The 60,948-nt window shown below is 38.5% G+C and overlaps 1 protein-coding gene across 1 annotated transcript; it reads right to left on the bottom strand.

Moving 5' to 3' along the window:
- Positions 1-23,272: 23,272 nt before the first annotated feature.
- Positions 23,273-44,956, bottom strand: DUSP5 (dual specificity phosphatase 5). Its single transcript, XM_051981387.1, has 4 exons — positions 43,367-44,956; positions 36,458-36,600; positions 32,246-32,465; positions 23,273-25,110 (listed from the first exon to the last, which is right to left on the bottom strand). Exons 1-4 carry the CDS (start codon positions 43,740-43,742, stop codon positions 24,707-24,709), a joined length of 1,143 nt encoding a protein of 380 aa, XP_051837347.1. The 5' UTR covers positions 43,743-44,956; the 3' UTR covers positions 23,273-24,706.
- Positions 44,957-60,948: the final 15,992 nt, after the last annotated feature.

Raw genomic sequence — 60,948 nt, 5'->3', positions numbered from 1 at the left:
TCTTCCCTAAACTTTCCCTCATTCTCTTCCTATCCACTTCTGCAAATGTCTCTATTGCTCTTGAGGGCATTATCACTCTTCCAGTCACCTAGATTTACAACTTCAGCATCACTCACTCCCCCATTTCCAAACAATTACCAGATCTTATCTATTGCCACAAAAGCTCTACCATTTGTCTCCTCCCTTCTTCTCCTCTTAACCCAGATCTTTACCTTTCTTATTTTGTCTTCTTTCCTCAAACCTCTTTCCACTTCACCCCATCTTCCATGTAGCTCGTTGTTGTTCAGTTATTCAGTTGTGTCTGAGTCTTTCTGACCCCATAGGGGGTTTTCTTGGCAGACAATGGAGTGGTTGCCATTTCCTTCTTCCATGGAATAAGGGAGAGATTAAATGATTTACCTAGGGTCATACAGCTAGTGAGCATTTGAGATCAGATTTAAACCCAGATTTTTCTGACTCCTGGCCTAACACTATATTCACTGAACCCTCTGGCTGCCTCTCCACATAGCTACCTAAGGGATTTTCTTAAAATGGGGATTTGACCATATGTCTTACTTGATCAATAAACTCCTGTGGCTCCCTATTGACTCTCAGATCAAATATAAACTCCTTTGTTTGATATTTTAGTTTCATCACAGCATGGCCCCTTTTCCAGGTCTTCCTACATTTTACACCATTGTTTTCACTTTATAATCCAGACGTACTGGCCTGTTCAATGCTCTACATGTAGGCACATACACAAGACTCTTCACCTCCTTCTCTGTGCCTTTGGAATGCATTCCCTCCTCACATCCACTTCTTGCAATGCTTGCTTTCCAAAATGTCACTTTCTCCAGGGTCACTGCTAATTCATTCCTTTCCCAAGTTATCATGTATTCATTTCCCATTTATCATGTATATACTTATATAAATGTTCAGGCTGTTATGTTGCCTCTCCCTCTATCTTTTCCCTCATTCCCTGTGTAAACTCCTGGAAGGCAGGTACTTTTTGTCCTTATATTTCCTGTCTTAGTAGTATCAGGTGTATGGTAAATGCTTAATAAATGCTCTTTGATCCCTAAAGGGAGGCTGGAGATGGCAGAACCCAGTGGAAACAGAGAGTCTGTGAAGCCGAGTGAGTAATGTGAAAAACAAGTTGAAAAGGTAAATTGGAGCCAGGCTGGGGAAGGCCTTCATAAAATGCCAGATTGGTGGGTTCGTGTTTTCTCCTAGAAGCAGCAGGGATGCCCTGAAGATTTTTTGGCTCAGGAAATGAATGACAGTCAGATCTGTGTCTTAATAATAATAACAGTAATAGGTAACATTTACATGTTACTTTAACTTTGCAAAATATTTTACATTTATGATCTCATTTGATCCTCACAAGAACTATGTGAAATTGGTGCTATTATCCTCTGACTTTTTGAAACTGACAAATACAGGGCAGTATTTGATGGCTTGAATGCTTGAATTCTGCATAATGCTTGAATGCATTGAAACTGCATAAATGGCTTGAAACTGCATAAAGATTTTTGGAATATTCTCTTTGTGAAGGATGTATTAGAAAGAGGAAAATAATATTAGGAAGATTAATTAGGAAATTAAATAGGCCGAGGTGATTGATGACCTGAACTAAGGCAATAGTAATAGGAGTTAAAAGAACTTTTTTGTAATGCAAAGGAACCATCATTATTATTATTTTGTTGTGGATAATAATTCCAAATGTTTAAAGTAACCTTTATTGTATCATAACCCCATCAGTAAAGCTCCTTGGGGCCATGGAAATATTATTATGCAATACATAACATTATGGCACCTGAAATACCAGTTCTTCCTCTTGGAAGCTTTCAGTATTATTAAGGAGACCCTTTAAATTCTAGGAGAATTAACTACAAAAAGGGAATCCATTATCTTTTATAAAGGTGAAGGATTTTTAGGACCATTGATAAAATCTTTTTTCATTTTCCTATTCATTCTTACAGCAACCCTGACACAATTGTCAGAGGAAAAAGTTGCTGACAAACTGGACCAATGATTTCATTAGCTAGAGAAGTAGGGCAGTACTTCTCAAAACTTTATTGTAGCAAAACCCCCTTGAACTCTTATTGAGGATGACTCCTTTTTAAACTTTTGCAATGTATCAATTGTTCAATTGTAAAGACTTTTTTTAATTCTCAAAAGATGCTATTTTTCATATGGGAAAGTGCTCTGTTAGAAGAATCAAGTGGTTTAAAAGTTCTTTTAAAAGTCTTTTGAGATATTAAAGCTTCAAATTGCACTAAGACTGACACTAGAGATGCTGATTTTTTTTTTTTTATCAAAGAAAAGGATAATCAAATCAGTGTTAGAAGGACCTCAGAGGCTCTTTAGTCCAACCTGAACATGATCTATCTACAATTAAATTTTACAAGTGATTATTTGGCCTGTGTTTGAAGATCTCCAATAAGAGAGACCCACCATTCCCCATAACATATGATACCACTTTTGAATAGCTCTATTCCTAGAATTCATAGAAAATATTTCCTTAAGACAAGTCTGGTCTTTGCTCCCAGTTCTATCCTCTGAGGTCAAACAGAACAATGTTAATCCTTCTGTTTATTCACCACTTTTGTTCTGTGCTTTTCTAGTCCTTAGATCATTGTCTTGCAAAGGAAACAGAAATAAATGAAAGTTGAGCCGTTATTTCTCATCCCATCTGCCCTGATCTCTACTAAAGTCCTACTCTGAAGTTTAATCTTAATCCAAAAGTAAAAGTTCTAAGGCTGAGTTCCAAATTTTTGGTTGAGAGCTCCAGTTTCTAGCCTTTAGTCTTTCCTAATTTCTTCTTTACTGAATTTTAGTTCTCTTTTGAACCATTCTAGAGTTTCTTCTTTTTTTGTGCTCTCCAGAGGATTCTGTCTTTCATCAGGGGCCATTAATTCACTTTCCTTTATATTAAAATGAAGTTCCTAAGAGAGCTTCAAATTTTAATTGAAATTCTAGGCACTTTTTCTTCTGTTTTTAGGTTCCTCTCTATTGGTTTATTTGCCAAGCTTCTAGGATTTTATTGAGAGCTTTTAATATCTTTGATGTTTCCATCTTTTTTTTTGGGGGGGGGGAGCATTCTTTTGTCACTCACTAGCTGGCCCCTTCCCTTTTGCTGGGAAACAAACCCCTGAAGATTTGGATGCAAACCTAACTCAGCCTCCTTGAGTTGGAGGATATATGAAAGTCATCTGGGGGTCCCCACCTAACCAACTGGTGGAGAGGATGTCTGAAGAGCCAATAGATGTAATCAACAAATAGCAGAGTGAAATTGGACCTCAGGAATCACTTAATCTAACCTCCACTTAAAGAAGAATACTCTCTAGGCAATCTCTGACAAGTGGTTATTCAGCCTCCACTTGACTATCTATAACAATGGGGAGATTAGCGCCTTTTGAAGCAATATGGTCTACTTTCAAAAGCTCTATCATTAAGAAATTCTTTATATTGAATCAAAATCCATCTTCCTGTGATTTTCCCTGTTGGTTCTATCTTGCTCTCTGGAGCCTAGAGGGAGTGCTATAATGGAAAGAGCATTGGACTGGGAACATCATCTGAATCTGTTATTATCTGGGTGACCTAAAACAAACGTAAATTCTTTGGGCTTCAGTTTTCTCTTCTGTGAAATAAAGAGATTTTAAATTCATAGCGTCATTCAGACTTGATTAAAAAAAAAAAAAAGATGCTCTAAATCCCAGCATCTATAAAATAGGGATAATCTGGCAGCTGGGTATTCTCAATCAGATTCCAAGCTTCCCTATACCACTATTTGTGAGAATATATCTTCATTTATCCATATTATTCCCCACTTTGGAATATGTTAGGATCAAGGGAGAGAGATGAAGGGGAAGAGAAAATGAGGAAACAGCTTTTATAGCTCCAAAAAGACATGCACATTTTTGCCTTTATGCCTAAACCCAGGAAATACAGAAAGAACTTTCAGTGGGGTGATCTCTCTGCGGAAAACTTTAAGAAGCAACAGGAAGTGTTTCCAGTGATTCGGATGGTGGGACCCTTCTATGACGGTCCAAGGGAAGTATTGACACAAGTGTGAGAAAGCTGGCAAGATGAGCTCATAGAGGGTAGGGAGTGGGAGACATACGCTGAAACTTTGCCAGACACTGGGCCATGAAGAAAGAAGGTAGAGATTTCTGCTGTTTGTAATCTGGAATATTGCAGCAAGTGGATAGCTCTGGATCCTTTAGTGAGACAGACAACTGCACCTTTACCTCATCAACTCCCGGCAAACTACATGGTAGAATACAAAAACTCTGGGATTTTGATTCAGAAAGTTTGTTTTATGTCTTAGCTTTTTTTCTGCACTAGCCAGTATAAAATTTGGAGAGGTGACATAATCTCTCTGGGTTTTAGATTCTCCATTTCTGAAATAGAAATCATAGTTTTGTAAGGAAAATGGTTTATATAAATGGTTTCTTATATTAAAATGAACTAGTATTATAGGCTGGGATTGCATCCCTCTGATATGCTAAATACTTGAATGTCAAAAGAGAATGGGAATATAGAAGTGCCCAATTCTTTCATATTACAGAAGAGGAAACTGTGTCCCATTGTGTCAATGGACTCCTCAGGACTAACCTCAAATCACCTCTTAGTCTAGTGACTTTGCTAACACAACATAAAGAATAGACTTTTTTGGGGTCCCAGTTTTCCTTTACCTCTTTGCCAAACCCAATTGTCAAAAAAACCTTCCTACTATACCCAACTGAGCATATACCCTTTGATCCAGCAGTGTCTCTACTGGGCCTGTTTCCCAAAGAGATTATGAAAAAGAGGAAAGGACCCACATGGGCAAAAATGTTTGTGGCAGACCTTTTTGTAGTGGCAAGAAATTGTAATATTATTGTTTTATAAGAAATGACCAATAGGATGGTTTCAGAAAGGCCTGGAGAGATTTACATGAACTGATGTTAAGTGAAGTGGGCAGAACCAAGAAAACATTGTACACAGCAACAAGATTATGTGATGATCGACAGTCATGGACTTGGCTCTTTTAAGGCCAATTTCAGTCAAGTGATTCAGCCAGTTCCAATAGACTTGTGATGGAGAGAGACATCTACATCCGGAGAGAGGATTATGGGGACTGAATGTAGATCACAGTATAGTCTTTTTACTTTTTTCGTTGTTGTTTGCTTGCTTTTTGTCTTCTTTTTTATTTTTTCCTTTTTGATATGATTTTTCTTGTGGAGCAAGTTAGTTCGAAAAATATATATAGAAGAATTGCATATGTTTAACATGTATTGAATAACTTGCTGTCTAGGGAAAGGGGGCAGGGGAAAAAGGGAGAAAAGTTTGGAACACAAGATTTTGCAAGGATGAATGTTGAAAACTATCTTTGCACATATTTTGAAAATAAAAAGTTATTATTTAAAAAACTATCTCCCTATCATCCATGAAAATTCATCTTCAGGAAACCTTTGATAGTTTATTCTTAGCTATCTTGGAGCTGTGTCACAGGACCTCTTTGGAGGTCTCAGTTCTTCCTTTAGAACTCTTTCCCTGTCTTCTGGCCAACTTCTCACCAACTATTCTTTCCCTAAAGCTCCACTTTATACTCTGGTTTATTTTCAGATCGGATAAATCTTTCACCTTTCATCTAAAGCTCCAATTTTCAGCTCTATAACTATAATAAAATAAATACTGCCATTGATTCTGGAGAAAAAAATGTCAGTCTATTGTATGGGTAGACTAACCAACTAGTAACTTCCCAAACCAAAATATACCTTCTTGATAAATGTTCCCCTATATATATAGTCTTCTCTCTTTAGAATATAAGTTGTTTAAGAACATGGACTTGCTGAATTTTTGTTTTTGTATCCCCTATACATGACACAGTGCTTAGTACAGTGCTAAGTGGTCCAGGAGTCCAGTGGTAAGTGCTTAATACTTTTTAATTTATTCACCATTCACCCACTTATAGTCATTTTACTATTCCATATTCCCTTAACAGTTATTACATAGTATATATATATATATACACATACACACATATGTATGTATATACACATACATATATGTATGTATACATATATAAATGTATACATGTCATTGCATCACATAACATCAACATAACATTGGGATGTCCTTATTGACCCAACACTGTATGGAATTAGTTTCCAAGTCTTTCTAATTCTATTTCCACAAGATCCCTCACATTTTTCTCTGTAATCACATTGCTACTATCCTAATTCAGGCCCACATCATAGGGACTGCTTTAATTGCCTCCTATTTGCTCTCCCTGCTTCCTGTCTTTGCCCTCTGCAAAGTGAATTTTTCATACAGATTCTAAGCTAATCTTCTCAAGATTAAAAATGTAAATATTTCACTCTCCCTATCAAAAAACTTTCTGTAGCTCCCTATTGTTTATAAAAGTTAAAGTCTTTATGAACTTATTCTGGACTATTTTTCTTTTTTTTTTTTTTTCAGTTAACCAAATTTTCCTCCTCCTGCCTTCTTACCTCCTTCTGCAATGGAAAAAACAAAAACAAAAATAAAAACAAAACTCTTAAAAAATATTCATAATCAAGTTAAACAAACTCCCACATTGACCATGTCCAGAAATACACATCTCTGTATCTTGAGTCCCTCACCTCTCTGTCAGGAGTTGGCTAGCTTGCTTTATCACAGCCCCCTAGAGTCATGATTAGTCATCAAACTCTACCTTAACATTTAAAGGACTTCAAAATCTAGTCCCAGACTTATTTTACATCATTACCCTCCATATATTTATGTACTCTATGTTCTAGCCAAACTGAATACTAACTGTTCCTGGATGAACTGAATATTAACTGTTCCTGCTGTCATCTCCCTATATGAACATTTTTATTTCTGTTCGTTGAAATGCTTTTATTTCAAGTTTTAGTTCAGGCACTACCTGATATATCCAGCCTTCCCTGCTTGCTCTTCCCTAATTCTCTTTCTATTTTTCTCAAATATTCAAAATGTGAATACATATTATAAGCAAATGATTCCTAATGATTCAGCAAGGAACCCACAGGAGGTGAGGGTTATCAAGTACTGTATCCAAGATAGTTAAACAAATTGACATTGGTAGGAGCATGTTGAAGGTGAAATGGGATAAATCCATGCATAACATTGGATAGATGGCCAAAGATCAGCATAAAGAGAAGGAGTGGCATCCTGGAAATTAGCAACTAGAGAAAAGCTTGAAAAGGAAGAAGTTTAACCCTTAGCCAAACTGAGAGAGAGCTTGGGGTATTGCGTACTACATACCTGCCCTTCCCAATTTCCCCTTTCTCCTCAGTAAATACTCAGCTCCCCATTCCTATTTCATAAAAATCTGGGTTAGCTAAAAATTCTGGAAAGGAAGTAGCCAGATGGGAAAGTCCTGAGCAAAAATGTTGCACAGGTAAAGAACCTTATTTTTATATCCAGGCAACCCTGAAGGGTGGTGTTTCCCTTGGGAAACACAGTACTTCTAGGGAGAGAGGTTTTTTTCAAATTCTCTTTACCTTGGATCAATGATTTCCCTTGGAGAACACATCACAGACAAAACAAAACTGCCTCTAGTCTTCTTTCCAGAGGATTATAACCAAGCTTTGATTTAACAAGTCACTTGGTATCACATTATTAAATTGGCATCACAATGTTAAAGTTGAAGAGATCTTAGATATTATTCAGTTCTGGGCAGTGCCCAGAGCAATGGGGGTAGAGCTTTAGAACTTCATTTTATAGAGGAAGAGAATAGGACAAAGAAAGGGTGGGACTTGTCCAAAAAACTTGTTCTGGTAAGTTGTAGGGGAGTAGAAGGATAGAAGGATTGAGAAGAGCAAAAGAACAGAAGGACAGAAAGAATGAGATAAGCAAGACAGCTTCGAAAGTTATAAGATGACTCTGTTACAAAGAAAAGCATCATGGGCAGTCCCCTCCTGTTCTAAAGTGTGTATGAAAATGCTAGTGTTATTTGGTGGATAAGTTTAGAATAAAATATAATTATATAGCTACACAGATTTTAAAAGACTGTCTGTCAAAGAAGCAGCTTGACATAGTAAAGATCCAGCCTCTCAGAGTCTGGAAGACCTGAATTCAAGTCCTGCCTCTGACCCAACCTGATTATATCACCCTGAACATGTTCTTTCCACTCTCAGTGTGACATTGCAATGCAGATCAGGCTCTGTGTTGGCAAAGAGAGATTCATCATCCAGAGTTGTTCTTGTTAACAATATCAAAAGTCCAGTCTCAAACCAAATTACTTAATAAATTGCACATATTTACGTAGTACTTCATTTTATAAAGCTTTTTGCACATAATTCTGAGAGGTAAGAAGTACAATTGTCATTCAGCTTCTTTTACAAAGAAAACCTTTTATAGATGGGGAAACTGAGGCTCAAAGTAAAATGACTTGCACAAAGATATACAACTGGAAAAAAGATAAATCTGGAAGATGATACTTCACAGAACAAATTAAGAAATCTAAGAAATCCTGTGCTATCTCCACATATATATCCTTTCCATGGAAATCTTCCCAGCATCCTATGAATTCTTTAAAATTCTACTCAAATGCTAACTCTTCCATAGAATTTTCCCTGATCCCTTCAGCTGGAAGTGACCCCTTACTATGTCCCACTCTTGTAGTATATTATATTAGTATATTATTATACCTCTCCTCTAGCTTTTCACATTTTATCTTGTATCATAGCTACATATATCCATGTCTTAGATCCCCTATTCAACTGTAAGTTACTTGAGGACAGGAATCCAGTCTTGGGTTTTCTATATCACCCGCAACCAGCACATTTCATCCATGGCAGGCCCTTGGCCTTGGCAAATGTTTTTTGAACTTAACAAAGCACAGAGTGTATAGGTGGAGTTGGGGCAGGATGAGGAGGGGGAGTGGGGTGGGGGTGGAAAAACAATTTAATTTCCATGTTCCTCCTCAAACCCTGCTTCTCCCTGCCCTTCAGTTATGTTATGTTCCAATCAGATTCTCTAAGCCTGGACTTGAGACAAACCAGAACAGGGACTAAGGAAGGGCATCAGTGGGCTGCCACTTTGAATCTTGGGGAGATCAGGAAGAAAATGGTCAGGGCAATTTGGCTTGATACTGCTTATTCTGCCATGGAGGACAGAACTCCCAGGGGGCCTAGTGGAATCTCCCTTTGGGGACCCAACCCTCCCTCACCCTGGAAATCCATTGCACAAAAGTTGCCACTTGGAATGCAGCTGGGGCAGTTCCCTCAGGGCTTCTGACTCTGGGAGGAGCCCCAGCCTTGGCCAAGTGATCAAAATCACTCTGGCCAAAATATGAATTATTGCTCCTGCTAAAGCCCCACCACCCCCATTGTTGTGGGCACTGCCCAGGAAGTCCCAAATCATCCCAATCACAGGGCATGGCACGTCAGTCATCCAGGACACTGAGGAATACTTTGTTGACAGGAAATCACAGAGACTCTCAGGCCATCCTTGCTTCCTGGAACCAATCCTTACTTCAGTGCAAAGGATCAGGGGAACTGGTTAGAATTTCATCTGCTCCCTAGTGAAAAGTAGAAACCCTGTAAGAAGGAAAAAGAGGAATAGGACAAGAAGGAGAAGAAAGAAGGGAGAAGAGGGAAAGGGGAGCAGGGACAGAAGAGGAAGAATAATAGAAAAGGTCTAGAAATTCACAACTCCCTGGACCTGGGGTAGTTGAATAAATAAATGACAAAAATGAAGATGGGGAGAGCAGGAACAGATTGCTTCCCTTCCTGCTCAAAGTATGAATGTCCAAGAATGCCTGGCCCATAACACTAGAACTGGATAAAAATCTAGTTCTCTTGGAGCGTGGTCATGTACCACAAGAGTAACCTCTCCAAAAGCCATTCTGAGAAAGTTGCCCTCCCAGGGGAAAAAAAAAAAAAAAAGGGAAGTAGGAGGTCAGAGGAGAGATCTGAGAATGCACCAGCAGCTGGGGCCTGAGAGAGGAAGCAGGGGTGGATTTCCTGAGTAGCATTCTCTCTCTCTCTTTCTCTTCCTGGCAGATTTCACAGCACAGAATGATGCCTTCCCCCAAGTGCCCTTCCTCTTGCCTAAACCTGGCATCAGGCAGCTGAAAGCTCAGAGAGCTTTCAAAACCAACTTCTGACCCTTCTCAGAGCCACTCTCAAACCCAAGCAACAACCAGAAACCACAGGCTGAGTAACCCCTCTGAAGGCAGAGAGGTGGACAATCTGGGGTTATTGAGTTGGAGAGGGCTGCCCTGCGGGGTTCCCAAGGAATCCTATGGGACCAGTAGTGGGAAGAGGAGAAGGGAATGCAGGGCTGGCCAGGAGAGCTGTATTTTGGGAGCTGTGTGGTTCCTGCTGAGTCAACTAACTAGGTGTTTGGCCCCAGCCTGCCTGAGGAGGCAGGAAGTGCTCCCACCCTGCTCCCGAGGAGGGTTAGTCACTCTTCACAACACACAGGATGATGAACCTTGGGGGGTGGAGGCAGGAAGGGGAAGCAGAAATTCCTAGCTGTTTGGGAGGAAAGGACACATAGAGAATTCTTAGAAGACTACCATCTGTCCCCTATGGCTTACAAGAGAAGAAATCAAGGGCAAGGAACCAGGGAACTATTATTAGGGGAATATGAGAAGGTGGGGGTGAGGATCAGGTCATAGGAGATCACCTCTGGCTCTTGGGAACCAAGACTTGTGAAAATTAATTACCATTTGTCCAAGGCTTTGAGATTCCACAGATGAAAGATACCACCAGTAGGAATGTGATGAAGAATATATTTATGGTGTTGATTTGCAAACCAACCAATGTCTGATGACACTTCCTCAGCCCACTCTGGGCCAACTGAGCCTTCCTCCATACTCCAGATACTCCATGAGGTGGAGCATGATTGAAGAGGTTTGGATTTATGAAGGACATTCCAGGAACAAGGAGCAGTATGAGCAAAAGCATAGTGACTTTTGAGGTTGAGGATGTTTTGGGATGGCAAATGGTTTCTCGAGAGCTGCCAAGGTCCAGTGATTTGTTTAAAGATCTCAACTGTAATCGAGAGAGAAAGGATTTGAACTCTTTGAGGAGGCCATCTACAATAGGTGTCCCTACTTTCTTTCTTCTCACTCTCTTAATTCTGCAGTCAATTTTTGCTCATCATGCAACCAAATCTGTTTTCTCCAGACTGATTCAATTTAATTGTCAAATCTGATGACCTTTTCTCAGTCTTCGTCTCTTCTTGACCTCTCTGCAGATCACCCTCCTTTTCTTATTCTAAGTTTTCTTGACATTTCTCTTTCCTAGCTCTCCTTCTATTTATCTAACTGTTCCTTCTCAGACTTCTTTGCTGCATCTTCATCCAGGTCATGTCTCACTAGTGTGGGCCCTCTCTTTTTCTCTTTTTATACTATTTTACTTAGTGATCATTTATCACCTCCATGCCAGTGTTTCTCAGATCTACCTAAGCTCTCTGCCGATCCTCAATCTTGAATCTCCAGATGTCTATTGAATATCTCAAAATGAATGTTCAACATTCTAAAACTGAACTGATTATCTTTCCCATAAATCACCCCTCTTCCTAACATCCCTAGTATTGTCCAGGGGACCTGGACTAATACTGGCACCTACCCAGGCTTGCAACCTAGGTACTATCTTTGACTTCTTACTTTTTCCCCCCATATCCACTCTGTTGCCAATGTCTTGATTTCAGCTCTGTAACATCTCTCCTCTGACATGGTCATCATTCTGTGTTCTCATTGCCTCTCACCTCACTTATAGCTTTTTGGTTGCTCTCCGTAACACAATCTTTTCCCAATCCAATCTAGCCACCACTCAGCTGTCAAAAGTTTGTCCTAAAGTTTGGGTAAGACCATGTGAATGACACTAGCCATTAAACTCTAATAGTTCCCTATCAACTCCAAAATCAAATATAAAGCCCCCTGCTTCAGTATCCTTTTTTAACCTATCCCCCACCCCTATTTTTCCATGCTTTTTATCCCTACTCCCTGACACATAATTCTTCTATCCAGTGACCCTGTCCCCATTGTGGTCCCAAGAATAAGACCCTCCATCTCTCTTACCGCTGATCATTTTCTCTGGCTGTCTCTCTTGCCTAGAATATTGTCTTCATTTCTACCTCTTGGATTCCTTGACTTCCTTCAAATATCAATGAAAATCTCACCTTCTACAGGAAGTTTTTCACAATCCCCCTTAATGCTAGTGCTTTCCTTTCTCCTGGTAATTATCTTCTACTTATCCTGTACACAGAATATTTGTACACAGGTCTTTGCATGTTGCATTCCCTTTAGAGTCTGAGTTTCATGAAAGCAAGGACTATCTTCCATCTTTCTTTGTATCCCCAATGCATAGTAAAGTTCCTGGCACATAGTTGGTGCTTAACAAGTGTTTATTTTTTTTATTAAGCTTTTTATTTTCAAAACATATGCATGGATAATTTTTCAACATTTATCCTTACAAAACCTTGTGTTCCAAAATTTCTCCTCCTTCCACCCACCCTCTCCTCTAGATGGCAGATAATCCAATATATGTCAAACTTGTTAAAATATATGTTAAACCCAATATATGTATGCATATTTATACAATTATCTTTAACAAGTATTTATTAACTGACTGACCATAGACTTCTTAACTCCCAATCTTAGCTGCATCACAGTACTTTTGCTTTTACCAAGTAAGGCTGAAGAGCCTTTTTTTTTTTTAATTTTTAGAGCAATATCAGTTAAAGTTTTGAATACCTGGCTAAGGAGTTGAGACTGAATGTCACAGCTAAGGGAGTAAGCACTGAAAAATCATTGAAAGTTTTTGAGCAGTGGGATGACATAATCATATCTGTATTTGAAAATAGTCTCATAGTCCTATTCAGCGTGATATAGAGCCCTGAAAAAACAATAACAACAACAACTAGGAAGTCTTATTAGCAAATTTATAACCCAAGAGAGGAATGAGAATATGATGCCAGAAAGCAGATCCCATATTGATCCAGAAGAATGTAAGCTCCTTGTGAACAGGGTTATTTTATTTTTGTTTGTTTTTTTTTTTTTTTTTTTCATTCCCAGACCCTCATACAGTGCCTGGCACTTGAGGAGGTGCTTAATAAATGGTGTTGAAATGAATTATTTGGACTCTTAGTTATCTTTCTTTTTGTAAGTCATTTTTGACTCAACAAACAAGTCTATCACAAAAGACCATATTTTCATCAAGCAAGACACTGCAAGGGAAGAGTAGAATTTAGATCAGGGCTTCTTGATGGGATTTTAATCTGAATGCTCCTTCACTGGTGATATGATGTCAACAGAATCCCCCAATTTTTTTCAAATTTAACAAACATAAGGTAGCTGATTGCTTCAACTACTAAAAATAATGAGGCAAAAACCCAGGGCAGTGATTAAATTAAAGCATCTGGTCATAAAACAAATTACAGAGAAGAAGCAAAATTACCAGGTATCAGGGAGGAAGAGCAACTGAAAATCCCAGAGAGAAAGAAACTGGGAGGCAGGTGCAAGTGTGGGTGGGAGTTTTGGGGGGATGTGATTAAGGAAGTGGCCTGATAGTGGAAGCCTGCCTTAGTAATAAATCTGTGTGTGTCTATATACATCAGAGAGGAGTGCACTGAAGCTCCATATGAGTAAGTCAATGTCTTCTTGGCACAGTGATATGGTGGAAAGAATACTGAATTAATAGTCAAGAGACCTAGGTTTGGGTCCCAGATCTGGCACTGCTAAGCTTTGTGAGCTTTGGCAAGTCACAGCTCCTGTGGACTTCATTACAGAATGAGGGGATTGGAGGGAGCCATTTCTGGCTCTGCCATTCTGATGCAGGGAGAATCTAACAAACTTTAAGAAGGTTTGAGGAAACAAGGACAGTACCTTACATGGGAAGAAGTCTGGCATAAACAGGAAGTCTGCTGAGAAGAGTGATGGTTAAAATAAGTAGCCCAGCACTGTGGGATCAATAAATATTATGAAAGTAAATAAATCTGAAGCATTTTGCCAGGTTGGGTAATTATTAGTCTCTCTCACAAGGTTATCAATATTCATTCAGTCTTCTGTTCCTTGTTTTGGCTTAACCTGTGTGCTGTGAATAAAATGAGATATGGTAAGATAAGACTTCAAACTCAGCAGTGTTCTTGAAATGTGGTACTGGTGAGGTCAGCCTAGCCTTGGTGATGGGGGGAGGGGAAGGATCACAGCTCATAAGCAAAGAATATTAGCATTCCCCCACCCCCAACACACAGACACCCACCAAAGAATGCTCTGTGGCCAGCTCTCTGGGTCAAAGAGTAAATGATACTTGGAGACATTTTAGGGATTTATTCCCTGAAGGCAAGTACAAGGGCATATATCAATGACTCAGGATTTCGAACAAGAATGACTATATTCCAGTCCTCAAGCTCCCATTTACTATTCTTATAATCCTTTAATCTCTCTGAGCCTCAGTTTCTTCATTTGTAAACCACATATAATATTTCCATTACTATGTCACAGAATAGAGATAATATATAGAAAGTGCTTTCTAAATAATAAAACATTGTATAAATGGTATTATTAGTATGAGAATCAGTAGGGAAAATAATTAAACACCTTATACTTGTATAATGCCTTATAATTTACCAATTATTTTCCTCCCGTGACTCTCTCTCTCTCTCTCTCTCTCTCTCTCTCTCTCTCTCTTTCTTTCTCTCTCTCTCTCTCTCTAATACACACACACACACACACACAGAGAGAGAGAGAGAGAGAGAGAGAGAGACAGACAGACAGACAGACAGACAGACAGACACAGACACATTCTCCCTCTCTCCTCTAAGAATGGGTTGACTTGATCAAGATCACAAAGCTCTGTCTTAGCCTGGATTTCTGCTTTCCTTAGCAGATGCATGACCAAAGTAGAATAAATGTTTCTTCAGAGTACGCTTCTTGGTCTATTATCTAAAGATTGCCATTTAAACTTTGATTTTCTGTCCACCCACCACTGGCCTGACATCTATAACAAATCTTCCTGGAGCTAAGTTTCTGTTTATGTAAGTCTTATTTTTTAAATGTGGGTAGTAGAGAAATCATGTCTTATGCTTCTATAGGGTCATAGTAGCATAGCTTTAGATCTGGAAGGGACTTAAAACTCATCCTTTATTGTTCCCTCACTTTACAGATGAGAAAAATGAGGCAGACAGAGGTTAGGTATTTTGGCCAAGTTCCTACGATTACCGTCTGCAGCCCAAATCTCAATTCAAGTCCTCCAAACTACAAATTCACAATTGTACAGAGAGATGCGCATTAAATACTTGTTAATGCATCAATTTGTAGGAAAGATTTATAAGAAGGTTGCCAATACTCCACAAATAGAGTGGATAGAGTAGATTCAGGATGATCTTGCTTCTCATATGTCCTATATGACAACAGACACACCAGTGCCCAATTCCCTCAGCTGTAAAATGGAAATAATAATAAAAGCATTTTACATAATAAGGAAAAATAATACCTTTCATACCCACCCAATGGGGCTGCTGTGAGCTTCAAATAATGTACATTGGGGCAGTTAGGTGGTACAGAGCACCAGCCCTGAAGTCAGGAGGACCTGAGTTCAAATTTGGTTTCAGACACTTAACACTTCCTAGCTGTGTGATCCTGGGCAACTCACTTAACCCCAATTGCCTCAGCAAATAATGTATATCAAATACTTTGCCTATTTTAAAGAACTTTATAAATCAGTCATTATTAAAAAAAGAAATAGGTGAATATGAAAAGCAATTATAGGTGGAGCTTATACTATTTAGTAGACTAAAACATATCACTTTGGGGGGGATATCAAATGTATGTGTTCTAAATATTGAATTATGGTATGTGTAACTTTAAATCTGTGGATTATTTATGATTAAACATTTAATTCCACCTCTGCTTCCTAGTTCTTCTATAAAGTTTACCAAAATCTAGCCAGCAGGCTTGAGCTTAAAATAGACACTTCCTGAAATGTTGATATATTTCTCTTTTCTGCCTCCAGGCAAAAGGATGTGCTCACGTGAGAAGAGCAAACTCATATTAGACACAAACTGGAAATCTCACCAACACCTGACTGAGGAAGCTGTTCCTGTCACCCAAGGAAGGAAGAAAAAGACCCTTTCACTTCTTTGGAACAAAAGAAGTGAAAGAGAAAAAAGCTGCATTTCTTTGTTAGCATGAATGGTTTGTTCATTGAGAAGGCCCTAGTCCAAGGCTTTCTGTGATTTTCCTTCTAAAAGCAATTCTAGCCTAGCTTGTCCTCACTGTACTAGATGGGACTTGCCAACACATTGGAAAGTCTTCCAAGGCAGCAGATTCTTTGTCCCTCCCCATTGGAAATCATTTTCTAGACTACTTGCCTTTGTTTAGTCTCAGAGTAGGCTAATTTTGACTTCTAACAAAGTCAAAGGACCAGGGTTCTTTCCTAAATGTAGGAGATGCACCCCAAATGAAAAGGGACTCCACTCTCAAGGACATTACAGTCTAAAATGGGCAGATATAGAAAAACAAAAAATATACTAAAAATTAATATTTTTTTAAAGCACCAAGCAGTTAGGAGACCGAGCTTCTATGACTGGTTCTGACACAAAATGCATGATTTTGGACAGTTCTCTGTAACAATTTCCTCATATGTCAGTTGAAAAGAAGAACAACTATCCTGCATATCTTCCAGTGATGTTTAAGGATATGAATGATGTTTGAGAATGTGATATGAAAATGCTTTGAAAAATCCCATAAATTAGGACATATATAGAAATAGAATAGACAAAGAAGGATTTAGTCCTTCTGTACTTTGCCGGGGTCAGATGACATTCATTCCTAAGCACCACATTTTGGGAGTGATAGTAATAAGATGAAAGATAATAAGAATGAGGGACTCAAAACCCTGTTATATAAATGGTTAAGAAGCTGGGGATGTTTAGCTTATCTAAGAAAAAACTTAGGAGAATCATGATGAGTCTCTCATAACATCTGAAAAGTTTATACGAAAAAAGGATTAGAGGTGATCTCCAGAGTTACAAGGAACAAATTTCTATTCAGTATAGGAAGATTTAATCCCTGATGCCTCCCAAAGGTGGAATGGGCTGCCTTGCTTGGCAGTGAGCTTTCCCATCCCTAGAGGTATGCTCTGGCAAAGACTAGATGACAAAGGATTCTTAACTCAGGTGGCGTTTTGAATCAGATGGCATCTATCAATCATCCATTTCATCTTTTCCCTGATTCTGCAATTAACTCTAATTACAAGTCATTGCTCTCCAGCCTCAGTTTTCTTACCTGAAAAATAAAGGGGTAGGGCTAGAGAATCATTCCTCCTCAATTCTATAAAGTTGTAATGTTAAATGTGTCTCCTTTGTTGGTTTTCCTTAGTTGTTTGTCTTTACTATAAGGTCCCCTTTAAATTTCTAATAAATATCCATATCTAATTATGTTTCTCAAAGGTAACTGAAAATGGAACTGAATCTGCCAGCTCTAATTAGCAATAATACACAATTGCATAGCACTTTAAGGTTTGCTACATGCTTTATGTCCATTATCTTATTTGATCCTTACAGCAATACTATGTGTTAAGGACCACATTTTACAGATGAAAAAAGTGAGCTTCAGTTTCTTCTCTAAGGGCAGAGCTGCTCCTAAGAGAGAGCTTACTGTAGAATTCACTTCCAGGTCTCTGCTCTTACTAAGCAGGCTGTCGTCTTTGCTAGTTTCTGGAAGTGGGGACTAACAGCTTTGTTTTCCAAGGTGATTGTGGTAAGGTGAGGATGGGAGTGTAATTTATAAGTGAGACTATTAAGTGCGGTGGGATTTACAAGAGCCAAACCATCTCTGGAGTTTTATTTGCTTTAAACCCCTTCTCTGTGCCGAACCACTGATGACTCAACCCTTCTTATGAGCAATTTTCATGTGCCTTATTTAGAGAGAACTTACTCACACCTCTGAGAGTGGCTTTTTTGCAGAAAAAACCTTTGTCAGGAAATGGATTTCAGTGGTATCATATCTCCCCCTTGAAAGACTAACTTCCTGCTGACTAGTTCCCTGCAGCAGCAACTCCCCTGAGAAAATCAGGGTGAGGTGGACTCTCTAGTCAGTTAGCAGTCCTTAGCCTGCTCCTCCCTACAGCTATATGATACTGACCATGATAAACAGTAGGGGAGTTGGGTGGATTTAGTTTTCTTCCTAGAAGGTGTTCTCTGTGGGAAAAACTAACATACATAGAAGAGGGCAGAATGGTTTGGGGACATCTGAAAGAAACTGATATAGGAAGCAAAATATCAGTGCTGGAAAAGAGCATAGAAGTTATCTGATCCAAGACTCTTATTTACAACAAACAAAAAACACCCAATTTTTTATATGTATTTTACATTTTTAACTTTTTAAATAACTTTTAAAAATATTTTCATTATAATATCACAGTTACTTATGGAGAGTCACATATTCTCTCCTCCTTCAATGCTTTGAATTAGCCCTTCTTTATAACAAAGAAATACAGGTAAGAAGACTATTGGACATAATGAGTATGTAAGAAAGGGTATCCAGCATTATACATTAGTAGTACTTCCCTACCATCCAGAGACAAAGAGGAAGCAGAAACATTTTCTTATCTCTTGTTGGAGGAAATGATTTATCATTATAATTATTCAGCATTTAGCTTTGTTTTAATGTTCTTTTTGGTCTACACTCAAAAACTAAATATTGTAATCATATATTATCCTTTTGCTTACTCCAACCAGAATATGCATCAGTTCTTTTTTTTTTTTTTCCTGAGGCAATTGGGGTAAAGTGATTTGTCCAGGGTCACACAGCTAGGCAGTGTTAAGTGTTTGAGAATAGATTTGAACTCAGATCCTCCTGGCTTCAGGGCTAGTGCTATGCATCAGTTCTTAAAAGTCTTCTCCCATGTTTCTCTGATTTTTCTTATATTTGTTATTTGTTTTCAGAAAATGATATTCTATTTCATTCATATACCATATTTCCCCCCACTATTCCCCACTTAAGGCTTCATTGCCAGTTTTTTATACCACAAATGAATATTGTAATGGATGTTCTGTCTTTGACTTATTCAAGGCATATGCCCAGTAGGACTGTAAAAGATAAGAACAGTTTAGTGACTTTTTTATCCTGTACAATTTCAACTTCTTTTTCACAGGGAAAAAACCTCTGCTTCAAAGTGATAAAAGTCAAAAATCACAAGGAAATGGTATACATATGCCTGCCTTCTTGCAGCCCACCATCACAAATCATTGTTGCCTCTTGTTATTTTTGCTAACTTGATACATATAAGGTAAAACCTCAGACTTACTTTAATTTGTATTTCTCTTATTAATGATTTGGAACAATCTTTCAAATGTTTGATAGTTTGTAATTCTTTATTCGAAAACTATTACATATCCTTTAACTATTTATTATGGAACAGCTCTTGATCTTATATTTGTGTTAATTTGCTTTATATCTTGGATATTTGACTTTTATCACTTTGATACAGAGGTTTTTTCCTTAATCGACAATTTTTCCTCTTATTCCAACTACATTATTTAAAAAAGAAACTTTAAAAAATGTATGTAGTTGAAATTTTTATTTTCCTTTTTATTTTCATTTCTGTCCCTGTTTGGCTAATAATTTCTCCTCTAGGCTATAAGGTTGAGATGTTAAATGTGCTGTCAGCCAGCCTCCTTTGTTGGTTTTCCTTAGTTGTTTTTTTTACTACATGGGAAGGCTATGGAAAGAGAAGAGAAAAAAAAGGGGGGAAAGATGTTTATGCAGAAATGACTATGATATAAAAACAAAAAGCATCAGTGAAACTATGAAAAGCACCTCCTTTTATACTCCAATTATTTTTATTGATGTGACCTTGATGTTGATGTCCAAATCCATTAGGAATATATTTTCTGCCAAAGTGCTTTCTAGTTTCTCAGTATTTTTTGTCGAAAAGCAAGTTATTTCCTTAGTAGTATCTTGCACTTTACATTTAGTGAAGATTTCTAATAAATAATTGACTGGGCTAGAGCTCAGGAGAAAGATTTGCAAGTCATCTGTGAGGGGGGAAAAAAGTTTGATAAGAAAGGAAACAAGCATTTATTAAACACCTACTATGTAGCAGGCAGTATCCTATGCATTTTACAAATATTATCTTATTTTATCCTCACAACAACTTTGGGAGGTAAAGCACTAACAAATATCAGGATATTGAATTCTCTTGTTTCTGATTTTTTAAAAATTTAATCTGTTCCACTAATCTACTCCCCCCCCCATTTTTAAACCAGCATCAAATAGTTCTGATGGTTTTTGCTTTACAATATACCTTGATATATAGAAGTTCAATGTTCTTTTCATTTTTCCTTTTTTCCATTATTTTCCTTTTGAGATCTTTTGTTCCTCCAAGCAAATGTTATTATTTTGTCTAATTCTAAAGTTAGTCCTTGGTAATTTGATGGATATAACATTAAATCTGTTTAATTTTTATTATCATAATGCCCTCTAATCACAAGCAGTGAAAAGTTCTACACTTATTTGTCTTCGTTTCTATAAAAACATATTTGGTGCCAATATTTTAATTTTCGATCGGAAAAAAGCAGAAACGCAGAGGAGGGAACAGAGTTGCTCATGGTGACCCAGTAAGTTCGTGGAAGAGGCAAGCAATCAACTTACTTCTATACCATCATTCCTCTATTAGGTCATGTGTCTCTGCAAGATCCCATATTTAGGTTTAGCACATGAAAGGAGTGGGCAAAAGGGCGGGCCCTGTGGGAACCTATTTTTCTACTATAAGATTCTGGTGGCTCAGAATACAGGAGTTTGGAGGAGAATTAATGAAAGGAACAATAACAATCCCAACTATGTGCCCTGAGAGGCATCATAGGACTGTGGAAAGCAAGGGATTTAAGAGTTTGATGAATTCTGATTTAGAACTGAATTCTGATTTGACCATTGCCCAGGATAGTGAAATATCTAGCTAGTGTGATTGTTGACCCACTGTCAAATAATCACTGAGAGAGTGGAGAATGGGAAGGATGCTGCAGGACTGGAGAAGTCATTCAATCAACATTTATTATCTGGTCACTGGACCCAGATACTCTAGAGGGGAAAGTGAGGCAGGTGACCTTGCACAGCCCTCTCTCACTTAAATCCAATTCACTTGCATGTCATGGCAACCCCTCCTTGATGTCATGATCCTCTTTGAGAACAAAGATACTACCCTAAGTGCTGGGAATATAAAGAAAGTTAGAAGACTGTTTCTAAACATCCTGGTGTTCAAAAAACAGAAGGGAATGGGTTTTTACTTATATCAGCCAATGAGCTTGACTTCAATTATTAGTGGAATTCTAAAATGTACAATTTAAAAGATGGTGTGTGAAAATATAAAAAAAGAGGGGATCACAAAGATCTTTTCCATGAAGAGAAAAATTTGGAAGTCATCTATGTAAGGAAAGAAAAAAGTATGAAACAGATAGGAAAGGAAAACAAGCATTTATTAAGTACCTACCATGTGTAAGGCACCGTGTTGAACAATACAAATGCTATCTCATTTGATTTTCATAGTAACCTCACAATGGGTGTTATTATGCCCTTTTTATAGATAGCGGTAGGTATAGATTAAATGATTTGCTCTGGATCACACTAGTAGATAGATGGCTAAGGTTAGATTTGAACTTTGTCTTTGTGACTCCAGGTCGTGTGCTATGCCCTGGGCCATGTAGTAACTTTAATAGCTATTGTCAGGAGCATTCAGCCATGAAGGCCTTATCGTACAGAGGTTAGGTAACAAGATTTTGTAATGTGCCCACATGCCCCAGTTTGTTACTACCCCCACACTCTGCAGGTAGGGAATGGGAACAGCTAATGGACTAAAGAACTGGAAGTTTGACAGTGTGAATGACAAAGTGACCAGGAAATAATGGATAATTGAACTGGTAAAATAGACTTGATTGCAAAGCAAAGCAGATTATGAAGCCAGAGCAAAGATAGCTGAGAAAACAAGAAGGGAATATTAGTGGAGACTGAGGTGAGGAAGGAGGGGTTTAAGAGGGGTTAGAAAGGAATGAAAGAGATTATGATCAGAAGGGAAATTTAGAACTCTAAACCCTCCACTAGAAGGGTTTCAGTTCTGAGGTTTGTAAGAATTTCTTTGTGTACATTATGGTCTCCAAATATGAAGACAAGGTTGGAATGGAGGTCTGTGAGAGAGGCTTTGTACTTAAGAAAGAAGTGGAAGCTAGCAGACTGTGGCCAAACAAGGTAAAACTATGGCTTGTTTGTTGCAGGTGGCAGTCTTAATCTTATTCCTCTATTTGTTTGGATGTTTGGTTGTGACAGAGATCTGAGTTGGCAATGATTATGATAGTGATAGACATCACACAGAACATAATAGTGAAAAAGGGCAGATTGAGTGCTGCCCTCATAGATGCATCAAAGAAGGGAGAAGAGAGGAAGCCTTCAACCTCAATTATCTTAAGAAGGATGAAGGCTGGGTCTTTATTCTCTTCAGTGGTGGAGATTAAAGCACCAGCATCCAGCATCAAACTTCTTTGGACTTCCAGGACAACACACTAACAAAGTGTTTTCATAAAAAATTATGGCCAAATTTGTCATTTCCTTTTCACTAGATTACTCTGTAAGCGGAATAGTATTGATATAATACATTTTAGCAAAACATATGGCAAAATCCCTCATGCTATTGTCAAGAAAGAGAAGTATGAACTAAACATAGTTATTATTACATCATTGGAATCACTGGTCCCAAAAGATAACATAGAAAGAGATCTGTGGCTGAGTGTTCATGGATATGCCCTTGGCCAGTGTTAAAGACTTAGGATAACAGTATGATACAATATGGAGGAAAATTGACATAAAGCTTGAGATAACGAACATGTTAAGATTATAGAATTGATATCCTAAAATCTTTAATAGATTCAAAAAATAGCTAAAATCTTAACTTCATTAGGGATAAATGGAAAATCTTTCACTTGGATTAAAAAAAAAAAAAAACTGAAGTCTAGGGCAGGAATGGTGGTAGAGGACATCAATATATGAAGACCAAAAACACAAGCTTAAGTTAGACTTAGACTGGAAATTCTTGGCTAATGTTCCTCATCGACCACCATGACCATCCCCATATTTTAAAAATATCGCTCAATTTTAACTGCTATAAATGACTCAAAAACAAAGCCTGCCTAATAAAAATTCAGACACTACTATATGTGATATGTTTACACCAATCAGGATCTATGAAAGATCCTTTGGACACAAATTCCTATAATACACTAACCCCAAGCCCCATTGAAAGACAAATCCTCTTTAACACATCAAAGACACAAAAGGTTATTTTTTAAATATATTTTTATTTTGTACTATAAAAAAAAGCAACCAACATCTCAGTACAACAACATTTTAGCTTTCTTCACATTCATGTTATGTATTTCAGAAAATTATTGCCTCTTACCCTGGAGGAATAACTGACAAACAAGTACCATGTTTTTTGGATGACACTACAGATCTACAAAAAAAATGATATTAAGCCAACAGCTTAAAGATGATCTTCAGGGCAGGGATGGGAATGATGTTACAGGAACACAGTAGAGTCCATTATGAGCAGACAGATATTACACACAAATAAAAACATAGATAACACATAAACAGTAAGCAAGCACATGACAACAGGCAAACTAAACTAAGTACATCAAATTTCCAATGCTACTGACCTACAGAGCACAAGAACATATTGTTTTCTTTCTTTTAATTTAAAAGGAAAACTTGGGGGATTGGTTGTTTTTGGTCTACAATTCAGCAGTTACTGTTTTCAAATGGTAGAAGTTCTCGATGTTTCAGGGTATGTCAGGAGATATTCAAGTATAGCAGGAGCCATGCTGGGAAAATAGGCTCCATTTTAATTGGCCAGCTGGGTCCCTCTTCTCACTCAAGACTCCACCTGGTCTGTGGGCTCATCAATTCTAAATTATGGGAAACCCAGAAAGAAAAAAAGAAACTCGGCCACCTGTCCCAATGAAACTGACCTCCATTCTGCTACCACAAGAGTCTGTATGACTGTCAGTATCTCCATGACACTTAGAAATTGGAAGCTCCCAAAAAAGGTTCCCCAAGAGACATATACAAAATTCCTAGTGGGACAAACTTGGTGGTTATTTTCCTGACTATAGCTGATGATCAGTTTATGCCCTGAAGCCACAGGAAACAGTTACTTAAAAAGAAAAACTAAAATAAAAGGTAAAGCAAGTTGGCCAAATCCAGCCAAAGTTCTGACACTACTACCTAAGAAACTCAAGGAGAGAAATTGTGCTTCCTTCAGAGTAAATTGGCTTTTTTAAAGGTCTTCTCCCCTTGGCTGCTGCAGGTATTTATTGCCTACACTTAGAAATGAGAAGGCAGACCATGAGGTGTAAGGACTGAAAAGAGTCCTAAAGAGAAAAAAAAGGAAGAGGAGAAAGTCTTCCAGTAGCCAGGAAATTTTAGGCTTGGAAGCACAGTAGTTTGGTGCACCTCACAGCACGTGAATGGCTTGGTGTCCCATGGTAACACTCCAATGAGAACCTTTCTCCAAAGTCCATTTAGTCTAATCAATGCTTGCAAACCTGGCTCTGAAGAAGAAACCCAGAACCACCCCCTACTGCCCTGACATGAGCTTGGATGGCATTAGTGAGGTCATCAGTATTGCACAGTTATGAAATGTCTCGAGTTTATTAAAAAAAAAAAAAAATCACAGTTGCTCTCAGGGCCCTCATCTACTTTTTCTTGCCTTCAGCAGGTTGAAGATGCAGTAATGGGGCTCAGCTTCAGCTGGTGGACCGGCGAATGGATGGGCACTGTTGTCAGCACAGAGGTAGGGAACGTATAGCAAGAGCCTTCAAACCCGGGGCTCAGAGTCAATTCATCAGCAAAGAATGATGCAGCTGCCTCCCTCTTGCAGGAAGCAACCTGGGGATTGGGCATGGAAGATAGTATCTCTGATTCATACTGCAGGAGCTGGCCCATGAAGCCAAAGTTGGGTGAGATCATGCTCCTCCTTTGCTTAATATAATCAAAGGCCTCCTCCAGGCGGAATCTCTTGGTTTTCATGAGATAAGCCATGCAGATGGTGGGGGAGCGCGAGATTCCAGCTTCACAGTGAACCAAGATTTTGCCACCAGTTCGCCTGACACAGTCTAGAAAAGAAAGGGGAGAAGGAAGGATGTCAGTTATGATCTGTGAAAGGAAAGCAAATACAAAATCACAGTTTCACAGATGTATAGCAGGGAGTAACCTTCAGAGTCTATGTAGTCCAAACCAGTCGTGTTGCAGATAGAGACTGAAAGCTGTGAAGGTTAAATGATTTGCCCAAGATCCCATAAGTGAAATTTAAGTGCAGCTACTGACACAGAGCCGATATTCTTCCAGTATACCATAATACTAGATACACGACTTTAGAATGACATCTCCTTGGCTAAACCTAGAGAATAACGTGATCTTTTGTGCTGTGGCCCAATGCCCTTACCTTTAATAGCTAGGGGACCTTATTTCTGTAATTGGGAGTATATATAACTCAAGCCTGTCCGATTGCAAGACCCAAAACAGATCTCTGCAACTTGAAAATAGGAACTATTTTTGCTTTTCACTTCATAACCTCGGTGTTTGATTAGCATAGTACCTGGCTATCTAAGCTCTTAAATAAATGCTTCTTGTTTGTCTTTTCCTTTGTCTCTAGCACTTCTAGATAGTATAGTGGTGAGAACACACTAGATATATAACAAATGTTTGTGAAATGGAATGATGGACGATTTCTAGATCTAATCCAAGGCCTACTCCACAATTCAGAAAATTAATGGCAGGATTCCCCATCAGATTACCCTTCCAAGTAAAGGAACTGAACAGTAGAGTCCTTTAGCTAGTTCAATATTTTAGCCCCCATGAATGAGCCATAAGACTTGTCTTATGAATTCTTCTTCAAGACAAGAATCAGAATGGTGAAGGTTCCCACTGTGTTCAAATTATAAGCCCTTATCCTGACACATTTTGAGAGATGATTGCTCCAGATCAGAGAACCTTAACCTAAGGCCTGTAAATTTTTGAAAACTGTTTTGATAATTACGTTGCAGTAACTGGTTTTCTTTATAATCCTATGTATTTTATGTTATATTATATATATTATAGCTTTCAGATTACCCAAGGAGTCCATGACAAAAAAAAAAAAACCTTAAAAAGTCACATAGCATCCAATCTCTATCTTTTTTCTCTTGAATTAGGATTTTGGTTGGGATGAGGAGAAATTCACTCAAATTAACTCTTTCCTGCCTCAATTTCTCTTTTCAGATGGCATATGACCCTGGTTATACACAGGACAGGATTGTCTCATTCAACACCCTTGGGCTCTCGCTAAAAATACAATAAATAGTATACAATCTCTAGTAACAGCCTTGTCTAAGTGAGGTTTGGATTCAACTGAAGGTATAAATGATTGATAAAATTACCATTTTGTACAACAACAGGAGTCATTGCTGTAAGTCACCATCATCAATTACTGTTATTTGGGTTCAACATTTTAAATACATTTTTGAAGAGAGTGGGATGGAAAAGACTTCATGCCCTTGCCCTCCCCCCCCTCCCCAAATTGCTGTGAAAAGCAAAAACTAGGACCTATTGGTTTTTTAAAAGATTGGAGGGAGTAGGAGGGTAATAGGGGAGGGAAAAAGGGCTTTACCAAAATGAAACCACATGGCCTTTTCAATTCTCTTCCTTACTCGGTGAAGAAATGCTTATGCCACAGGGTTAAATATAGCTATATATACGTAAGCACCAAGGGGAAGCTTGGGTATGTACAGTCATTGAAGGTTTTGAAGAGAAAAAAAAAAAAAACTCCAATTTTGAAAGTTTTGAAATGAGTCAGCAACGTTAAATTCAAAGATAAGACACCTGTGAGAGGAGGAGTAGGTGGAGTTTCCTGTGAAGCTGAAAGTCCCCTTGGAGCTTTTCAGAACTTAAAAGGTAGCTCAGGTGGAATTCTCATTCTGTCCAGTAATTTTCTTAGGGGGGATGGCAGAGGAGAGTATGATGATAGCATAGTTGGAATGGAGCTTGTTACCACCATCACCACCAAGAGGAGACTTAAAGTTCTTAGGATGCTCTAACCAGCTCCTGTTTCTTCTCTGGCTGTGTTAAAAGCCACAAGAAAGAGCTCTCAGAGATCATCTAGTTTATGGATTCTTACCCTGAGGTCCATTGGATTCAGAATCCAAGCTTTAATTTTGGTAGGACTATATATTTAAATATATATAGATAGCTAGATAGATTACTAATCCTTTTTATTTTTTATGCATTTGTAAATACTATTTTGAGAAGGATCAACAGATTCCACCAGACCAAAATGGGTTATGACAAAATAAAAATTAAGAGCACCTTTTCTAGTCCACTGCCTTTATTTTGTGGAGAAGTAAATTTGCCCAAGGTCAAGCAGTAAGTTGGTAGCAGATCCAGGACTACAAACCAAGTCTTTCAAATGGACCATGCTCTATAGTAGGATCTTTCGGGAGAAATTGCCTTTCAGAGAAAGTAGCCTAGTGAGTGGTCCTTCAGATGATTTAAGATCTCAACTTTAATGAATGGGAATATAAGAGATGGATTTATCGGTAGGTTTGAAATTAAGGTTCTAATGTTAAATCTTGCCTTTTCCACTTATTTACTATGTTGTGTGGCTCCAAGAAAATATTCTCTATGGAACTCAAGCTGACTCATTTGTAAATGAGTGGTCTAGCTTACCTCTTCCTCTAAGGGATTTCCCATTCTTCAAGCTCTAAATCTCATCCTTCTAATACCTTGCATATTTGCATATCACATCTTTTTTTTTTTTTTAATGCTCTCATAAAAAAGGATATCCATCTTCAGAGAAGAACTGGAGTCTGAATATAGATTGAAATATACTTTTTGAAACTTGTTTCTTTTTCTTTCACAACCTGACTAATATGGAAATGTTTTGCATGACTGCACATGTATAATCTATATCAAATTGCTTGTCTTCTCAAGGACAGGAGGAGAGAATTTGGAACTCAAAATTTAACATTTTTATTTAAAGTTTTTACTTAAGTCCCAAATTCTATTCTTCCCTCCTCTCCCTTCCTCCCTCTTTGAGAATAAGCAGAGATAGGTTATACATGTGCAATTATGTAAAACATCTCCATATTAGTCATACTGTACAAGACTTGAATAAAAGGGAGAAAAAAGGAGTGAAAAATAGTATGCTTCAGCCTGTATTCAATCCATATCCATTCTTTCATTAGTCCTTTCGGATTGTCTTAGATAATTTTATTGCTTTGAATAGCCAAGTATTCACAGTTCTTCATCAAACAATAATGTTCCCCTAGTTATTCTCACTTTACTATGAATCAGTTCATGTAAATCTTTCTTCTAAGTTTTTCTGAAATAATCCTACTTATCATTTTTATAGTACAATATCCCATTCCCTTTGATTTCCAATTCTTAGTCATTATCCAAAAAAAAAAAGTGCTATTAATATTCTTGTACAAATAGATCTTTTCCCCTTTTTTAGATATCTTTGGGATAGAGACTTAAGTAGTGGTATTGAAAACCAAGATGAAAATTCATGTCTTCTGACTCTCATAATTTGGCCAGTTCTATACCAAGCTGCTTCCATCACGTGTCATTAAGGGGGAGGGAGGGAAGCCTCCCCAATTCCAGGAAGCTCATTTCTTCTTTGTGCTCTAATTTTTTTTTAATTGCCTGGTACACCACTCCTGAGGAAGCCAAGGCTCAGACCTGGATTCTAATCAGTAGACCCATGCCCCTGGCCTTCTCCCAATCTAAGCCACACCTGTTTAAACCAAAGGGCACCTTGTAGGAGCTCCAGATTTAAACTTCCCTTCTAGTCTCCAGTGCATTGTTCCACACCCCCTTAATTAAGATGTATTAGTCCTCCCTTCACCTGGATAATAGCCTGGGAACCAACATGGAAAGGTTTTCCAAACACTGAGTGGGAGTTTGGGTATTTTTATTCATGGATTCTTCACACACAGGCACGTGAAGCCTGCAAATAAGGGGATGGAGATGGATTACATTACCTCATTAAGGAGTTACCTAGAGAATTAACTAATAGAGAAGAGCAAAGGCATTCTTGGTGACTGGAAGAAAAGACTAAAGATTCCCCAATGCGAAACCATCATTTGGGGGCATTTCTAATAGGTCCCAAAGGAATCTACTCAGCTCAAAGTCTCAGGGATTTAATAAATGTCTCTGCAAAAATGGGAAGAAACTGTCCTCATCTCTTTTTTTTTTTTTGTGCCTCTGGCAGGATTTCCTTTGGATGGAGTTTCTCATTTGGCTGAAATCATCTTTGTATTTACTGCCACCACTCCATAGCTCAAAGAGTTCCATGTAATTGCTGCCTGTGCCTTGTAATTACTGCTGCTTCTAGCTGGTCCTTCCTGGACACCTGCCTTTTCCAATGTCCCCAGAAACAGATTTTTCTTAAGGAGAAAAATCAAGTTTCCCTGTCAGGCAGAAGGCAATGACAGGGTAAGAAAAGAAAAAAAAAAACCCCTGCATTCTTTCTCCCTTTGAGGGGATATAGAGGAGAAGCAAAGGGGGCAGCTGCATGGGACCCACTCCCTTCACTTGACTTGAGGAATTGCCTCTAACTGAAAGAGACAAGCAAATGGCCATAGTTCCCTGATCTCCACTGGTTGAAACACAACTGGCAAATCTCAGACACATTTTTTCTCCTTTATAAAATGAGAGGACGAGACTTAAGTATCCCAAAGATAATATTTCCACTACTACACATATACTTATGATGGTAAAACTCACATGTGTGAGACAAGTAGCATCATTGTTAAGAAAGACCCTTACTGACATCCCTGTGCATCCTCAAAAGTTCTCTTTTCTACATTCCCTTAGCCTCAGTTTTAAGACTTGAAAAATGTCACCCACCTTACAGTACTACGAAATGGATATGATTAGAACTTTTTTGTAGTGAATCATTTCAAAATACCTCCTGGATAGGGCTTAAAGTTCTTGTGCTAAATGCCACACTAACTTCAATTTTTGCTGATACAGGTATACCTCATTTTATTCTCTTTGAAGATACTAGTTTTCTTCTTTTTTTTTTTTAAACAAATAGAACATTAGAGGCAACATGCATCAAGCATGTCTATCAGTCATTTTTCTAAATTTTGTTAATTTGTTAACTCGTTCACATTTTGTTAATTCTCATAATATCCATTGTGGTGATTTATGTTCAGTGATCTTTTATATCTCTATTGTAATTGTTTGGGGGCATCACAAACCACACCAATAAATGTTGAATGTGTTCTAAGTGATCCAATTGGTCATACCCCAGGCCTTCCTATTCCCTGATACATATAAAAATATTGAAAATTTGGCCAATTATAATACAATGGCCTCTCAATCTAAGAATTAATCAATGCAGCATAATTCACTGTAGTCTTACTTTAAGAAATTACCACAGCCATCCCAACCATCAGCATCCATCACCCCACTCAGCCATCAACGTTGAAGCAAGGACACTCCAGCAAAAAGATTTATGCACTGAAGTCTCAGATGATGAGTTAGCATTTTTAAGTGATAAAATACTTTTAAATTAAGATATGTTGTTTTTAAATACTGATGCAAACTTAATAGACTATAGTAAAATATAACATATGCACTGAGGAAACAAACATTCATGACTTGCTTTGCTGCAATATTAGCTTTATTGCAATGATCTGGAACTGAACCTGCACTATTTCTGAGGTATATGTGTACAGAGCAAGCTCAATCAGCATCCCTTCATCTCACCATCTTCCATCCCACCCCACCTGCAAAGAAGTTTGCCAGAAACCATGAGCTCCAAGCTCTAAGCCATCAGTGCTCAGTGCATATGCAGAGTTCTCAGGTACTCCTTTTTCTCATAAAAATATTTTTAATTATCACTTAGGGAATGATTGAACAAGTTGTAGTATGACTGTCATGGAATACTATTGTGGTATAAGAAATAATGAGCATGATGTTTTTCTGAAAAACCTGGAAGACTGAATGAAGCAAAGTGAAGAGAGCAGAGTAAGATACATTGTGCACAGCAATAGAAGTATTGATTACAACAATGATCACCTGTGAAAGACTTAGTTACTCTGATCAAGCCAATGATCAGAGACAATTGTGAAGGGCCTGTGATAAAGAATTCTAACTCCACAAGAAGATCTGATGGAATCTGAATGCACATCAAAACATATTTTTACTTTATCATCTTTTTTGGATTTTTTTTAGTCTGTTTCCTTTCACAACATAACTAATATGGAAATGTTTTGCATAACAGCACATATATAAGCAATTTATCAAATTACTTGCCTTCTCAATGAGAGGGGAAAGGGATGGAGGAAGGAAGAATGCAACTCAAAATCATTTTTTTAAAGGTTAAAAATTTTGGCATGTAATTGGAAAATGTTTAAAATATATATTCCTAACTATATAAAAGTCCAAAACAAGTGCTTACTTTGGTCCCCCAGCCTGTCCCATGTAACATGTTACACTAAATAGGAATAGAAATTGTTTTGTTTCCCTCTTAGCCTGAATCAAGAATCAAAGCTTCACTGGTAGGTAGCACAATTAAATTATATTAACCATTTGTCTCAAAAATTAAAGTTCTAATTCACTATGCTTACTTTGCATTCAATCCTGGCAGAAATGGTCTAGTAGTCCAAGATGGGACTTTTCTTTTGTTCTGTAACATAATCTGCATCAGGATGAGGTGGGGAAGTGGGAGGTGGGATTGTATTATGTGACCCAACTATAGCCTTTGTCTTAACAATAAAAGATCCTAACCACGCAAAATGAAAACGAAAAATTGCTAGTACTAACCACCTGAATTCTCTTTCATTTGCTTTTTTCAGCAATCTCTTTGTTGGGCCCTGTATCTTTTTGCTATGGAAGCTTCCCCCTCATTAAAAACAAACAAACAACAAAAAAAACCCAAACACACACACACACACACACACACACACACACACACAGGAAAATGGAATTTCATGTCAGAAGGGAATTTACACCTAATCCATCCCCCTCATTTTGAAGATGGGGAATGTGAGGCCCAGATGAAGGAATGAACTTGCCCCAAATCTCACTGACCACAGGAAGCAGAACTGGGACTCTGTCTTCTTTCTGGCTCCAAATCTGTTCTGGCCATCCATCCATCCATCCCACATTGAGACACCATGAACCTGAAGAGTACCCAACCCAACCCTTCCCCTCCCCCCATTCTTAAGTTTTCCAAACACAAAGAAAAATGGTTGAACCTACCAATAAAGTCTATTGCTTCCTGAAAATGAGAGCTGATGTCTGCTGCATGATTGTCTTCCACAGGGATCCATTTGTAGTCGAACTGAGAGATGCAGGAATCTGAACTTTTCCTGGAAACGTTGAGTAGGGCAGTGATGTGGAGATTGGCAAGGAACTCACACTTAGACGCATGATAAGCACTGCCAAGGTAGAGGAATGGTAGAATTTCAACTGGGCCACCCTGCAATGTAGGAAGAAAAAAGCCATTGTTATTACCTTATACGTCTGGAAGAAGAAAAACAAGCCTACTTATTTTTATCTCCACGTCATATCCAATAGTTGATTTTCTGCTACAAGCAGTTGAATAGTGCAGCTCAGTCAAGCTGACGTGGGTGTCACCTCCATATTGAATAACTCTCCATCCTAGTATTATTGGCCTCTGACTCATCCTGATGGCAAAGCCCACACAGCAGAAAAAGATTTTCATTTTCCAATCCCCATTTGGAGATGGGAAATCCCAACTGCCCTCTTGGAGCAGCCAGAATCTCCTGCTATGTTATGTGATATGCCGGATTCAGTCGGAGGACTTGGGTCCAAATCTTGGGTTCTACCACTTACTTCCTGCGTAACCAACCATTGTTCACCTCTCTAGACTTCAGTTTCCTGATACTTAAAAGGAATGGTTTGAGCTAAAAGACCTCTCTTCTTAGCACTGAACCTCTGATTCTATGATCCTGATTTATTAAACTCTATAGAGATAGAGGAAAGAATAGCAAACCTGGGCATCAAGAAACACAAGATTAAATCATTAATCCTTGACAAATTTAAATGAATGGGTTAAACTGGATGATTTCTCAGGTTTACCAAGTTCTAACAATCTAGAATTACAGGTCATCTAGGATTTCTTTAAACGGTAAATGGCTCATCCCCTAAAAACAGATAAAATACAAGTATCAATAAACACAGGGTTTCTCTTCTCTCTCACTCCCTCCAGCATCACCTTGCCTGACCTGTCTAAAGGGAAGGATAGAGAAAATATATATATGGCATTTTTGCTACACTCAATGTACATGCCATATTTCGAGAGAATCTAAATTATTCAGCTTCAGAATCGATAGGAATCCAAACCCTTATAAACTAATAAAATAAGTACCCAAGATCTGCTAAGCATTGAAGATACAAAAAGAGGCAAAAACAATTTCTGTTTTCAAAGAGCAAAAATAATCACAGCAATTATAATTTAATGAAATCTTACAAAAAACCTTGTCAGGTGATAAATTATGTTAAAACTCAGAAGACCATTCATCTCAAATCAAAACCAAAAAGAGGTAATGTGACTTCAATTACTTAATTTGGGTTACTACTTGAATGCCTGTAAGTTCCCTGAAGGCAAGATCTATGTACTCTTTCAGCTTCTTTGTATGCAAGTCAGTGACTAACATAAGGCTGTCTCTGTATATAGAATATTGAATAAGTTTATTGAATTAAATATGAGAAATGTTCAATAATAGTAGAAACAGCAACCTGGTATCAGGAAGCAATTTCTCAGATTTGGAAGTGGACCAGGCTGGAGGACACAGCAGTTATTTGTTTGCACTGAGCCTCTCCTCCCCTAGTTCCCAGCTCAATGCTACTCCTAATGTTTCCATTTCCTGTCCTGGCAGAGAGCAAAAGACATAATGGAAAGGCTGAATAGGTTGCCAGGCCCATGCTGGAGGGGAAAGATGGTGGTGAGAAGCAGCTGGAAGTTTCCGGAAGTACAAGCAGGTATGAGACTTCTCTCTAAACCCCAAACCAACAGAGGCAGAGAAAAGCCTATGTTAAGGGAAGGATCAATGTCCTCAAATCCAGATTGCATCAAAGAATTTTGAGAAAAGTCCCCTGTTTCTGTATCCCTTTTCAAGCACTTGTTCTGAGAAAAAAATGGGGATGAATAAATGAAAGTAGAGAAAATACTGATTTTGTTTCTCCACCTTTATAATGGGGGGTAATAACCCCTGATCCTGTCAGAGGCTTTGAGGATCAAAGAGATTAGATATATGAAAGTGCTAACTTGATGTAATAGCTTATTCATTATTATCATTATTTATTATCATGGTTTTATCCCTCTTAAGACAGCTAACTGACTCTGCCAATTCTGGTCCTTATCCTCTTATTCCTTCCTCAGGTCCCTGGCTCCTTTTCTAAGCCATGATTCCCATGATTCTTTTCTCAGTCACTGATTCCCAGGGCTCAGATATCCAATGGTGTTTTTGGACAGCCAAATAGCATGAAAGGGCAGAGTTTTCGATGAATCTAAGATCTAGATCTTTGTTGCTGTTTGATGATGTTGAGTGTTTTGATAACAGCTATTTCAATATAATTTATTTGCATGATAATCTTATTATTTTATGCATTTAAAAACAAAAAGGTTAAGAATTGCTTGCTTTTGAGAAACTTGGATTCCAATTCACCCCTATGCCTGAACTAAAAAAGGTTATAAATCCTAGGGCAGTATTATAAGGTCGACCATTTCCTTTAGAGCTGAGCCAAAACACTCCTGAAATTAAATAGGTTTGTTCTTTCCCTTTCTGATTCTCTCATTCAGAGAGAACTTGTCTTGGGAGGAATGAGGCAATCTCATTTCAAAGAGCTCCAAAGCCCCAAAGTTTACCATAATCTTACCCTGATGGTGCCAAGGGATTTCCCCCAGTGTATCCCCAAGAGTTTGGACCGCCCACTGGGGTTTCATAACCTAATGATGCTTCTTGTTTCTCTTTCACTTGTTAAGAAACAAAAACAAAACTCCAAACAAGTAGTGCTACCTTTCCCCCTGCCCAAAAAAAAAAAAAAAAAAAAAAAAAAACCACCCTATAAGCATTATAGATGCCTATTATTTGTATCTAGGACAAAAAGCACTGGCTTTGGGTCAACTCATCAGATCCTACCCACTCAGCATAACTGTGCCTTTTAATTTAGGCCAAAACTAATGGGATCCTTGACCAGAAAGTGATAGATGAATTATCACTCAGCATTTCCTAGAAGCATATTTTCAGTAGCATTAAAAAGTGCCATTGCTGACTCTTATGTTCTATATAAGGCAGGAACCTTGGATTTTAAGCTGTATTTTTTAATCCCCTTATATATTCCACAGATTACACAAACTCAAGCTCACTAAAACTTGACATGTTCCTGTTTGCTAAAAGCTTTAAGATACCTTCCCTTCTCCAATGCTCAGAAGTCTAGTCCTCAACTTTGCTACTGAATACTATAGGGCATTGACTTGTCTGGGTCTGTTTGTTCTTCAATTTTCTGAACTGAAATAGTTCTTCAATTTTCCTATTTCATATAGGAAGTTACTCAAAAAATGGTGAGGGTGGGGGTGACAAATCAACAAAATATTTATATAATACTTTATAAAAACATTTAAAACAACAACCCACCAAGGGAGGGAAACAGTTATATTATTGTCCCCATTTTACAGATGAGAACACAAAAGCTCAAAAAAGACTATAATGACTTATTCAACATCACACACGGACAGTTAAGGGATAGAGAACTTGAAATCAGATCTTTGGATTTGTTCTCTCTGTACCCCAATTACTCTTCACATAGAGAGTTGTTCGAAAAAAAGGAATTTTGTTTTGTTTTTTTTAAAGGCTATTTTATAATTGATTATAAGATAGTTTTCTTTTGTGTCTTCTGGTCTCCTTTATTTCAGTAAGAAATACAGAATGTAATGAAGAAAAAAAACCAGAGAGGAACCTAGTTAGGCATATACACAAGAGATTTTTTTTTTTTTTTTTTGGTTCCAGTTAAAAATACCAACATGACAGGGCTTGATGGTTATTAGAGTGCTTCTGGTTTACGGAAACTGCTGAACATGAATAAATAGAAAAGAAGTTAAATGCAGGAACCATTAAAGTCAGCTCAGAAACTTGAGGAAAATCAAAACGGACCTGCAAGCTTCTCTGAACCTCAACAATCTAGCTAATAATAGGATATCATCCACTTCCTCTTTTCTCCAGAAATTGTCAGCTCCCCATGGCTAGAGTTTGCTCCACTTTGCTTGCTAGCTGGACTCAAGCCCACTGTCAAGAGCAGCATTCACAAAGGCTTGGGGCTGAGCATCTTCCCACTCTCTGAGGTACTCACTAGCATCACTGTTCATTTTCAAGAACAGGATGCAGATAAGGATGTGGGGTACAGGATGAAGAAGACAGGAAGGTTGGGGACAAGTTCCCCTAAACATACCTGATCATAAGCAGGTTTTCGGCTCATGTTCTGTTTCTCACAGTGACTGATGAGGTTTCTCTCTGTTTCAGTTTTGTCTTGTGAAATAGGTTTTAAATCTATGCAACACTCAGGATATTGTGAATAAAAGGTCTCATATCCTCCTACAAAAAAAAAAAAAGTGGCAGAAGTCAGTAGGGAATTCTTAAGAGTCTTGAATACTTCAAATTCCAGATTAGTATTGAACCTCTCATCAAGTCAGTTAGTCAAAATGTCCCAATAGTGGCATTTGATTTAAAAAAAAATTGAGTTTGCAACTGAAATGGCCTTTCAAAGAAAAATGATAGCCTCAAGGGAAATGATTAACTCAACCCAGTCAGATGGGCAGAGGCAGATACCAAATGTCTACTGAAAACTAAGAGCAAACCCTCTCTTCCAAAAATAGAAGATAATTCTACACCATTCTTCCAACATAAACATATATGGCAATATTGAAAAGAATGGGACTTTGTCAAGGAACTATGTGTATGTAAATGGATTTCTTCTACTGTCAGTCCATTCATAAGAGAGATTTTCAGGGACATGATGAAACATCCCCAAATCACAAGGGACCCAAACTCTGAATTAATGAAGTAGCAATTAGGCTTCTTGTCTGACACACTCTGCCAGGACTAAGAGCAAGTATTGATGAGCCTCCCTATACTTCTAAGGAAGAGCAATTAATCTCATTAATTATCTCAGAAACCAAATTTCAGGAGTTGTTAATTTATTTCATTTAGGATTTCTAGCCAGGTTTAGAAAGTCGTAGAAATTCAGATCTATCCACAAACATTTTCCCCTTCAGAGAACCTACCATCAATACCCCTGTAGTTTTAATACTGGGAAATATATTTTTCCATCTATTGCTCTTCACAGGTTCCTCTAAATTTATATTAAGAAAAATCCATTAAAATATAAACTCCTTGACAGTAAACATTTTGTCTTTTTATTCCCATTGCCTGGTACACAGCAGGTATTCTAAAAATATTTTGTATTGAAATACTGTTTTGTTGGGGAGAGAAAAGAACAAATAACAACAAATAAATAGGCAATCCCTGAGTAGTAGTATAAGGCAATTTCACAAGAGGGATTTAACTACATGTAGAAAAGATTATTGTGCAAAATGTAGATTGATCAGAAAAACTTTAAATGAGATTCCTCCCATCCTAATTCTCACGAATATGTAAATACAAACTAGTCAGCAGCTTTTTTCATCCTTCAAATAATCTCATTTTAATACAAATACATAATCTTTTCATTTAAAAAATGATAAAATAATAAATTAAAATACAAAAACTCTTCCAAGAATGTTAACTTGACATAGCAGCTGCTTAGGAACCAATTACTATTGAGTTAGGATTAGAAGAATGGGAGTTCATTGATAAATAGATTTGGCCCCATTTGATTGAATGCAATTTGAATGACTTAAATAAGGAACCAAAATCTTCTGAATGAAATTTTCTGGAGGCACTCTTCTGATCAGCTCACTGAAAAATAGGCAGCCAAAATAACAAGTGATTATAACTGGGTAGAACACAATTCTGTTTACAAGTAACTGTATTATATCTCAAGTTGATCCTTATAACCATTTTTACATAAAATTTACAGAAGCTCACTCAGAGGTTTAAGAAACTTGCCCCACAGTCACATGACTAAGTCAGCTGTGGAAGTAGGCTCTTCAGCTAATAGGCTATCCACAATTCTTTCTACTACCAGAATGAAGGTGAATGCTCATAGACTGGGAAATGGATGAATCAATTAAGTGTACGTGTAATAGAATATTCGAAGTGAGAAATGAATGTAAAGAATTCAGAGACATTTGGGGAATACTTATTATAAAAGATCTGTACCAGGAATTTCTTGCGCTACCTCTCCTTTCCACAGTCCATTCTAAGAAAGAATATAAAGGAAGCCAAAAAACACTACATATATATTTATACAATGGCCATAGTAACGTAAAGGAAAATACTAAATGACATTAGAAGTTTAAAATCAAGTCAATCTTGACCCATTATTACATCTGTTGGGATAAAGGACTGAGGACAAAGGAGGGGATGTGAGGGAGGGGGTGTGTATCAATTTCCTAAAATGACAGTTTAAAAGGCAGCTAGGTGGTAACAATTATTAAGAACTGCAATCAGGAAGACTCAAATTCCAAATGTAGCTATTACTTACTAGTTATGTGGTCTTGGGCAAATCATTTAATCTCTGCCAAACAAGGTTTCTTCATCTGTAAAACTAAGGTAATAATAGCACCTATTTCCTAAGGACAATTATAAGAGGATAAAAGGAAATATTTGCAATGGGCTTTGCAGATCATAAAGCACTATGTAAATATTAAGAATTTTTTAAAATTGTATTTTATATGTATACACACACATACATACATAAGGCAATTATGCCTTATACACATATGTGTGTGTGTGTGTGTGTGTGTATATCTTACTTTGTAAAAGAAACCTGAATAGCTGTTATTTTGAATAGAGTACTTATTCTCAACAAATTCCTTTACTGGTTACTTTAAAGGCCCTCAACCCTTAAAATCCATTTCTGGGGGTTCTTATCTACAGAATTTAGAACCTATTTCAGGGTCTCTAATGAAAAGATTTTGAAAGAGGTGATTCTTATCTAGGGCGCTAAATTTTTCTTGGTGCAATCCTCACCTGCAGTAGTGAAATGGTTAATGGATTAAGAGCAAGTCTTAAGCATCTAGAGGCCAACTACAGCCAATTCCTAGAATTAGTCACTTTGTCATCATAGCTTCCTCTAGCTATCTCACTCCCCTCCCCCTCTCCTTGAGTACTAACACCCAAATCTCCCTTGTGGTCAACTTCAACAAATGCCATATTGCTCATCCTCTGACCAGGTTCCTGGCCTTCAACAATGAATATGCTCCTTGTCATGTTGACTGGGAGGTATTTTGTCTGACTCTTACAATAAGATCTACTATCTTCTTTTCACCAGTTAACTCACTAGTATCCACCCCTAAAGCTTGGTAGTTATAGATTTTTCAAAAAGATTTCTATTCAAATATGTAAGGAGTCTATCTTTGTTGAACTCTATGTCCTTACTTCACAAAATTAGGGAAGAAGGGAAAGGAGAAGAAAAGACCAAGTAATCTAAGGTTCCCCACTGACTGCTATGACAATTATGTAACTTGATAAAAAATGCTAAACAAATAGGATATGACTTGGGATTAGGACTTTAGGTCAAGACAAAAGATTTAAAAAACAATGCCTGCCTTCTGTTTCAAGCTGGGAAAAAGTAAGGCCCCCAAACTATCCCAATGACTTATGGGTTGGCTAAGGAAATGGGGATATAGGCAGAGATGCAGACTATCAAGTACCTCGATATAGTAGAATAACAGACAAATGTGTACTAGTCCAAGGAAAGTGAGGTTAACAACTCAATTGGTGCTAGAAAGGGTGAGGATGAGGATGTCAATAGAAATATTAGTACCCTCAAGAAGCTTCTTGTCGGTGCTCAAGTTAGGGGGGTATAGTATCTTTTTCTCACCAACCCCACCTATAAGGGTAGATAGAATGCCAATGAACATTCCCCCACCTTCATGAAACTGAGTGCATCCATACCTTCGGATCATTTTCAAATTGAATCTTTCCATCACATTATTTGCCCTCCAGATACTCCACTTTAACAAAGTGTCCCAAAATATTTGGTGCATTTCTAAACTTTAACGTTGGGATAGCCTATATATATATGTATTGGGGAAAAGGGTCTTTATGTTTAGATAGACTCATAGGATTATAGAATTAGAGCTAGAAGGGGCTTTAAAGAGGCCTTATATTTCAACCAACCCCTTTGCTTTTCAAATGGGAAACAGAGTCCAAGATTAGTTAAGAGACTTGCCCAAGACATTGTAGCTAATTATTTGTCTGTGGCAGAATTTTAATCTAGGTTTGCCTGACCAAAAATCTAGCACTCTATACATGGCAACATAGAAATTTGCCCAAGTACACATGCCTACGGAAGCAGTATGGTATCCTTAGAAGGTGCCTTGGATTGAGCAAATAAATAATTATGAGTCCTGGTCTGGAAATGGATTTACAGGATATCAGCCTTTGGAGCTCAAAGGGAACTTAGAAATCATTCTTCTCATGCCCAGATTTTTACAGAGAACAAGTTCAAAGAAGAACAATGACACATCCAAATATCAATTCATGTCTGACTTCATAATCCTGTGGGGTCTTCAGGACAAAGGTACTGGGGAATGGTTTGCAATTTCTCCAGCTCAGTTTTACAGATGGGGAAACTGAAGCAAAAAGGGTTAAATGACTTGTCCCAGAGTCACACAGCAAATAAGTATTTTCCGCCAGATTAGAATTCAGATCTTTCTAACTTAAGGCCCAGCATTCTATCCACTATGCCACCTGGCTATGCTAAGCCTCACTCATCTCTTCCATAAAATGAGAATGTAGAATTAGCCAGTCTGAAATACTTCCTAATATGACAATTTTATGATTTTTTTTAAAGCAGCATCAGGACTAGAAAGCTAATCTTCTGATTTAAAGCCCAATCTCTTTCTAAGGTTGCAGGCAATATCTATCGATCCCATGCTCCATCTTTATAGAAACCTATACAAAGATTTTAGTTTAGTTAGTCCCTTTCTGAAAGTTCGTTGCCCACAATCTGGAAAAAAGGTGAAACAGAATATAATGGGGTTTTTTCCCTTTTTAAGTTTGAAATGTCATCTGAATAAAACTTAATAGTTCCTGAACTTCTGTTCGATGCCTACTGTACAATGTCATTTTAACTAAAACATAAGCAAAATAAGTTGTTTCTCTTCAATCACAATGCCTTCAAACCGTTTCCTGTACTGAGTCAGCAGTGCTTGCTTGGAATGGGTTGTGGGAAGGAGAGGTAGGGTAAGGAGTTTCCTGGTACTGATCTTTCAAACCTTCTGAAACAGTCAGAAATATGTAATGTACTTAACTCAGGCCCAGAACAGAAAGTAGAGTAACCACATTAGGAAGAAAGGAAATCCGTTGTGCCCCTCACTAAACCTCTGTCCTGCTGGGGAGGCAGGTCTGATTTCCTCCAGCCCTCCCCAGGAAATTTGTCAAACACCATTTGTCTCTCTCCGGAACTCAGAGATATGGAGCTTTGTCTTCTAACCATTTAGGTGGGGTGATCAAGGACTTCCACTCTCAGTGATAGGGTTCCAACTGGGAGTAAAAGAGAAGGAGGGAGGGGAGAGGGGGAACTCGGGTAAAATCATAGTTGAAGAAAAAAATCCCAAGGACTCCTAAGGCAATAGAAAAGGAGGGCCTAAATAGAAGTCCCATAGGACTGGATAGATGGAGAGTTGTTTTTTTAGAAAGGAGACTGATTTAAAGCCATATTTAGACCTGGACGGGACCAACTATACACTTGGCACATGAATTGTATTTGGGGGGCTTACAAGTAGACTTAATTTGGCATTATTCTCTAATTCTGCAAAAGATCTATGTGCACCTCCTCTCTCTCCAACAGAACTGTAAACTATTGGAGAGAGGGGATGGAGAGAGGGATAGTGAAGCAGGGAAGGGCCTTATCACATAATCCATTTACTGAATTGAAGGAACGGCTGAAATAGGTATGATTCAAAAGGATGAATGTTCTTCTGTGAGGGGAAGTGGGGAGGAAGGAAGAGGAGATTATAGAATGAGTTAAGTCCAAAAAATGAGAAAACGTATGAAGGTCCCTACTACCTCACTCAATAAACTCCCTGGTCTGCCTTCTCCAATGCCTTATTTTTGAGCTGAGATATGGACAAAGCACCTATCTGGCAACCACTTCCCACTCCTCAAGTGAGCCTCTAAAGGCACGCGTTCTCGGCTGTGACCCATGGAGACGTTAAGTCTGAAACCTCCTCCGGGAGAATTCTTTTTGGAACACAGCATGGGGTTTGGTGACAAAGATTAATCAGGTAGGGAATGGGCTGCCTTGGAGGGGGGTGGAGAAGAAGCCAAGAAAGAAAAGATATGGGAGGAGAAAGATCCACGGGGGCTGAGGGGAGAAAAAGAAAACAAAGTCAGGGTGGAACAGGGTCACAATAGAGACCAAAAGACTGGGGGAAAAGGGGCAGCACTGCAGGATAACATTTCTTCTCTCAGAATGATTGAAAGGATGAAAGCCTAGGCAAGGGCGCCACTTCCCCGGGGTGTCAGGACAATCAAATCTCTGCCTATCTAAATCTCAGAGGGAGAGAGAAGTGGCTGCATAGAGCTCAGAGGGGCGCCGACCCGATCGCCCATCCCCCTTTTTCCAGGGCCACAGTCCCATCCCAGAGCGATCGCAACCTGCCCCAGCACCGGCTTCCACCCTTGAACCCCATCGTTGGGATGGGGGGGGGGGGAAGCGTTGGAGGGCATGGAAAGAAGAGGGGGAGAATATGCTCTCTTGCTTTGTGATTTTTCTATAAGCCAGGGCGTCTCCAAAGGCTTCCCACAATCGGAATTCTTCTCGGCTCGGCCTCGGGACTCCCCAAGATAGACCCACAGCCTGATCAGAGGAACAATATAAGGCCGCGCTTTCGAAGAAACCGAGAGGTGGAAGGTGGCAGCCCCAAGAGCCCGAGTCTGCGGTGGCAAAGCGTGTCCGTTTTCTTTGCGACCTCCCGAACTCTCAGCCCACAGCATTTCGAACCCAATTTGCGGGGAACCCTCCCATCTGCCCAAGACTCTCCAACTATCAAAAAACAAATTAATTTAAAAAGAGACGGGAAGTGGAAAAGCATACGTCCAAAATGAAACCACTTCAATCATGGACTCTCAGTCCTTCGGGGATCCTTGAAACCGGAGAGGGAAAATACTGCTCCATTTCCCTCCACCGTGGTTTGCACCCGCCACCCACTCCTCCGTCCTCGGTCGGAACGTGCGGGAAGATCCTCACCTTTGAGAAAGCAGATCCTGGGTCCGGCAGGGAGGCTGGCTAGCAGCGTACCCAGGACGATGTGCGCCGTGCTCTCCTTCCGCAGTTTCTGCCAGTGACGGGTACCCTGGTCCAAAACGATCACGGCCGCCGCACCGGCCCCGTCCTCCTGCAGCAACCGCGCCCGGGCCGCCTCGTCGGGCACCACGAAGCGCAGAGGCACTGCGCCTCCCCGTGCCCGCCGAATTACCACTGAGTTGAGGTTCACATTGAGCGAACCCCGCACACTGGAGGCGGAGAAGGCGAGGTAGGGCCGGCAGTCCAGCACCACACAGCGGGCAGTCTCCTGGCGCAGCAGCTTCCTGAGCTGGCGACCGTCGAGCGAAGCGACCTTCATCCTGCTGCCCCGCAGTGGCTCCGGGCCACTCGGACGGGTCGGTCCGCAGGTGGCAATGGCCAGGGTGCAAGCCAGGAGGAAGGGAAAGCAGTTAGGAGAAGGCAGCCGCGAGGCTAGGGAGGGAGAGGAACCGGTGGGACGGGTTCGTAGGCCGAAGACAGGGTCAGGGTGCCAACTTCTGGGGCTACTTAACGCTCTTGCCTTCGGATCGGTTTTCCTGCCTGGGTGCTATAGATCTTTATTGTGCAGGTGACCGTGACTCGTTTCCCCTAAAGCCGGGGATTCCTTCAGTTTTATGTGAATGGAGAGCCGGGCCCTGACGCCTCTTACCATATAAGGCGAATGACGTGACGCTCCCTGCCCAAACATGGGCATCCCCGCCCCCTGCTCTCCCTGAGAACACGCCTCCTGGGAGGGTAGAAAATCCGAGAGAAACTGGCTGTGGGGCGGGGGAGATTCCCCTCCTCCCTGGGTGAGCGGAACGCGTGGGGCTGGGAAGTGGGAGAGAAAGCGTTAGTCACATTGAAAAATAGGAAGTTGAAAAAGACTAAAAATTCTCCATCTCGTTACGCCGCGGTGGAGTCATTGAAGCATCACCCTGGTCTATCAACGGGGTTTCAAGATCGAAACGCCAGGCGAGTGACCCACTCGAAAGGGAAGAAGAGGAGGAGGAGGAAGGGTGGTAAGAAGAAAAGGGGGCTCTTTTTACCCTGAATTATGAAGAGGGAGGCGTCAAACTGTTGTCAATGAAAATGAAACCTCAATTGCCTTAGAATCAATTTTCAGAATCCCACAGATTCAGATTTTGCGTAAACAAACAAAAACGGTTTCCCCCTCACCCGCTTTCAATGATATTTTCTGAACTCTGAGAAGTCCTCTTGCCGGAATCCCAATCTCCATCATCGTAGCCATCCCTGAGTAACAAAAGCAACAGCTTAGCTCCGCAGCAGGCGAGGTAGAATCCGAGCTCTCCACAAACAATCCTAGTTCACGTCTATTTCTCCTTAATGCAGTGCTTTCTTCACAATACGTCCGTGAGATAGTGAGCGCAAATAATATCTCCATTTTACAAATAAGAAAGCTGAGTCTCAGAAATTACCTGAATTGCCTCCTTGAATCTCTCGTTGCACTCTCTGCATTTCTTCTATATGGTTTTTTCATTATTTAGCATTATAAGAAGAGCATTGCATGAACCTTAATAATACATATATATATATATATATATTCTTATGCTTTTTTCATTCTACTTAGCATTATAAAAAGAGCATTTTGTGAACCTTAATAATACACACACATATATATAATATATGTATACATAATACATATATATGTACCTATAACCTTTACTGTTACCTTTAAGTTGTATGACCTTCAGAAAGTTACTTATGACCTTCAGAAAGTTACTTATTTTGGGGAACTCATTCTTTTCATTTGAAAAAAGGTGATTCGAGGATCTCTAAAGTCCTTCATCCTATAATAGTTTATAATTATGTATATGTCATTGCTAAGAACAAGGACTATGTTTCATAATCCTGGGTGAGAAGCCCATGGCCATAGAGCTGAAAAACAGGAAGTGTCTAAATTCAATTCAGGTCTTCAGATTTCTACCGCTGAATGTTCTTTTCCTTTGCATACAATCACCAACTCCTTTCCACATACATCCACAAATAAAACCCTTAATGAGTGCCTGTTGTGACTTATTGTTTGTCCAACTCTGATCAAGATTTATTCTTCTTGGAGTTTACACTGTGCAATGAATGTTGGCTCTCTATCTAAGATCTTTTCTGGACCATCTTCCTGCCTCTAGCCAAATAATGTTCAGATGATAAAAAATGAATTTTCACCTTACCTTTATGATAAACACTTGCTCTCACTAAAAAAAAACCTCTACTCTCTGGAGATATGCCTATTTTGCTATTAATAGGAAGCCAGGGGATCTTTATCAACATAATTAGGAAGGAAAAATAATCATGATATGAAGCTGAACACAAGCAAACCCATTTTTATATAGTTTCCAATACATTTTTGGTCTTCTGACAAGTGACTTTTTTGGTAAAATCCTGTTTAATGGAAATAACATTGAACTAGCTAGAAATCAGAAGATTTGGGACCTAGCCCTAACTCTGTTGTGACAGGAGCAGTTTGGGGGTTCTCGTCTTTAAAACTTGAGCTTGATCTTTAAGGTCCCTTCCTACTCTAAAATTCTGGGATCTTGCCTACCCAGTTCTATTATAAGTTGCCCAAGGAAAAATGTCTTACTTTTATTTTCCCACTCTTCTGGGCTTCAAAATTGGAAGAGCTCTAGGCTATAAAAAGAGATAATCATCTACCCCAGAACTGAGTTAGGTGCTTGGTCACACATTTTAGCTCAAACATTCCAAAAATCTAGGCTATGATTCTGGGGGACAGGTGGGCCCAAAGACCATAAGGGAAGGATACACCTTTGGCAATGGAGGACTGGGCTCAAAGTACTGCTAAAGTTAGGCAGTGACTCTGGGAGACTGCTGGGTAGGATAGGAAGGGGAGAGAAGGAGATAGCCCTGGCTACTGAGTTGTTTAAAAACCATAGACTCACCTATTACCACCTGCCACTCATTCTGCCCTTTTGTCACTTCTTTTCCCCTAGAAAACCTCCCTACTATTATTTTATCTTGACAAGAACATTTCCTAGGAGAGAACAGAAATACACATCTGTTAGGTTTGCCCTATGTCCCAGGCCATACTTGAACACTATAGGTGCTAAGTAAATGCTATTATTATTTTTATTTTACAGTGGAGGAAACAAAAGGCAAATAGAAGTTAAATGCTTTGCCAATCTATACAGCTAAGGTTTAAAGTCAAATTTGAACTGACTCCAGGCCTGTTGCTCTATCCATTGCCTAATCTAGTTGTCCAAGGCAAAGTTTACTTGTGGTAAGGTGACCCACTTGAAAGGATTCATTTTCTCAAGAAGCAATTATGACATATATGCTGATCTGAAGCTGGTACATACTAGGAGAATAAGGGATAAGAGAGAAACTAGAAAAGGAAAAAAAGTGCAGTTCATTCTTTCTTTTGTGAGTGTGTATTTATAGCATCCCTTCTGAGTGCCCTAGCTGATTGGAAGGGGGGAGGAATAAGAAAGAAAAAAATCTCATTTTTCCACACTAGGAGTAAAAAGCTAAATTTCTTTCCAATTGCTGTTGGCTTCCTTCAAATTACCATCCAATCTTCAGAGTTCAACGATTTAAAGCCCCACTGGGATATTCTTGATTTTCTTGCTCTGTCACACACTTCAGACACATTTACAGAGAGAGGTGCTCATACCTAGTAAAGAGAAAAGGATGTTAACACTTTAATAACAAGTCAATTTCTTTTTATTATTATTATTATAGCTTTTTATGTACAAAACATATGCATGGGTAATTTTTCAACACTGATCCTTGCAAAAACTTCTGTTTCAACTTTTCCCCTCTTTCCTTCCACCCCTCCCCTAGATGGCAGGTAGTCCCATCCATCTTAAATATGTTAAAGTATAATATAACAAGCCAATTTCAAGTATGTTTTATGATCTTAAAATTGAGTTAGAGACAGCTAGGTGGTACAATGGAGTCAGGAAGACCTGAGTTCAAATATGGTCTCACACTCTCACTAAAATCACTTTTAAGTGATTTTGGGCAAATCACTTATCTCTGTTTACCTCAGTTTCCTTGTCTATAAAATGAGCTGGAGAAGGAAATGGTAAACCACTGCAGCATCTTTGCAAATAAAATCTCAAAAGAGCTCAAGAAGAGTTGGACATGACTGAAAATGACTAAAAAACAAAGAAAACTTTGCCTGAGATACTGGAAACCATATTCTTTCAGTAACAATAATGAACATGAATGTCCCCCGTTCTCTTGGGATCATGTACTGAAGCTGAGTTCTGAAGGAAGAGAATTATTCTATGAGGCTGGGGGGGGGGGGGGGGAAGAGAGAGGAGGATGCCTAGAAAATGGCCAACAGAAAGGTGCAAGTGTAGGATTTGAAGTGCCATGTGTGAGGAACAGAGATCTATCTCCTTGTTTTATAGATGAGGTAGAAGTGAAGTCATTTAGTAGAGAACAATGATAACTTGTAGAGCCTGTCCTCTTTCCACTGTTTTATCCCTGTTCCTTTGATTTCTTTGTGGTATTGAGGGTCTGGCTGCATTATCTCTCCTACTAATTTATAAGCAAATCCAGGTCAGGTTTTATTTCTTGTTTCCTCTTTGTATCTAAACTGCTTAACCCTGTACTCAAAAGTCCGTTGAACTGAATGTTAAAAAAAAAAAAGAATTCAGAACTTTGAACAGTGGGGAAAAGTTACAGGGAGACAGGATTTTGCTCAATATAATGAAGAAGTAACAAGTATAGTCATTTAACAACTGTTTCTTTAGGTAGTGACCCACCAGGTCATTGAGGATATTCAGGAAGAGGGAAGACAATCCTTCAAAGAAACTGGAAAAGATTCCAGAACTGATCAGAAGGTTAAAACTAAAACAGAAGTGTCACATAGCTATATGCATCCCACTACATTTTCACACAGCACAACAGTCACACCGGGAATCATTTTAAATGTAGTTGGGAAACTAACAAAATAAATTAAAATACAATAGACCATAGATAATATGAATGTGTGGTTTTCTAAATCAATTAGATATCCATAAGGATCCTCAAATCTAGTTTATCTATCCCCTTTCAGTCAAATGACCCTTAAGCTTCCCACATTTGTTATTAATGTCAAAGGACAGAGTAAACAAATAAAGCACTTTGCAAAGCAAATGACAGCTACTTGTATTATGATGATTCTATGAATTCTAAACTACTAAGCTCTTGGGACCAATTCTTTCTTAATGAGGTTCCTGATTTCTCCAACACTTAAGTCTCTTTCATCCAGCTTGAGAATTCTGATAAAGGAATCTGGGACTAGTCAAAGAATGATCTTTCCAGACTAGAACAAGTAGCCTGGAAAGGAGTCTTCTGGATTGCCATACACCTGTATGAAAGTGACAAAAGAATGAAGGCCAGCAATTTATATACTAGACTTCTACATCTGGATCATTTCCTTTAGATCAGAGAATTTAAAATGCATATTTTCTTAGAAGGCCTGGGAGTTTGGGTAGAGATGCTTTGGATTCATTTGAACATTTTTTACTTTATTCTTGGCAAGATTTACCCCTTGCTGGTTTCATTCTTTTCCTCATTCAAAACCAAAGGGCAGCACTGCTCTGATATACATATGAATAAAGAAGGATTTTGGTAAAGGGGAAGCTTCTACCTCACTGTTAGAGAAGTGGGGGAAGAGGAAATTGAGGAAATAGAGGAAATATCTGGAAGAAAAAGACCTGAGGAGATCACAGAAGAATGAAGAAGTGGGTGGGTGGAAATCCAGTAGAGACAGATTGCTTTTAGAATAATAGATTTAGAGTTAGACCTCATAGATTATCTAGTATTAACCCCCCAATACAAATATACTCATTTTATGGATAAGAAAAATGAGACCTAGAGAAATGTGAATTGTTCAGTCACATGGTAAATAAGCAGCAGTCAGGATTTCAATTAAAAATACTAAAAGTTACCCCCTCCCCACTACTTTTCCTTTCTAGACCATAAAATCCAACTTTGATCTCTGCTTCCCTGAAAATCTTCTCAGCCCAAATAGAAACTGAGCCCAAGATTACTTAACCCTATGAGTCATGGGCTATTTCTTTCACTTTGGTCTTGTATATTTATGTATATCAGTTATAGAATATATACCTGATCGTGTCTTTCTAGTAATATGTGTATATGTCTTCTACAGATCTATAAGCCAACGTCTTTATCTTGTCCTTTTGAGAAAACTTTTTTTCAACTCATCTTCTGAACAGATTCGAAAGTGATGCTCTAAGGGACAGATCTAAATATGTCACAATTCCCTTGCTTCAGGGACTCCCTGTTGTATCCAATACAGACTTTTCTGCTTTGCATGGAAAGCCTTTCACAGTTAAGCTCCAGCCTACCTTTCCAGGTCTATTAACTGTTAAACCTCTTCATTTACTGTACAAGCCATCTTGCTGTTTTTCCTCATGCATGACAGTCTCAGTATCTGTGCCCTGGCACGAAATTTCCTCCTGAAATATACTCCTTCAACATCATCTCTTAAAATCTAAATCTAGTTTTCTTTAAAGCTCAAGTCTAGTGCAGTTACATAGAGTCCCCCTCTCACCAAAAACTGCTATAGGTGCTTCCTACTGCCCCACTCACTACTCCTCCTCCTGCAAAAAAAAAAAATTAGTTTATTTTATATTTAATTTATATATAGTTATATGCATACAGCTTTTCCCTTGGTAAAATATAAGCATTTTAAGAGTAAGTTTTTAGTTCAGAGATCAACTTTGTTATGTAAAGAAAGCAGAATGACATACCTCTTGGATTGGCTAAAATGATAGGAAAAGATAATGATAAATGTTGGAGGGGATGTGGGAAAACTAGAACACTGACACATTGTTGGTGTAGTTGAGAACTGATCTGACGATTCTGTAAAGCAATCTGGAACTATGCCCAAAGGGTTACTGTGTCCAGCAGTGTCTCTTCTGGATCTGTATGTAACCCAAAGAGATCACAAAAAAGGAAAAGGATCCATATGTGCAAAATCATTGCAGCCCTTCTTGTAATGGCAAGGAACTGGAAACTGAGTAGCTGCCCATCAGCTGAGGAATGGCTGAATAAGTTATGGTATATGAATGTTATTGGAATATTATTGTTCTATAAAAAACAATCAGCAGGATGATTTCAGAGAGGCCTGAAGAGACTGACATGAACTGAGGCTGAATGAAGTGAGTAGAACCAAGAGAACATTGTACACAGTAATAAGATTATGTGATGATTAGCTGTGATGGACTGGGGCTCCATTAAACAACAAGGTGATTTAGGCCAATTCCAATAGACTTGTGATGAAGAGATCCATCTGCACTCAGAAGACTGTGAAAACTGAGTGTGGATCTTTTTTTGTTATTTACTTGCTTCTTGGTTTTTTTCTCATTTTTTCTCTTTTAGATCTGATTTGTCTTATGCAGCATGATAAATATGGAAATATGTATAGAAGAATTGCATATGTTTAACCTATATTGGATTACTTGTTGTCTAGGGGAGAGGGTAGGGGAAGAGAAGAAGAAAAATTTGGAACACAAGATTTTGCAAGTATGAATGTTGAAAACTATTTTTGTTTATCTTGCTATATACTTCATATAAATGTATATGTATATGATTATAGATATAGATGAATATGAATGTATGTCTGTGTGTATGTGTATATATATTTGTATGTATTTATATGTATCTGTATATATGTACATATACACACATGCATATGTGTGTATATTAGGCATAATTATAGTCTTCTTGGAGGGAAAGTAAGAGGGAGGAAAGAATAAAGTCAAAAGTGAACAACACAGAACACAAGAAAACATACAAAGAAACAAAGAAAAGATGGATACCTCTGAATATAATGTGTAATATTTATTATATAAGCTTTCTTGACATTGAACTTTATTGCTTTATATTTTGAGTTTGCTCTTTTGTCCTGCTATGTACATCACATTTTTTTTCCTTTTCATATCATGTATTTTAATTCAAAATAAAGAAAAAAGAAAAAAAAGCAAGTTTTTAAACTCCCCCTGTTTTATTTCTTTCTATCCCTAGAATCTCCCTTAGCTCTTAGTAAGTCCTAAATCAATGCCTATTGATTGATAGAATAAATGCTTGATAACTTAAATCAACAGGGCAGTTATTATTACTCCCATTGTATAGAAGAAACTGAGTTAAGAGAGATTAAGTGATTTGCTTCAGGTGCCACAGATCATAAGGGGTAGAACCAACATGGAAATCCTGCTCTCCTGGTTCCCACTCTCAACAGTCACTCTATATTACAGAGGTGGCAGCAGCTTGCTTAAGAAGTTTTGAGGTGGAAGTGGAAGAAGCAGGGTTTGTCCCCAAAGCTTTGGATAGCCATGCATGTAAAATCCTGTACTGGGCATTAAATATGACAGAAGATAGAGATACTTAGGAAATACAAAGAATTCAAAGGAAACATATCATTGAGTTCTGTTTTGAGGATCTGACAATCTATTCAGAAAGATTTGAGTAGAAGGAGAGATCTTTGGGGCTGAAAGAAATATTAAGATTATTTAGTTCAGTTCTTTAGGAATTTTTTACAAATTATTTGATTTCTCCATTCCCTAATTAATAAAAATGTATTTTTCACCAGCCCACTCCCCTCCATCACTGGGCAGGGAGAAAAAAAACCACTCTTGAATATAGTAATAGACTTTGTATTTTACAGACAGAGAAACTGAGGCTCGAAGAAAGAAAGTGAGCTTTCCAAAAGTGACCCAAAGAGTAATATGTTTGATACTAGAGGCCAGGTCTTGTGACTGACTTTCAGTTCAGGGATCTTGCCACTGTATCACATGGTTTACATTTCAAAAATAGCCCTTCATGAACCACAGATGATTAAAGTACAGGCCAAACATATGGGTGCTAGGATGAAAATGTTCTGGAGAGAAACCACAATTGTGAGTCAGGTGCCATTCGGGGCCGGCAGGATGAGAAGCTGCAGAGAAATCCAGCCCTGCTCACCTCCTCCTCCTCCTTCTCCATGACATCATTCTGAGCTGCCTTCATACAGAATTCTGCTCGAGCTTCTCCCTGTCAGGACTCAGGGCTGAATAATTCTCCCTATGACATGACCTACCTACCCATCCTTAAGTTTGTAGGCGCCTCCGAATGCATGTAAAAGGAGACATTCTTGAATTCCACTGGGCTGTTTCACCACACTGGCAGGACAGATGAATCATTCCTGAACCCGTTTTCTTGTAAGCATGTGTCACACACTCTTAAAGCTCCAGCCTTTACGCACATTCCTTAGCATCAGCTACAAGAAACAGCACTGCTTAGAAGAAAAACAACTCATCAAAACTCAAGAAAGGACTTACTTCAAGAGGGTGGGGGATGGGGCAGTGGGGTAGGGGTGGGATGGGGTGGGGGAGGACCAGGGAGCGGCTATCAGACTTCTCATACCAGAAATGGAAAAACAGGTCTGCTGAGATCGGATGATTTAGACCCCTCTGCTGTAAATCTGTCAGTCTAGCACTAACCCACTAAATACTCAATAAATGTCTGCTTACCTTGTGCCTGGTTTTGTTTTCCCCAGGAATGAGTGATTCAAAGGAATGCAAGCATTTTCCCTCTGTAAGCTTATTTAGGGACAGAAAATAATGTATAAGAAGCCATGGTAAATAATATTAGACTATATATTAATCACTAAACTGTGGGAAATAGACTATATCCTTAGGGAATTCAGAGAAAGTGGAAGTTCATTTATTTGACAAATAGTTATTAAGCCCCAATTATATGCAAAGCACCTTACTTGGGGAGCGGAGAAGGGGATGGAGAGGAGAGTAGCCAAGAATGAGTTCCTTGCCCTCAAGGAGTTTATGGAGTAGGAGGGCTGGAAGTAGTAGAAGAATCTTGGAGGTGGAGAATTCTCTGTGAAGAGACTCAGGAAGGAAGGAAGTGAAGGGAGGGCTGAATCATCACTGAGCACGGATGGCATAACTATTGGCCAGTGAGGAGGTAGATTTGACCAGATCAGGGGATGCATGTTAAGAATAGTGGGATACATCTCCAATTGGAGATGTTATGCCACAGTTCTCTTTAATTGTCCTGACTCACTTTCCCTGTACGAGTTTCCCTTGTCTCAGTTTCCTTAATTGTTCTGTCTCAATCCCCCTCTGACCCAGTAAAACTGAGGATTATTTGCTCTCAGGTTATAAATTAGCAAGATAAACAAGAGAGTAGGCCTCCTGACTCTTTTCTGTCCTCAAAGATTTACAATATCCCTCTAAAATATTCCAAGATACCTCATTGATATCTTTACTTCTTTGTATTCAGACATCCTGTCTCTGGGTTTTCTAGGATTTATGGCCTCTCTATCCTGATAGAGGTTTTCCCTCGCTTCTTACCCCTTCCTTTGTTTAGAGAAAAGGTATTTAAGAAGTTGGGGTTCCTCCATTCATTGCGGGAGGCTGGCCCTGGCGGCTGGTGGCTGTATGCTGGACGCTGGATTCTTTGGGATGACAGTCTCCTCCAGCCCTGGGACCAACATGGATTCCTTGGTCCCAATATATCTTTATTTCTGTCTGACTGGATAATTTGAGACAAGAGTCCTGTGCAGTCAATCTTACTCTCCTACTAATAAAATATTAAAAACTCTCTAATCTCTCTCCTGCCTCAGTTTCTCCGGCATTACAGAGAATGGCTGAATAAGTTGTGACATATGAATGTTATGGAATATTATTGTTCTGTAAGAAATGACCAGCAGGATGAATAGAGAGAGGCTTGGAGAGACTTACATGAACTGATGCTAAGTGAAATGAGCAGAACCAGGAAATCATTGTAACATGGCAACAAGATCAGTTCTGATAGATGTGACTCTTCAACAATTGAGGCCAGTTCCAATGGTCTTGGGAGGAAGAGAGCTATTTACACTCAGAGAGAGGATTGTGGGAACTGACTGTGGATCACAACATAGTATTTTCACTCTTTTTGTTGTTGTTTGCTTGCATTTTGTTTTCTTTCTCATTTTTTCCTATTTGACCTGATTTTTCTTGTGCAACATAATTGTGGAAATGTGTATAGAAGAATTTCACATGTTTAACACATATGGCATTACTTGCCATCTAGGGGAGGGGGTAAAGGGAAGGGAAGGGAAAAAAATTGGAACACAAGGTTTTGCAAGGGTCAATGTCGAAAAATTTTCCATGTACATGTTTTGAAAATAAGTTTTAATAAAATAAAAAAGAACTTTAAGGAAAGAAAACGAATAGGGGGATAAAATTGGAAAGATGCATTTATCGTTTTCCCATCATTCAATATTAGGTAACCTATCAGCATAATTGACCATATACCTGTATATTCCGTATACATCCTTTCCAACATTTATCATTGTCTTTTCCTGTCACCTTAGCCAATCTTAGAGAAGTGAAGTAGTATCTCAAGAGTTGTTTTCCAATTTACATTTCTCTAATCAATAGAGTTGGTTAATTTCAAAAAAAAAAAAAAAACATGTAAAGACTTGCATGAAATAATGGAAATGAAATTAATAGAACCAAGAGGTCATTGTATACATGACAGCAACATTGTTCAAAGAATAATTGTGAACACCCAAGTTATTCTGAGCATTCTACTCAAAATTAATTACAAAGGACTTTTGAGGAAATACATTATCTACCTCCAGGAAAGAATTGATAAATAGAAGTATGCCTGGTATGGTTTTACATATATTTATAAATCTGTGTTAAATATATTGCATAGTGGGGAGGGAGGAAGAAGACAGTTTAGAACTTAAAATGTAACAACCACAAATTGTTTTTAATAATTTGAATAAGAAGGAAAAAATAAAATTCATCTGGAAAAACAGGTTCAAGAATATCATGGAATTAACAAAAAAAGGTGAAAGAAGATGGCTTAGCTGTATTACAAAATGGCAATCTTCAAGACAATCTGGTATTGGCTAAAAGATCAAAAGGTGGATCAGTAGAATAGATTAGGTACACAATACATCATAAGTAATGACCATAGTAATCTAATGTTTTTGAGAAATGCAAAGATCCAGTTTGGGGGACAAGAACTCAATATATGACAAAAATTTCTGGGAAAACTGGAAAGCAGTTTGCCAAAAACTAAGTATAGACTAATATCTCACATTATATACAAAGATAAGATCAAAATGGTTTAATTATAGAGAGTGATACCAAAGCAAATTAGGAGAGTATGGAATAGTTTGCCAAATGGATCTATGGATAAAGGAAGAATTTGTGACCAAATAATAGATAAAGAATATTTTGGGATGTACACTGAATAATTTTAATTACATTCAAATAAAAAATTTTGCACAAACAAAACCAATGCAGCCAGAATTAGAGAGTAGGAAACTGTGAGGGGAAATTACTTTAAGTTTCTCTGATTAAGACCTCATTTCTCAAACATATAGAGAATTAAATCAAATTTATAAGAATATGAGTCATTCCCCAATTGATAAATGACTAAAGAATATGAACAGGCAGTTTTCAAATGAAGAAATCAAAGCTAGATCTGTAATCATATTAAAAATGCTCTAAATCACTTGATTAGAGAAGTACAAATTGAAATGATTTTGAAGTACCATCTCAAACTATCAAATTGGCTAATATTACAGAAAAGAAAAAATGATCAATGTTGGAGAAGATGTGGGAAAATTAGAACACTAATGTATTGGTGGTGGAGTTGAACTGATCCAACCATCCTGAAAAACAGTTTGGAGCTATGCCCAAATGTGTGCATACCCTCTGGTCTAGCAATACCACTACTAGATTTGCATCCCAAAAAACTCATAAAAAGTGGGAAAGGATCCACGTGTACAAAAATATTTATAGGAATTCTTTTTGTGGTAGCAAATAATTAGAAATTGAAGGAATGTCCATCAGTTGGGGAATGGCTGAACAAATTATGGTGTATGAATGTAATGGAATACTATTGTCTTATTAAAAATGATGAGTAGGCAGATTTCAAAAAAACTTAGAAAGACTTACATGAACTGATGCTAAATGAAGTAAGCAGAACAAGGAGAATATTGCCACAGAGCAACATTATATGATGATCAACTTTGATACACTTGGTTCTTTTCAGCAATACAATGATCTAAGACAATTCCAGAGGACTAGTTTTGGAAAATGCTTTCCACATCCAGAGCAAGAACTATGGAGTCTCAATGCATATTGAAACATACTCTTTTCATTTCTTTTTTCTTTCATAGTGTTTTCCCCTTTTATTCGGATTCTTCTTTCACAATATGACTAATATGGAAACATGTTTAAGAAAAAAATGTGTAACTCTAAATCTTATAAAAGTGAATGTTGAAAACTATCTTTACATATAACTGGAAAAAATAAAAGGGGAAGGAGGGAGGGGACTCTTTCCAGAACCCACCACAGCCTGTGTTTCAGTGAAAATATATAAGAGAAAGACTGTGAAAAAATAAACTAAGGAGGAAGAAAAACCTGGAAAAACTGGCATGAACTGAAGCAAAGTGAACTGAGCAGAACCTATAGAAAGAACATTGTACACAATAACACCAATATTGTCTGATGATCAACTGTAAATGATTTCACTATTTTCTGTAATCCAAGGATCCAAGACAATACCAAAGGATTTAGGTTGAAAAAATGCTATACCTTCAGAGAAAGAGTTGGAAAACGGAAAGAATTTGGAACTCAAAATTTTGGAAAAGAATGTTTAAAAAAATTTTTATATAGAATTGGACAAAAATAAAATAATTAATAAAAAAAAAGTTTCTCTAGCAGTTGCAAATACTGTTGGAGAAACAAAACTGAGCTGGTTTCATCCCATAGTAATTTCATAGCACTTAATTTCAGATGGGTGGCTCCTTGTTTGTCAGTCCTTTACTCCATACCTTTACTGACTTCTACTAAGCCCTTTTTTCAGACCTTATGGTCATTTTCAAATTTTTTCTTCTCTCCTTCCATTTCAACATCATATTCCCTGTCCTCTCTCCCTTTATTGCCCCCCTCCAATCAGATGACTTAGTTTCCCAATTTTCTTCAGTTTACATCCTTTATTCCTCATAATTTCTTCATTATATATTATCTGTCTTCTTTCCTCTGATCAGAGAAGAAATCACCCTAGTCTTCCAGAATGCTAATCTTTTGCCCTTGACCCTATTCCTTCCAGCTTTTATCAGAATCTTGCTTTGTGATTAGGATTAGTCATCCCCAGTAACTTCATTGTTTCCTAGTCAGTGTTTTTTTCTCACCCCCAGACTACTGTATTTGAGTCTTTCAAAGCCTTTCTTTATTTATTTTTTTTAATCCTATTCTATCTCTGTCTCCTTTTCACTGTAAACTAGAAAATGTTGTTCATACAAGACTTTTTCTCCACTTATTCTCTCCAGTTAGTGTTGAGTCCTTTCAGTCATACAGGATTCTTGGTGGATCTTCTTATGACAGAGATACTAGAGTGATTTTCCATTTCCTTTTCCAGCTCATTTTACCAATGAGAAAACTAAGGCAAACAGGGTTAAGTGACTTGCCCAGGGTCATACAGCTAGGAAGTGTCTGAGGCCAGATTTAAGCTCAGTTCTTCCTAACCTCAAACTCAGCATTTCATTCAGTGCTGCCCTCTACCTCCTTATAATCAATCAGATTCCCCTACCACTTTACCAAAATTTCATGTTCAAAAGTCACCATTAATTACCTAAATTTATGTTGTTGTTGTTGTTTTTTTCTCAGTCCTCATCCTCCTTGACCCCTTTGTAACTTTTGACTGTTGACTGCTACCTCCTTCTGAATTCTCTGTTCTTCCTTGGCTTCAGTCACCATCTTCTAGTTCTCCTCTTTCTCTAACTTCCCTGACTCATTTGAACTCTTTACTTTGGATAGTTATTCCCCAAGGTTCTGTTCCTTGTCGATCTCTCCTCTCTCGCTATGTATTCTTAATAAGCTCAAATAAGTCATGATGAGGTACAAGAAGTCATGAAGCTGGGGAGTTGTCCAGAATGAAATCACAGCAGAAACCATCTTCTGAATCAAGGGGGCAAAGCTGGTTAGCACCATAAGGCCAGCAAAGTTCCTAATGAACTCAAAATTAACTAGGGAAAAGGTGGGACCTTTCAATGAGAAAAGGACCAAATAAGGTAAGCTAACTATGTTAATTACATGTGTCAGTAAATCAACTGGTGATTGTAGTTGGGGTGGTCCTGTTTACACAAGATAGCCACGGAGGTTGAATTCTATAACTTAACCTCCAAATTGTATAAGGGGATTGTAACAGGATCACTATCTGTACAAGATAACTCCCAGAGTCAGCCTGCTCCTCAATAGGACCTGCTTAGATAATGAGTTGCTACCAGGGACACAATCTTTTGCTGGAATCCATTCACCCCATCACTCTCTTTCTTAGCAATTTCTACTCATTCCCTCCCTTCAACTACCATCTCCATATTGATAATTACTAGAACTCTTTCAATAGCACTGAGCTTCTTACCACATATCTCCAGCTTCCTGGAAAGAATCCATGGCTACCTCAAACTCAACATTTTCAAAATGTAGAGCTAAATCTTTCCTTTTAAATTAGTTCCTTTTGACCTCACTATTTCCATCTGTGTCATCCCCACTAACTCATTCCTCTAAGTTGGAAGTTTTGGTTTAGTTATCTTTGATTCTTTCTTCTCCCTTCTTATACCAGCTACCAAGTCTCTTGAGACACGGTTCCCTATCACCTAGGAGGTCATAAGCAAATTGGTGCTCCATAATCTGCTACCTTTGCAGCCTCATTTAACTTACTCTATACTTCTGCTGACTCCTTTTTGTCCCATTGGGCTCTTGCTGCCTTGACTTACATTGTCACCTATATCTGGAATGCTCTCCCTTCCCATCTTGAGCTACAGAAGTTCTCCCTATCTTTAAAGCTCATCCTGGTAAGCCTCATTTAAAATGGACCTCTCCAGAAATCCTCTTACACTCTGTGTAGTATTTTGTTTTGTAATTCTCTCATGCATGTTTTATTGTGTTCAGAGATCTCTAAGATAAATGAATGGAGATCAAAGACAGATAGAGGTGGGCATTGTGCTAAGCACTGGAATATGAATACAAGCAAGCAAGACAATCCCTGTTCTCAAGGAGTTTATATTCTAATAGGGAAAGAAAGAATTAGAAGCAGGAAAGGATGAAAAGCTGTCTAGATCAGTGTGAAGTGTCATGGAGGCTTGGGCCCCTTCTTCTGTCAAAGAAAAGGCAAGTATATACTGATGGGAAGAGGTAGAGGTAAGTAGAGCTAAGGCATTTGTTTTGCAGGACATTCTTTAATAGTGATAGAGAAGGAACCTGTAATCCTACTTCTCTACACTGTTGTGTCCTGGGCTACTCTCCTTTCTTTAGTAAAATTGACTGGCCTCTGGGAGAGAAGGGATTTTAGCATCTGGCCCTGTAGTAAGAGCAGTTGCTATTGAGTCGATGTGTGTGGGAGAGTTAAAGGGCAAGCTCTGAGTTCCCAGTCCTTTCCACAAATAGAGATGAGAACACAACAAATGTCTGAGGGTCTGGGATCACATCATGTAAATAATGTTTCTTATTTGGGGAAGTCTGCTGGATCCAATCTTTAGTGTGCTCCATACAGTTTAATTGTAGCAGATTATTTATTTGTTCTTATTGAGGATCTCTGCTTTCTCAGTGCCTTCAGGCAGTGACAGGACTATAACTAGAAATTCTGGGACGCAGAGAAAATTCACTCAAAGGAGTAGGGAAGTCAGCCTGCCTTGTCCAAGGTCTCCCCAGAGTCTTCCCCTATCTGTATCCTTGAACCGTGTTGGGAGTGAAATGGGAGGTTGCTAGGCAAGGAGCACAATGGTCCTGAAAGCAAGGACTCCAAGAAAGAGGCTTTATGTCTTTAGGACTCTTTGGAGGTGGTAGTCAGGAGTGGGAACAGAGATAGTTACACCTGGTGCTAGGCCATGTGGCATAGAGATGATGGGAGGGAGGACTGACAGGAAAGAAGTTTGCCTTTGTATTCTGACCACCCTTGGCTCCCTGGGACAAAACCCCAGTTGCTCCTCCCTAGTCTCCTGTAAAATGTCTTACTTTGGTGCCTATGTAGCAAGCTTTAATGAATTTCATCTGATATTGATGGTCAAACTCAGATCTTTTCTTCTACCTTTTTCTGATCCTTTATCAAATAAATGTCATCAAGAGGGTTTCCATCCAGTCTTAAGGAGCCTCCAAATTTGTATCCTCTGTCCTCCTCTCCTTCATTAAACTTCAAGTTCCCAGGGATCTTCTTTACAAGTCATAAGGTCTTAGACAGGAAAGAAATTTAGGAGTCATTTGTTCCAACTCTTTTACAAATGAGGCATGAGAGCCCTGTTTGTAGTGGCTAGAAACTGGAAAATGAATGGATGCCTATCAATTGGAGAATGGCTGGGTAAATTGTGGTATATGAATGTTATGGAATATTATTGCTCTGTAAGGAATGACCAGCAGGATGAATACAGAGAGGCTTGGAGAGACCTACATGGACTGATGCTAAGTGAGATGAGCAGAACCAGGAGATCATTATACACTTCAACAACGATATTGTATGAGGATGTATTCTGATGGAAGTGGATTTCTCTGACAAAG

The sequence above is a fragment of the Antechinus flavipes genome, chromosome 2, assembly GCF_016432865.1.
Source record: "Antechinus flavipes isolate AdamAnt ecotype Samford, QLD, Australia chromosome 2, AdamAnt_v2, whole genome shotgun sequence".
NCBI lineage: Eukaryota > Metazoa > Chordata > Mammalia > Dasyuromorphia > Dasyuridae > Antechinus > Antechinus flavipes.
The sequence above is the reverse complement of the archived record's forward strand: the minus strand, read 5'-3'. Positions and strand labels throughout refer to the sequence as shown.

What these genes read in the sequence shown, in the direction of transcription:
- DUSP5 (XM_051981387.1), bottom strand. Translation starts at nt 43,742, where the DNA reads ATGAAGGTCGCTTCGCTCGACGGTCGCCAGCTCAGGAAGCTGCTGCGC. An exon ending in GAAAACCTGCTTATGATCAG is followed by an intron (nt 32,466 to 36,457) that starts GTATGTTTAGGG and finishes CCTACATTGCAG; the next exon opens with GGTGGCCCAGTTGAAATTCT. An exon ending in GGAAGCAATAGACTTTATTG is followed by an intron (nt 25,111 to 32,245) that starts GTAGGTTCAACC and finishes TTTCTTTTCTAG; the next exon opens with ACTGTGTCAGGCGAACTGGT.